At 47.3% G+C, this 72,089-nt stretch overlaps 3 protein-coding genes and 1 pseudogene across 3 annotated transcripts; all 4 read left to right on the forward strand.

Moving 5' to 3' along the window:
• The first annotated feature begins 383 nt into the window (after window positions 1-383).
• LOC121045902 lies at window positions 384-2,628 on the forward strand (annotated as a pseudogene).
• Window positions 2,629-11,270: 8,642 nt separating this feature from the next.
• Window positions 11,271-12,134, forward strand: LOC121837130. Its single transcript, XM_042292624.1, has one exon. It carries the CDS (start codon window positions 11,271-11,273, stop codon window positions 12,108-12,110), a length of 840 nt encoding a protein of 279 aa, XP_042148558.1. The 3' UTR covers window positions 12,111-12,134.
• A 14,125-nt stretch (window positions 12,135-26,259) lies between these two features.
• LOC120836931 lies at window positions 26,260-27,195 on the forward strand. Its single transcript, XM_040206031.1, has one exon. It carries the CDS (start codon window positions 26,260-26,262, stop codon window positions 27,115-27,117), a length of 858 nt encoding a protein of 285 aa, XP_040061965.1. The 3' UTR covers window positions 27,118-27,195.
• Window positions 27,196-27,463: 268 nt separating this feature from the next.
• LOC115315220 (NEDD8-conjugating enzyme Ubc12-like) lies at window positions 27,464-28,058 on the forward strand. Its single transcript, XM_029974445.4, has one exon. The coding sequence runs from the start codon at window positions 27,558-27,560 to the stop codon at window positions 28,056-28,058; it is 501 nt and encodes a 166-aa protein (XP_029830305.2). The 5' UTR covers window positions 27,464-27,557.
• Window positions 28,059-72,089: the final 44,031 nt, after the last annotated feature.

Raw genomic sequence — 72,089 nt, forward strand, 5'->3', positions numbered from 1 at the left:
TACTGGCACAAGCGGGAACAATGAGGAAGAGGCAGGTGTCAGAAGGTAGTGGCTTGTGGAATCCACGGGGCTTACGTCATGGCTCCTCCAGGTATTACAAGCCTCTTGAACAAGAGCATGAATAGTGTCATTAATAGCATCCTCGATCATCCGCACCGGTGCGCACCGGTGCACTGAGTAGCGCCCCGTCGTCTTCGATCAAGTACACCGGTGCGCACCGGACGTCCTCGATCAACGGAGCGCACCCTCCCGGTGCGGCTTTTCGTTGCCCCAACGCGCACCAAGAAAATCGACGGTGCGCCGGGGTGCAGTCCCATCAGGCATTGCGGCCTGGAGCGGGAATCGAGAAGATGGCGGGAGTGGCAGTCGTGCAGTTCGTCGAGATGGCGACCTTACGAAAACGAGCACTTCTCGCAGCGGCACTCGATGAGTTCCTTAGCTCTTCGGACAGCGAGGATGACGAGTTTTTTACCATCGCCACGATTACCGGTGATTGCTGCGGCGGCAAGGAGCGCCCGAAAGTCATGAACTTCGTGGAGAGCGTTGTGAAGCGCTTCGGTAACACCGAGGTACGGCTATTATCTGGTGGTACTCTTTCTTAAACCAGTGATAATGGGCAAGATATATATATATATATTTTTTTTTTCAGTTCCGAAAGCATTTCCGGGTAGCCCGAGACGTGTGCTACAAAGTGATAGCTGACTATGAGAAGTCGGAGTTCTATCCTCGTGGCCATGGTCCCTACCCCCGGAAGAACGCTGAAGAACATGTACTTTCCCTCCTTTTGGTGAGTAAGTTAGGTCGGAAGATTGCTCTCAATCTGAGCTTTGAATATGACAGGAAAAGTAAATTTTTTTTCAGGTCTGCTGGAAACAAACTAAGTGAGCGAGCCGTCGCAGTGATATTTGGCACGGCAGAAAGCATTCTTCATGACATCGTCGAGCGGGGGCAAGCTTCTTGGAAAGCATCAGTACCGACGTCATTCATTTTCCCATATCTGCACAAGCTAAGGTTGCAGCTAGTGCGAAATTCGAAAAGGTAAAGTTAGTTTTGCACCTGCTTGAAAAAGTACTGATCACAAATTAACTTCAGATTTCAGGCTTCCCTCGTGTTATTGGGCTGTGTGGATGGCACCTATGTGGACACCAGATGCCCTGCACATAAAATTCCATCCACGTATACGAACAGACACGATAAGAAGTCCTACAGCATGCAAGCAATTTGCGATTCTGATCGAAAGTTCCTAGATGTCTTTCTCGGGCACACGGGGAAAACACACGACGTACAGGCATTCAGGCGGTCCTTTGTCTTGGATGACTTGCCACAAATCTGTGAGGGTGACAAGTATCATATACTAGGAGATGCAGCGTACCCCCTAAGAGAGTACCTCCTAACTCAATTTAGGAACTACGGCAAACTCGTGCCGGACGAGGTGAACTACAACTTAAAGCTGAGCCAGACACGTGTCCGAATAGAAAATGCCTTTGGGCTACTGAAGGGACGCTTCAGGCAGCTTTTATACCTTGAGTTCTGGAGTGTCAACAAGGCCACACAGTTTATTCTTGCGTGTTGCGTCTTGCACAATTTGTGTATCGACGCAGGAGACACAGATATAGATGGGGAAGAAGTAAAAAATGCAAGCAAGGGTCGCAAGCCAGGCCCGGGCGACGCTTGAGATAAAGAAAACCCCAAAAGGGAGAAGCTACTAAGACAACTGGGTGAAGAAAAGAGAAAAAAAATTGCATGCTACCTTCGCACAGTCCAGTAACTTGTCAACGTTCCTGTGCACCACTATGTTGTAGGAAAGTGTGCGGCACCTGCCAACTTTTTCGTGCACTCTGTTGTTAGGAAACAACATAATAAAGTAATTATGCATTTGACCTGATCCTCGGTCCTGCAAAGCAATAGCATACATAGTTTCTACAGCCTCAGAAACCAACTAGAAAAATAACTCCATTAAATTTAATATTTATAAATACAAAAACGTAACGGATGTCTGTCCATATAAAAGCACGTCTTGGCTAATAATCCTTACATCTACACGCCTACCATTAGGCTTCAAGATCTTCTTCAGGAGCCAGAAGACTGCGCAAAACCTCCAACTTCTCTTTGTGGCGACGTTCCCGCTGCTCTTCTCTGTGCATGTGTATCTTCCACATCATTTCACACAGAGTTCACCTTCTGCTTTTTCATGGGCGGTGTATCTTTGGCATGTTCTGGCTTAGTGCTATCCAAACTGCGTGAAGTGGCCGAGAATTTAAACTCGACTTGCCCAGGTCCTCTAAGAAGCTCCGGTTGCACACTGTCGTCAATGGACTTGATTTTTTTTTTAATTCCTCATATTAGGGAACAGAAACAGGATTTGCACCTGATGAGGCATTGTGCTGTTTCCGTTCCGTCCGGCGTTTCTTTATAGTTTTAAAACGGTTCTGACACTGATCTGCTGTTTTGTGGGAGCCGAGGTCATTAGCAATATCCTCCGAGATGGCTGCCCACATGGCTTTTTTGTTCTTAAAAGTTTTCATGGGCCCCACTCGGCTCAGATAACTTTGATATTTATCAAGAAGCAGCCTGGTCTCTCCTTCACTTCATTCACTCTGGGTTGGAGCACCGTCAGGCAGGATGCAGTCCTTTCCTTGAAGAAAAAACGGTTACCTGTTGTCTCTTCAGACTCTGGAAGCAAAAAATAAGTTTAGATCAACTCACTGAAATATTTAGAACTAATAATAGTAGCTAAAACTTATTTAATATAAAATAAGTTTAAAATTTATTGCAACAGAGAAGCCAGTTATCCATGGTGTATTTTAATTTTAAAAAGGGAGTAGGGAGTCTAGGGACTGCTGTTTCAGCATAACTTGGCAAACAGTAGGGTCCCAGTGAGCCCATTGGAGTGTTTGAGGGAAGCACATGACAATGTATACCGACAGTGTTCACCGAGCTCTTGACATACTTTGCTCTGTTGCCCCCACTGGCTCACAAGGTTCAAACTTTCTCCCTTTGTCAGCTCATGCTGAAATAGAATATAGAACATCCTGGCAAAACCCAACAAGGACTCTCGGCAACCTACATTGCACTACAAATTATAGGGCTGTGCTAATGTATATGCTTGTGTTGACTGATACACTTCATGCGTCCCGAAGCAGTACAATCCCTGGTCTCTTATGAAGGACGGTCATCACAAGGCTCGTTCAATTTGCTTGCACCTCCTGCACCGGTACAGAAAAGTGTAGAGCAGTGTACTTCCGGTATGTGTATTAAGATACACCCGGAAGTACACTGCCCTAGACTTTCTGCACCGGCGCAGGAGGTGCAAGTAAATCGAGCGAGCGTGCTGGGACCATAGCCTGGAGCAGGAGTAGGACCTAGACAAGCCCCGACAGAAGAGACGGTGCTTCCTTGATGCCGGTGAAGGTTTGGCAGCTTCGAGGTGGAACCCATTGTGAAGAATGAGACAAGACTCGCTGGTGGTGATGAACAATGGGTCTAAGGTGGTTGCCTTAGAATGTTTAATATGTACCAGTTCAATTGTGATGCCTAGCGTGAAATGAAACAAACACGGAACATACACATACAAATGGCTTAATCGAAGTAATGATTTTAGTGAATAAAAATATTATTTACAAATACAACAGTGTCCCTCCCTTATACAATAACAGCTAGAAGGAAGAATGTGGCATGTTAAAATCTCACTATACACAAATCTTGAAAATCACTTCAAGTGGTTAAGTAGCCAGCACTGTTCCTTTAATCTCCGCACAAAGTCATTGCTTCCCAAAAGGCAATTGAAATCCTTTTCAATTGCCTTTTGGGAAGCAATTCAAGACACAATATAACTTTTCCCCCTTCAATAACAAAACAAAACTACCAGGTCACTAGAGAAAGTGTAATCATATAAAAAATACACTGTGTAAATTCACAACCCAAGCTGTAGGTGTTTGTTATGGACATAAACCAGCCCAGGAGGCTTCAAACAGGTTGAGCAGTCAAGGGAACTGCAGCAACTGCTGTACCCTTTTATGGCCTCCATAGTAAACCTGAGACAGGAATAATAAAAAGAGACAGAAAAACAAAGTGCTAAACACAGCTTGTCTCGGTTTTGCTATGGATGTCATTCATGAGCTTGCCTGAGTTGTTTCCCTTTCTTCACCATCCTATGCACTATGTACTGTGTGCAGATTATGATATGGTGCTAGTTGCACTGCCACATCAGTTCATCCTAGAACGCTTTCACGTGCGTTTTGCGAAGGGTGATACCAGTCTGTGTAGTACCTGATGCCAACAACTGCATCGTAAGGAAAGTGCAAAGAAATAGATGGGAATAAAATGCTGCCATAGCACTGTCAATACTAAAAGCTTCTGAAACACACTTTCACATGCTTCAGAGCAAAAAATTAACAAATTCATTGCAACAAAAATGGAATGATGTCACCACACCAGGCAAAGCACACACCCTTGTCCATCCTAACGAAAAAGTGAGTTGATATCCATATAGGAAATGCACATGTCATGACGTATAAGCATTTGGCTTGGAGAAGAAAAAGAAAACATTGAACACTGCGGTACTGAAAATCAAAAACATTCAGCTAAAATTAAATATGATAAATAGACTCATAAAGAAAAGGTGACGTCTTGTGGCAGGAGAGTACATAGTTCTTGAGAGGTGTCGGAAGTTTCTTTTGATGAACTGGCCGGCCTTGCAGTGTGGTCGGCTCAGAAGTTGCTGATTGACATGCACATTATTATCACCATCACTCACACCTGTGCTGCCTGGAAGAGGAGGCACTGACGAAGGCATGCCTGGACAAGACACAATGAGGGCGTTCGTAGTCACCGGTGAAAAAGGCTGGACAGGATCATGAACGTTGGGACCCTCGGACAGCAGAAGTTTGGATCAGGAGCACAGGCAAGCACTGTCACCTGAAATGGACTTGGCACAGCAGGTGCCCAGCTGCAACTGGGTAACTTGTGAAATAAGCAGGTACACATGACCACATTGAACAGGATTCCCAGAGGATCACCATCGTCATCCCAGTAGGGATTTGTATCATGTTGTTCTGAAAGAGTGGATGTCATTGTTAACTTGGAGGCATTGCACGTTTGACCGTCCGGAAACTTGTACGTTGCTGGATTTGGGGTGTAGCGAATTTCCAATGTAACTTGTCCTTGCTTCATGGTTGAAAAATGTGAACGGCTTGATCAGTGAAGAACCGTAGCCGTTGACCAGTCGAAATATGACTAAAGGTGCACCTGCCCACATAAATCAGGTTGACCTGAAAAATTGTTTGGGGCTTTTGAGGATGACATCTGTAGTGGTCGTGGATGGCCACTATGAATGCGTGGAAAGAGACAGGAAAAGCGACGATAAAGAGTGCCTCAAAAGGCTTGTAAAAATGCTGAAAGGCTCACATTGTGGGACGCGAGATGCCGGTGTCCCGGGATCCATGTGCGAATCCCGGTGAACGGAAAGACGTCAAGCCAGCTCGGAGTTTCGATGAAGACTTCTTTTCTCGTGACCAGCGTACAGACATTCAGATCCACGGGGATCAGCACTGCCGTTCACACGGGCAGATATGCCACTGCCGGACAAGTGGTGCCATCTCGTCGCAGCAGCACACACCATGAACTTCTTGAGATTGTTAATAGCACACTACAACATCCTCTAAAAATCTCTGTTGAACCTACCTTGCGAGCCAACTAAATCTTTGTCCCTTTGAAGGAACTGCATAAATTGGTTTCTTAATGCATCACGCTAATATTTTGTACAGAGGTGGCCAAAAATGGTGCATTTACTGCATCGAAATTTCAAATAACTAATTAAATCACCAGTGTGAAAATAAGATATGAAGTCCAATCACCTTGCCAACATATGTCAAACTGCTGCCATCTCTTGGCTCTTGTATCACCTGTCTTTCAGAACTTCAGCTTGGGCGAGTTGGTAATTCATGATAATGCTTCACAGCGCACAAGATCAGACACACTTAAAAAGGAAAATCACGCATACACAGGAAGAACACAGCGTTGTGTGAGTGTTCTTCCTGTGTATGCGTGATTTTCCTTTTTAAGTGTGTCTGATCTTGTGCGCTGTGAAGCATTACCTGTCTTTCACTTGAAGACGGTCGCCATAGTTAGCTAATTCGCAGTCTGGTAACCTCATTCTTTGGAAATTTTATACACAAAATTCACCACCTTCGTCCCCCTGTACAAACTCGTAGTCGTGCGGTCCCTTCAGGCCAGCGATGCATTTGGCTCACACGGGATGTATCCGTTCATGGAGCAACACAGAAGGCGCTTCTCCTGTTGCTGAGTGAAAATTTGGACGGCAGGTTTGTATGCCCTTGCTCTGGAAACTCGGAGTATGCACATAAAAAAAAAAAATTCATAGAAAAATACGCACCGCTGATGGCCGTCGAAGGTGTCGAAGGTTGTACTGCACTGCCGACCGTCGATGGTCCTGCGCCGCCGATCGTCGAAGGTCCTGCGTCGCCGACCGTCAAAGGTCCTGCGCCGCCGGCAAACGAGGATGCCCAGGCTTGCAACCTCGACGAATCTGTTTGATACAAAACTTTAAATGAAATAATCTGATCCCTCGTCAGTGATGCGTAAAAGGACATAAGTCAGCTGCCTTAGTAAGCCTCAGAATGTATCAAGCAAAACTGTACACTAACTCTTATTTTTTTTTGAAAAAAAAAGAAAAAAAAAAAACAACTCGCCGGCCATCAGATCGTCGAGGTCCGCCTTGGATAACGTCACGCGATGTCTGGCACCATTCACAAAAACCTCAACCGTGTTCATCTTTTACCACTGCAAAAAGAGCACGCAAACAAAAAAAAAAGGCCAAGCCCGCTGACAGCTGTCAAAAAGAGAAAAGCGTGAAAAAACGACGACGACGAGTCCGGTAGGACCATTCTCTACATTGCTCTAGAGGTAAATGACAATTTTATATATATATCTGTCACCGATTCTTCCGCAACCCCTCGTTCTTCAACGAGGGGCAGCAGTCCTCGGCTCTTGAAGCAGTGACCCGTCTCCGACCAACGGGGATTAAGGAAAATGAGCCATCCAAACGCACCGCCACAAGCATGCAGCGCAGACCAATCAGCCGAATCATCCAACATCTCTGAGTGCTCCCCTGATAACGTCATGGAGGAGTCTGATGACGAAGGTGGATGGATCACCAAAGTAGCAAAGAAACGACGCCACGGATCCAATTCGAGTGAGGCGACGATCATCACTCAGCCTACTCACAACCTTGTGGTCATTGTCAAACCTACTAATCCGACCACGATCATCACTAGCATGAATCCCCTGGCTCTGAAACAGATGCTAGAAAACCTGGCACCAGACGGAGTAATCCAAATTCGACCAAATTATCGCCTTAACCTATTGGCCATAGATGCAAGAAATATAGAATCAACGAAGTCCCTTCTTCAGCTGAAGAAGCTTGGCACAATCCAAGTTCAGACGTATGAGCCAGCACCCCCATCTTCCAATGTTGGCGTTATTCGCGGCGTATCAACAGAGATCACAGACGCGGACCTCTGGGCATCAATAAGGGAAAAAGCACCAGTCATTCAAGTGAGGAGACTCGGCAAGACAGAGGCGGTAAAGCTTGTCTTCTCCACCAGAACCTCACCACAATACGTCTTTGTGGGGCACACACGATACAGTGTCCTTTCCTACCTCGAAAAACCGCGGCAGTGTCCTAAGTGTAACCGCTTCGGACATCTGGCGGGCACATGCTCCAAAACGGAACGCTGCAGCCGATGTGGTGGAGAACATGTCGTCAGCGAGTGCGAAGCGAAGCAACCAAGGTGCATAAACTGCAAGAGAGGCCACGATGCCACATCCCGGAACTGCCCAGCCTACAAAGCTGAAAAGCAGATAACTAACTACAGAAGCTCGAACAATGTCGACTATACGTCTGCCAAAACTGTCATCACGAATGAACAAAAGGTTCGAGGACTGGAGAAGCACCGCACTCCCCACAAGCAAAAGCAAAGCTTGAAAGGAGACAAGAAAGCTATCATCCCAGAGATGAATGAAACCGATTTTCCCCCGTTGGATACTTTGTCATCAGAAATCATGCCGAAGCCAATGGTCCCGTCTGCAGAGCAGCCAGAGTCTTCACCCAAGAATGCAGAAGCTGTTTCGACCCAGAATACTTCTAAGAACCAAGAAGTACCAAGAAAATGGGCAAGAGAACACCCAGCTCAAAAGAAGCCAAGATCAGTTGCAACACCCAAGTCTCAAAGCCTTGGTAATGCGTTGTGCACAATTGTCACGTTGTTGCGCTCCTTCCTCACTTCTCTCCAGTCACCCATCGCTCAAGCAATGATCACAATTATTGACATTGTTGTTCCACTTGTCACTTCCTGGTGCAACTAGACTGCTTCATCAGGAACAACACATCGCAAAGTGAAAAAACGAAACATACAAAGAATACACTTCCTCGCTGCAATAAAAGCAGCTTATTTCCCACAATAATTCAGTGGAATGTCAACGGGCTTCGAAACAAGATAAATGACTTACGGCAACATTTACGGAGACACGAAGTCGAGGTACTCGCCCTCCAGGAAACCAACTTGAAGTCAGGAGCGATCCGACTATCTCCCTACGTTATCTACACCAGTACTCCCCGAACAACATCAACAACAACAGACGCACCTAAGGCATCTCTATTTGTACACAGAGACTTACCTCAGTTCCAAGTGGATCTTTCAGATCTCTGCGACCAAAGCGCAGAATACGTGGCTGTCACGATACAAAAAGACAACTCGGACGCCATGACAATCGTATCGGTATATATTCGGCCCAGTTCTCCTTGGAATCCTTCCTTCTTACGCACGATCCTTTCTCGGTGTAAGCCAGCCACGCTGATCCTTGGAGACTTTAACGCGCACAACGAGGCCTGGGGGGACAAGCAAACGTCCGCTCGTGGCCGGTCTCTAGAGGATACCACTACAGCTATTGGCCTCCGATGTCTGAACGACGGCACTGCAACCTTTGTGCGACCTGGCGTAGAGAGCAGTGTGCTCGACCTGAGTTTCGCCACCGCTGCAGTACGTGCGCTCTGGCTCGCCGAACCCGACAGCTGGGGCAGTGACCACCTCCCTATTATAATTACTTCCCCAGAGAAAAAACCTGTCACCCACAAGACTTGTTCTGTAACAAACTGGGATGCCTTCAGAGTGTACTTCGAAGATATAATATCTACTGGCACCAGTGATCACACGACCGCCATCTCTCAGGCGCTCTGCAAAGCGACACGGAGAGTTACGGTTCCTATATATAGACCCAACCCGGACCTAAAATACTTAAGGCTACGTGCCTCGCGCCGCAATGCACAACGACGTGCCTTGAAAACATCAAGACAAGAGGATATACAACGCTATCGAAGGATTGATGCGGCATTTCGTAGGCATACCATGCGCTTACAACGGAGACAATGGCGACAGCGATGTGAGACCCTTCACTCCCCCGGTGGCGGAAGGCAAGCATGGCGAATGGCCCGCATCCTGGCGGGTCATGCTGTTCCCCGCTTACCGGTCCTTGGCCTTGCTATCGCGCAGAACATCACGTTGCCTCAAGCCGCGGAACTCCTTGCTGATGAATTCATCTCTGCTCCCGCTCCGCCACCGGGATTTGTCGCAGCCACTGCTACCAGCACGCCAGCGCAGGTTGCCAGCAACTCCGATTTCACGCTTAATGAACTACAGCATGCTCTTCAGCGTTCTTCTCGGAAACGCACCGCACCAGGCCCAGATGGGATAACTTTTCAAGCGCTTCGTAACCTTGATGATATGACGCTTCCTGGCCTTCTGGAATACTTAAATCATATTTGGCGCTCGTCTGATATTCCTCCTGCCTGGCTCAGATCTGAGGTTGTTCCCATTCATAAACCAGGAAAACCGATAGGTGTCACCAACTCCTACAGACCGATATCTCTTACATGTTGTCTGGGGAAGGTGATGGAGCGAATGGTCCTACGGCGCCTTGACTGGCAGCTCGAGACATCGGGCGCCCTGCCTAATCAGCTGTCTGGCTTCCGCAAACAACGTTGTACGACAGACGCGATCGGCAGCCTCGTATCAGACATGGAACAATCGAAGGCAACAAGGCAAGCAACAACAGCAATATTTCTCGATATTAAGAAAGCATTCGATGCAATTCCGCACGAAACCATTATTGCTCAGCTTACAAGGCTCGGGGTTGCAGGCCGAGCTCTGGCATTCGTACGCGCCTTTCTTACAGAAAGGTCTATGCACGTACGCCTAGGTGGAATTCGAAGTTCCCAACGTACGGTAACCCAAGGCGTTCCCCAGGGCAGTGTTATAAGCCCTCTCTTATTTAACGCTGCTATGGCGGCACTGCCTGAGGCTCTACGGCGTACGAAGTCATCGGGACCTGTCATTAACATCGCAATATACGCTGACGACGTGGCCCTCTGGACTACCGCCCCGACTAAGATATATAGCAAGATGCAACAAACCCTCCAGGACGGATTGACTATAGTTGTAGACGAGATTTCTAGACTAGGCCTTACGCTTTCCGCCTCCAAAACAGCTGCCCTTCAATACCATCCAACGGCTAGAGCATCGATCAACAAAATCTACACAATTAACGGAACAGATGTAGCACGTGTCCGAACGTACTCCTACCTGGGGTTTCTTCTGGACGACCACATCTCCTGGAAGCCTGCAGTCAAGGCAACACTGATCAGATGTCGCCGCCACCTCAACGCCGTTCGAATGATGATGGGCAGCAGGTGGGGAACGTCTCAGGTCATGATGCTACAGTTATACAGAGGCCTCATTCTTTCGAGATTATTATACGCCTTGCCGCTGATTCACCTGAGCAATGCACAGTCTGCAGCCATTGAGACCCTGCAAAGGATTGCACTTCGCTTCTGTCTGGGTTTACCGAGATACTCCCCGAACATTCCAACGCTGGTTGAAGCGAGGGTCAACCTTGTCGAGAACCACGGCAGAGAGCTGACACTTCGCCACATCGCAAGGCAAACATCCTGCCGGTCAACAGAGTCCCTCTTGAACCATATTCGAAGTTGTCCTCAATCTCGCCTTGGATCTCTCGCTAGAGACTTTGAAGGAATTGTGGGCACCTTAGATAGAATCTACCCGGCACCACCACCTTACGCCTCGCCGCTGAACATCAGTGAATCTATTCCGGAACTCAGAAGCAAACGCTCCACAGCCCAAGTTGTCGCTCGGACCCTCGCAGAATACCGAATTGAGGTGGATTTTCTAGGATGGATGCGTGTATATACCGACGGCTCGGTACTTCATAGCCGCAAATCATCCACTGCAGCAGTTTTTATACCGGAACTAAAAATTGCCAAATCAAGGAAACTGAGCTTTCACACTACATCTACCACTGCCGAACTTGCCGCGCTTTGGCTAGGCCTTGACATCCTCGACAGTATCCCTCACAGTGGAAAGGCAGTGTTCCTCACAGATTCCAGAATAGCTTTACAACTTCTCGGTAGCCTCGAAGACGCCCCACAATATGCCAGATACATTGGACACATGACAAGAAACCTAGAGTCTAAAGGATGGCATATAGCATACCAATGGCTGCCATCACACGTCGGTATCTCGGGCAATGAGACAGCCGATCGTCTCGCTAATGCAGCTCACCACATTCATGTACCAACACTTGTTATACCAAAAATGTATGAGGCCAGACTTATTATTCACAAAGAAATAGAGAAACTACATCCGGACACGCGCGTCTCTACCGGGAAGCCACCCGCACGCGTGCCTCCAAAGCTGTCCCGAGCCTCCGCTTCTCTACTGCACAGACTTCGCACTGGTTGTGCCTTTACTGCGAAAGCCCTTCACCGTATGGACCCAACAATAAACCCAAACTGTCCATCCTGTGATGTTCCCGAGGACCAGGACCATCTCCTCTGGACCTGCCCTACTCTAGCGGACAAAAGAAAATCGCTTCTCGACGGCCTGCGGCAAGCAGGCGTAGCAAGTGCTACAACACAGGACATTCTTTTTCCCCCAGGTTCTGCACGCGATGTCTCGAGAACATTCGCCGCAGTTCTCAAGTTCTTGGAGGACACCAGTTTATTTGACCGCCTCTAACCCCGGTGTCTGACATACACTGGGCGATGGCAACACTTCAACAACCGAGCCACAAGAACTGCTGACCAATTGTTCTTTTTTTTTTTATTCTTCATCTTCCTTTCTGATCCCTTTTCATCCCATTTTCCTTCTTCTCTTTTCAATCTGTTCTTTTTCTTTACTTCTCTTCTTTCTTTAACTTTTTCTCATCTCCCCTTTCATCCCCCTCCCTTCCCCGGAACTAACTCGCCCCCACTAAAGGAGTGGCCAACATGTCCCGGCTTTCCGCTACCCTCACCACTAACTACTACTAGAGAAAAGCGTCTGCTCAATTGCAATGCGCGCCAAAATCCAGGTGACGCATGGTGGCGCTACCGCCGACACAGGCGCGGTGCAGTTTGTCTTCTAGCGAATTCGTTTCACACGCACTGGCACCGTTCGAGTTCTCTCCCAGAATGCATCGCACTCACAGAGTGTTGCACGGAAAACTGGACTCAAACGAACTCGCCAAATGCACCGAGTGCAGAAGACTGATGCTGCCGCCATCTATGTTGTAGAAAAGGCACCGACTTCAAACCGAAACTAGCGCCTTTCTGTTCGGAGTGATGCGTGGGTATGCGTGAATGCAGTCGCTACCAACGTTTATCTACGAACGTTGGTCGCTGCAACCTGTAGTTTATAGTTGCGATGACTTCAAGCAGCTCGGCTGCCATAGAGGTAGTTACAGACGGCGTAAATTTCCGCAACCAGCTGTCTACAAAGCAGCTGGTTATTCTTATAACCGTTTACACTGAAGAAAACTGATGATGCTGTCCGAGCAGAAGCTTGATCCGTTTGAGCATGGTATTATGCGTAAACCACTGAAAGGGTACGGCTTAAAACTAGCCTGTTGGAATATCCAGCAAAACTGGGACTTTCGATTTGGATCGTCATTATAGGTGGATCAGATATTAGCCTTGGTGAGGGCGTCGAGAACGAGAGCTTTCTCGAACAAAATACGACGGGGCAAGTTATCTGACGTAGGTAAATGTTAAACATGATGATGTTGCCCAATCCTCGGGTAAAGTTACCATCTTTAGCTTTCTCTGATGCTTATTGGGTAGTCAGAGGTTTCTGCTGGGGGAGTTTTGTCGACAAATGTTAAATTTTTCACCCGCACACGGATGGTGATAGACATCTCGGGGGCCGCTGTTACGTTTGTTTTGAGCATTTCTTTACACACTGGTATATTTCAGCGTTTGTACGGCAACAGAGCGATTTAAAACCTGCAAATAAACCACGGGTTGTCAATTGCTTTCTTCGGGAAATAGCAGACGCTCACAATTCAAGCTCGCGTTTGATTTCGTGGCCCGCGGGACCCGATTTTTATCAGAAAATCTACTTTTTTTCCCGTTCGGTTCCGCGACACATCGTAGCAGACGAACCCTCGTCGTCTGCTCCCGCTCCTCGCCGGCCCCGCCGGAGCGAGGCATGACGGGATTGCATTTTGGCGCACTCCCGATTTTCTCGGCGCAGCGAGTGCATGCACGCGTGGGGTGTCAGCGCTGAGACGAACTCGGAGAGTGCAACCACTCGTGGAGTGCCGGCCGAAACCAACCCGTTCCACGCTGCGAGTGGGCACGCGTGGGCACGAGTGCCGTGAAACGACCTCGCTATTCGATGTTGCACCGACTTCGTGCTCCACCACCGAGGGGCACTGCGCACCGTGCTGGTTTCGGGGCGGCTCCAGTGCGAGTTGATCGAAGATGCTATAAATAAGCTACGCGTCAGAGTAGCGACACTGGGCCATATTGTGGCTTAAAATCATGGGTGCCAGTTATCTGAAGCTTTATCTGAAATCCCAGGAAACGCTTTTCCGTCCTCCATTTTAAACAGTGTTCGGCAAAGCAAAGCAACATTACATGAGCTTCCTAACACCCAGGGATGGGCAGTATTTCAAATACAAGTATTTGAAATACGTATTTCAAATACTTTGTGTATTTTGCATTTGTATTTAATTACAAATTGGGTAATGTATTTGACGTGTGTATTTAAATACTAAAACGTGGGTATTTCAAATACAATTGTAATTAAATACAATTTTGTGGGCGAAAATACATCCCTCAAATTTATTGTCACTGTCCAGAGCAGGAAGAAAACTACGTCCTGCACCGAATGCAGTGTCTCTCAATCAAGCACAAGCGTTTGGTGACTTTGCGATTACGGTGCTAGTCCAGGGCAAGAATAGTGACAAAATTGACGTTTACAGGCAGACTGGCTAAAAGAGTGCCTGTGACAACTTGTGATGCTTTCCAGTCTGATTTCCCTCCATATTTTTGCCTGGAACATTCTAAATGCGTGGGTTGCAACAATAAAAAATTCTCTAGCTACTGCTGCGCGTCTTGGTCGTCTCGGTTCTTTGTTAATCTATACCAAAATGTAATCGACAAAAAAAAGCTGCATGAAGCTCTGTACTTTTTTCACCTACTACATCCATGCTGATTACATTTTTTTGTGATTATATTTCTATTACGTTACTAGAGCCTCGCACACTAACTCCCGAGTGTGCAATGCAAAATTATAATGAGATACCCAGAAACCCGTTGCAGGTGCCCTGAAGTCGCTGACGCAGATATTGAGGAATGTATTTGGAAAAGTATTTGGAGGAGACCAAATACATTTGTTGTATTTGTATCTTGTATTTAAATACTTTTTTGGAAATCTAATTAGATTTGTAATTAAATACATTTTTGACGAAGTATTTTGTATTCGTATTTCGATACATATTTGCATGTATTTTGCCCATCCCTGCTAACACCGAATCTAAATGCTGAGGATGTCGCACTTTTGAATCATGACGATCGGCAGTTGCGCCTGCTCTGCACCAGTGTTGCGGAACGGGCACCCTCATTCCATTCCAATTCCATTTCGGGGAATTTGAGTTTTCGTTAATTCAATTCCTTTCAACTCCTAGGAATGGGGGCACTGGGCCCATTCCCACTCCTGGAATGGCTGAATCGTTCCATTCCATTCCTCTAATTCCAAAAGGTAAAAATTGGCACTTGACAGCTGCATTGCGTTGCAGGGTTGGGCAGAAATAGTCAAAAATGTATTTGAAAATATAAATACTGGGGATAGATGAACATAGTAGCTATAATACTAATACACAAATATATCTGTCAAAATGTATCGCGATACGTATCGGAAATATATATTTTAAAAAGAGGCATAAAGTCTTTGGAAAATCAAATACAGGAATACATTTTAGGGAGGGCAGAAATATAAATACTGATAATAAGGCACGTAGCCAGGATATTGTTTCGGGGGGGGGGGGGGGGGGGCACCCATGACAAAATGCTGTATGAGGGGGAGGGGGGAGAGTATAACCCATGCAAAATGGAAGATTTCGGAGGGGGCCCGGGCCCCATGGGCCACCCCCCTGGCTACGTGCCTGCTGATAATGCAACACATTTTTCAAATTTCTTTGAAATTAGTAATTTCCCGCGCCAAGCCTGCGGGAAATTACTTTCCCGCAGGCTTGGCGCTTCGCCTTAAAGGTAGTGGTTCCGGACGAAGAGGAGTCTTCAATGGGTTCAAAAAACGTTCCATCAAGGATTGACCGCGGTCCCTTCCCTGGCATCCTGTCTGTCTGACCAGTGATGCGAAAAGACGACGACCTCTAAATAAATTCCATCAAAACATCACCACTCAACTGTCCAGTAAGGGCACCCCTGTCAACACTGATGACGTGACGTCACGGCGAAATGAACTAGTATTCTTGTATCTGTAGCTGTTGCCTTGAACATGAAACTTTACCCACGCTGCTGTATGAAAGGACAATGCATACTTTCGTTGTAGGTGACCTCGTTGAAGACAATGCAGGCAGTTGCATTTGGAATTTTATAGAATAGGGTGGACCACCGAAGCATCCTGGAGCACATGTCTTATCTTCTGTTACGGTTGAAAAATCGACACGGCGGCATCCCTGTTGTGACGGCCCTACCTGCCGACCTTCCGCCTCAAACACATGAGTGGCAGTCCTCAAGTTTTGGCTAGCATCATCCAAACAGAGAGCTGTGGATTGCGACCTGAGATGGCCGGTACAGGTGTGAGCTTTCCGAGAAACAGCGCGCTCGAGACGAGTCGCAGGTGTACGCATTCTGGGTCGGCACAGCGAGGCCATGTCTGGCCTCCTTCTTAGGTATCGGATCACCAGAGCAGCGGGTCAGGTTCACGTCGACTGATTATGTACCCTTGAGCCGTGCAACAGGCGCAGACGCATTCGGATTTGTGTTGAACTTCACTGGTGAAAGGCGCCACCGCCGCACCCCTTCCCCCCCCCCCCCCCCCCTATGTTCTTTGCTTTGACGCCTGTTTTTTGTATTGCATTTTTTTTTTTTTTTTTTTTTTTTTTTTGCGTATAAGTCTGTTAGGGCTCCACGCGGGTTTGCAGTTTCCCGCTCATTTTATTTCTGAACAACTGACTCGCTGACTAACTCAATATAGCTAAACGTAAAAAAAAAAATTAAATTAAAAAAAAATAAAGAACCGCGCCCCATTCCATTCCCATTCCATTCCGGGCGAAAGGCATCTAATAGACCCTTTTCAAAAGTCAGAGTCCTCTTGTGGCAGTCCAAAAAGCTCCAATATTGCCGCTCTAATGGCGGTGATAGGAGATCATGCGCGGCTAAGTCAAGCACCCTCGATTTCGTGCATCGAAGGTGACGTGAAACGACCACCATCTTTTCCTTTTTCTGCTCTGTGCTTTCGGAGACGCTCGATTTTTCTGGTGTGGAGAAACAGTGTAGTTCCGCCATTAGAGCGTCGGGTCCGGCTCTGCACAAGGTGGGTAGACTGACTTTCGTAAAGGGTCTATTCCATTCCCATTCCATTCTCCTCAACGTTGCCGCCATTCCATTCCCATTCCATTCCGGGGTCGCGAAAATGTGGAACGATTCCGGAATCATTCCAACTCCGGAGTGGCAATTCCGCAACACTGCTCTGCACAAGCACCAGAATGGCGGCGTTCACAACACTGTCGGGGAAGAGAGTGCCGATACTCTAAGCGCAGCTAATTTATTTGCTCTAGTTCCCGCGAAACTCCTTTTCCCTGACTGAAACTGAAAGTAAATATGAATAATACACCATTATTATAGCTTATTTAGTTATAGCCAACTACACATAATGAGAGGAGGACGCGGCCGGGTAGGAGAAACGCGGGTTTTATGTGCGACCGTTCTAACCGTCTCAAAAGAGAGAGCGCGCGAGTTTGCGCTGGTTTAAAAAAAGGCATCCAAAGAAAAGAGGCGGCACGCGGTGCTCTTTGTTATTATGCGTCTAATTGCAAATTGTTGTGTGTATGTTTATACAGCCGGAAGTTAGTCCGCCTTAGTGGGCGTCTGACTCTCAGCTGTAGATGAGCAATTTAGCCAGTGCGGTACAACCTGGGGTCTTTAACGTGCACCACGCAGTAGTGATACACGACCGCACGCCGGTACGATGCTCTTCCAGATCGAAACGGGCAGAAGGGGGGGGGGGGGGGGGGGGGGGGGGGGTGGCTTCCGCAGCGCGAGCTTTCGCTCCAAGTGCTCCGAGCTGTGTGCGCTAGACCATGCACTCGGCCACCGACCCCCCCCCCCCCCCCCCCCCCCTTTGTGCGTCTAATTTCTATACAGGTATAAGTATTTGAAGATCGACGATGGACGTCGATCGTCTCGAGGTAATGTAACGTAATAACATTATATAAATAATAAACTTGTTGAAGGACTGAACGACTCAATTTTTCAATTCTTGGATTGTAATATGGCGGTAGCCTATTGTACTTACTGTTGATGAAGAGCAATATGAGGTGACGAGGTAATGATTAAATGATGAGGCTCTATAAGGACGACGATATTAGTGGGTGTCGAACCACAACGTACAGTGCCAGACTTGTTTCAAGTATCGTGTACCCAAAGACTTTCTTCACCCGCAACAGAATATGGTAGAATCAATAAAGATGCTGCTTTACAACTGTACGTGGAACAGGAAAACTGCACTGTACAGAAGTGCGGCTTATTCTTTAATATGAGGAACGGATTTTTAGCAGCATTCAGAGATTGACCACTTGGAACAAATGGCCTCGTTGACGTAAAGTGTCCCCGTTCCAAAAGATTCTTGAAGCATACTTAAACCGCAAAGGAGTATGAGGCGCAAAATAAGAAAAAGGAGCCTGGTGTGAAAAGTCCAAATCACCACCATAGCTTCTACTATCAAATACAAGGGCAGTTACACAATTCTCAAAGAGTTTTGTGATTTAGTTATATTTACACTCAAGGGCATTGATATCCAACGTATTCAGAGAGATGACACCTTCTGGTCAACCAACATAGAGCCTTTTCTACTCAAGTTTTACATGGAAGGCCCGACTTCCGCTGAAATTCCTTACGTAGACGAGTTGTCCGACCGAATAAACTGCAAGTACTCCCCCGATCTGGGAATCTCTCGATCTTCGTTCGTAAGCCATAGTATCATGAGATCGAAGGGTGTGGCTCTTCGTCCGCCGAATATTGCTTCGGCGGGTGTTTTTACCGTGTAAGATGAGACCGTCGCGTGCTGCTGGAACAACAATTTGGCGATTCTTCACTGAACTGCTTCTTCCGTAAGCTTCAAAAGGGCTTTTTTCTTTGTTTCGCAGACCATCTGTTTTGCATGCCCGTTAGTTGCAGGATGGTATGGTGCACTAATGTGATGCCTAATGCCGGTTTTTTTTTTTGGTTTTTTTTTTTTTTTTTTCAAAAACTTGTTTTTTTTTTTTTTGTTTGAAGCATGATTTGGCGCGTTTTCAGAGAAAAGTATTTTCGGTAGTGAAAAAGTAGGTAAAAGAGATCGTAGAACGTCAATGACGTGTTTGGACGTCGTGGTAGGCATCGTGTAAACTTCCAGCCACTTAGAGTACGCAACGCCCATGACTCCGCATGCGTTTCGCCACCCACCGATTGAATAGTGGATCGTCTTCAGTTACTGTTCATGATGGCGTTGGACTCAAGGAAGACCTTGAGTCTTTCCAAAAAGTTAGCCTAGGTGCCAGGACTTTTGTCGAAAGCGGTAAGTGTTCGAAACGTCGACAACGTCGGTAGCCACGCGTTGTGCTTGACATTGGACACTTACCATTCGCTGATAAGAAACTTGCTTGTTCGTCTGCCACGAGTCGTCCGATATCAGTTCATCACCGCAACACCATCTCCCGACAAAAACGCATGTCCATAGTTAGCAATGACGTGAACTTATAAATTCCCGAACGCTCATAACTTGCCGTCGCTAAACGCCATTCATTCATAGCGTCATCATTGCAAATAAACGTCTCCCTATTCCTTCTGATGGTTTTCATCATATTCCTCCTAAGCTGTACTTACAACATTATGTGTTTCGGTACTTTCGAAAATATTGCAACGGCGTTTGTTTTCTGGGAACTATAATGTAACAACCTTTACAACACCTTCCGGACCCCGTAAAACACAATATTTCGTGACGTTATTTTAGTCGTCATTAAAATTGTGAGGTAAGTACCGTGAATCGCGAAGCAGTTTACTTGACGTCCGCTTCCACTGGTGTCTTGGAAGATCGGGTCTACTGAGCGTGCATTCCTGCAGAAGAAATTTTCATTGATAGAATATTAACACGTCAATCAACATTTGATTCCTTCTTGGTAAGATTTATTGCGAAAGCCCGTGACAACCGCCGAATTGCATCTCCCTATATCAGAGAACAATTTATACTTAGCCTGACATTCTTGCATACATCCGTTTGCTGGGCCACGCTACTTGAGCTAGCTGAGCACAGCTGGCAGCGGCGCGAGCAAGGCCACGAGGGGAACGTGATGATGCTCGAGCCATCCCACTATAAACCAATGTTTCGGCCACCCCACGGGCGCGTGTCGCCATCTATTGGTTGAACTAACGCCTTGGTCAAGATGGCTGCCGTGGGTCCGCAGCCTTAAAGGGGCCCTGCAAGGACTTTTTACTGTTTTTTAGATGCGGAGCATCTCTTGCTCGGGTCTATGTCCCGCGGCGTCGTAGTCCGCACTCACACTACGCATGCGCAACTCTCGTCCTTCCCTTTCTCCAACAGCTGCGCGTTACTCTCTCCGCTCTCTCTCTCTACCAGCTGCGTGCACTTCGCGTGCGTTCGCTTCTACTCACACCGCGCGCGCATGCGCAACTCTCCTCCTCTAGTCTCCTCTCCTTCAAGTGTGAATATAAGCAGCGGTAGCGCGCTGCGCGCGTTCAGAGGGAGGAAGTGGCCGAGTGGGCTGACGCGTCTCTGCTCGGAGCGTGGAGCGAAAGCTTGCGCTGGGAACCTCCTGGGTTCGATCCCCACCGCCCTCGCCCGTTTCGATCTGGATGAGTTTCGTACTGGCACGCGTTCGTGTGATCACTACTGCGTGATGCACGTTAAAAACCCCAGGTTAGCGGTTGCACTGCACTGGCTAAATTTCTCGTCTACAGCTAAGAGACCGATTACCCGTTGAGGCGCATCTCCATCAAGGCTGTATAAACATAAAGAGCAAACCAATTTCTGCGCGTTCAGTTCACCGCTGTTGACTCCACTTCACTCCGTTCTTCCGATGAAGTGTGATGGAAGCACCAGTAACGATCCGCGATGCTCCGCATCACCCCATGGTTCCCCTCGGGAAGATGCAGGTAATTTTTTTTAATTTGCACCGAACCTGAGCGCACTGAACGTAGTAACTTAGTCAAGCTTTTCTTTTCGCGAAATTTGCTTTATTTTAAAAGTTATAGGCAATTTAGAATTACAAAAACAAGCAAAAAATAACCTCCTTCATGACGTCGTAGGTCCTGGCTTGAGTGGCCGTGAACTAGCGGAGGAATAGTGAGCTCACCGAGCGCTCACGACCGCCGCACTCCGTGTCGACGGCGCGAGAGGGCGCCACTAAAGCATGTTCTGGATATGCTGTATGCAACGGGCAGCCAAAGCGGCTTTAATTGCATTTACTGCGTGATTAAACACTAATTCGGCATGACACTACATTGGCCACGAACGACAGTAAACACGGGGTAAAGATCAGTTCAGAATGGGAGCCACTTCGCGCTGCCATACCGCGAAACGGCCAAACCGCAAGACAAAGCCTCTCGCCGAAGGCCTTCGGAACGCTCGGAGGCGGTCGGATCCTCCTGTCCATACGACTGCAGCGCCACCGCGTACTTCCGGGATTTTTCCGCGTTGACGCCTTATCCCACTACTCCTTTCTAGTATGCGCCGCCTTTTCCACCGCTTGGCGGCGGGTATGTCGACGGGTGATTTCTTGTTTCCGTACTTTATAAACTGCATTTCTTTCTTTTTTTCATCTATAATAGTGAACAAAAACTACTTTTATAAATAATTGAAACGGTTCGCGCCACTTATATTTTGTATTTCGACCAAAAAGAAGTTTTTAGCGGCTCTGACCAAGTACATAGAGATCATACATACTAACTCTAGAGGAAAAGGTCCGCCATTTTCCCATACATTCTGGCTGCCGCAAGAGGCGGATCATGCAGGCAGACCCTCGGGGTCCCAAACACGGTTACATCATCAGAGCAGTTTCGTGAACTTCAACAATCCACGAACTTACCGGTGGAAAGATATTCGCGTTCCTTTCGAAGCTTTCTTTTTGCATAGCGCGCAGATGTACGGCCTCGCGTTAACGCTAAACTAAACCATATACCCGGCTTCGCCGGTGGGGCGCGGCTGGGCGCGGTTGAGGAATACGAAACTGCGCAACCACTATATTTCCGAGATTTCGACAGAAGGGAAGTTAATGCAGCGTAATGACTTTATTGCTTTTTATAAGCGTTAGAGTAGCCCAGAATTTAGTTTACAGCGTTAAATTATCACTGTTTGTATTGCTGAGTTTTCACTCTTCGCGTTTACCACTGATCTCTAGAGATCAGTGGCGTTTACCATGGCAACGTTGTTTTCTTTCTCTCGTGTTCTGTCGCTTTCTTTTGCGATCGTTCACTCGGGACCCCGGGTGTCGGCGCACGGGATTTGCCACTCCTCCTCACCCACCTTTACCCCCCTGGACCAGTAGTAAGCCCAGGACCAAAGACGTCGCATTTTGCGCGCTTTCGGTACCGCGGGTCGCCCTCGTCGGTGGAGGAGGTTTCCGTGTCGTCCGGTTAAAATATGGCGCACTGATATTTAGCCACTCTTTCCGTGCCCGCTGGCTTGCCCGAACCCCAAGAGACGTGGAAACCGCATAAAAGGTAGACGCTTAAATATGATTGCAGGGCCCCTTTAAGAGGTCGCAAGAGTGTGAACGGGCCTTTAGGTTAAAATTATTGCAGTGAAATTTCCAAGATTTTTGTTTCAAAGGGGGGAACATCCAACTTTCTTCGGAAACTTCCGAAAGCTGTGTTTCATGTAGACAAGATGCGAACTTGTCTTCATGAAACAGTTCATAACATGGTGTCAGAAACGGAACACGAAAACGCTCGCATGTGAAGTCAAGACCGATGAACATCGTGAAACGGGAAGTACCCACAACGATAAGCGGTACCATTGCGGAACGACTGAACCTGATCAAGCGAGTAGCGTCAGCGGAAAAGCACTGCAACCAGACAGTAAAAGAACACGAGGACGTCTTCCATGGACTTGGTGAAATCAAGAGTGTCAAGTATCACATGAAGCTCAAGTCAGATGCTCAGGGTGTTACGCAACAGCCACGTACAGTCCCAGTAGCCATCCGAGACCAGCTGAAAAGCCACCTAGATGACCTCGTGCAACAGAAGGTGATTGCACAAGTGACAGAACCAACAGAGTGGGTCCACCCAATCGTGGTTGTGAAAAAGAAGGATAAACTCCGACTGTGCATCGATCCACAAGAGCTCAATAAGGTTCCCATGCGAGAGAACTACTGCATGCCTACACTGGAGGACATAGCAGCACGACTGGAGGGAGCCAAGTTCTTCTCGTCACTCGACGCAGCCACGGGGTTTTGGCAGATCAAGCTAGACACACCGAGTTCGTACCTCTGCACATTTGCAACACCGTTCGGGAGATACAGATTTCTCCGAATGCCTTTTGGCATATCGTCAGCTCCCGAGGTATTCCAGAAGACTATGCATGTGGTGTTTGAAAGTCTCGACGGAGTTGAAATCATGGTCGACGACATTCTTATCTGGGGAAGGACGGAAGAGGAGCATGACCGTCGACTGCAAGCCGTGCTGCAGAGGTGTCGTGAGGTCAACCTCAGACTGAACACAGAGAAATGCAAGTTCTCTCAAAGCAAAGTCAAGTACTTGGGACATATCTTGTCACCTGAGGGACTCTCGATTGACCCGACGAGAGTACAAGACATCTTTGCTCTCCCAAGACCATCAAATGTTGGGGAACTGAAGAGCTTCCTACGAGTCGTGAACTACCTTGGCAAGTTCATCGCGCACATGTCCGACACAAGTGCACCATTAAGGCAACTCTTGAAGAAAGAGGCGGCCTGGTCCTGGACAGAAGAGCACGATAAAAGCTTCACAGCACTTCGAACAGCGTTGACTGTCGCACCGACTCTGCGGTTCTACGACAAGAACAAACCAGTAACTCTGTCAGTGGATGCAAGTTCCAGAGGAACGGGTGCAGTGTTGCTTCAGGAGGGCCAGCCAGTAGCCTACTCATCGAGGTCGTTAAATGACGCCCAAAAGAACTATGCCCGGATCGAGAAGGAGCTGTTGGCGATTGTCCATGGATGCAGCCGATTTCACGACCACATTTTCGGGCAAACCGTTACCGTGGAGTCGGACCACAAGCCACTTGAGGCGATCTTCAGAAAACCTCTGAATCAATGTCCTCTCAGATTAGAAAGGATGAGACTGACCCTACAAAAGTATGACCTGCTGGTGAAGTACATTCCTGGTAAAGAGCTGTACATTGCAGACACGCTGTCAAGAAACCCTTCGAAGGAGGAAGAGGCTGAAGTCTTCGATGTGAATGTCTTGGAGTGTCTCCCTGTGAGATGAAACACTGGAAGAATGTCGTCAAGCAATCAGCAGGGACAAGGATCTAAATACCATGCTGCAGTATGCAAAGAGCCAATGGCCGAGCAACAAAGAAGACATTCCAGGCCCATTAAAGACATATTGGCTGTACAGGGATGAAATCCATGAGGAGGAGGGCTTACTCTTCAGGTCGAATAGACTCGTCATTCCAGAAGAGATGAAGAGCACCATCTTGGCAAGGCTTCACAAAGCTCACAGCGGAGTAGAGAAGACGCTCCATCGTGCTAAAGAAGCTCTCTACTGGCCTGCAAAGCAGAATGACATCAAGCAGGTGGTAGAAAATTGCAGCGTGTGCAGGAGCACAAGCCGAGGCAGCAGAAGGAGCCACTTGTGAACAATCCAGTGCCAACCGCACCCTGGCAGATTGAGTGGACTTGTTTCAGCACTCGGGACACCACTACATTGTGTTGGTGGACTATTACTCTTTTTTCTATGAAGTGCACCAGCTTTAAAGGTCCACTGCCAAGACGATAATCAAATGTTGCCTGCAACGTCTGCCGTGCATGGTCTACCTGTCAGGTTGGTTACTGACAATGGACCACTATTCAACAGCGCCGACTTCAAAGAGTCCTTGCAGCACCGAGGAATATCACATGTGACATCCAGCCCGTATTATCCTCAGTCAAACGGGATGGCAGAGAGAGCGGTGCAAGAGTCGAAAAAACTCATGACCAAGTGCAGCTACGGAACGCCAGAGTACTACGATGGCCTACTCGAATAACGAAACACTCCCAGGGATGGAGTTCTAGGATCACCAGTTGAAAGGCTCATGAACAGACATACCAGGACGGAAATCCCTACACATCCATCTCTACTGCAAGGGACAAGCACAGACCCAAGCAAGGTACAACAGCGGCTGAGAGTCAAGCAACGAACTCGGCAACGGTACTACAACAAAGGCACCAAACCTCTACCTGAATTACACGCGGGAGAAGACGTCTACCTTCAACGGCTGTCATACTCGCTGGAGCCCCGCAGCCAAGGTCATACATTGTTCAAGACGACAAGGGCATACAGCGCAGAAGGAACAGCATCGCTCTTCGCAGGAGCCAGAGAGCGAAACAAAAACCAGCCCTCTACCGCGACACAAATTTTATTTATGAGTGAAAAAGGGAGATGTAGAGGGAGCCATCTCACCGAGGGGGAGCACGAGTATCGCGCAAGCGGCTTGGGACCGTTGACCAATGAGAGACACACACAGAGCAAGCAGCGTGACCTGCCATGTCGAGGCAAGCTTGTCGAACTCGTACTCAGTACTCGGTCTTCTCAGTTGTATTAACTAGTCGTTAATAAACGCTTTCATAACAAGGTCCTGAGCTCGAAACTATCATCACCCCATCACGTCCCCCAGGGACGTAGCCCAACTCTTCGCTTCACAGTTCTCCTCTGCTTTCAGCCACAACTCCTCTACTCCAGATCCCGACCTTCTTGTGCAGACTATCGAAGCTTCCACCTCCCAACCTGTAACCTGCCTTCCAAATTTGTACTTGTCCCTCGACGACCTGCATGAAGCTGCCCGACTGATCCGGCCCTCCCACTGTGCTGGGCCTGACCTGCTCGCCCCTACTTTCATCAAGTCCCTATTCCCTTACCTATCTTTCTCCTTGCTCTCACTTTTCCAATCCTTTCTCGACCACTCCTACGTGCCCTCCGCGTGGAAGAAGGCCCTTGTGACACCAGTTCACAAGGGTAAAGGGAAACCTCTCAACGACCCTTCCAGCTACAGGCCCATCTCTATTACTTCTATCCTCTGCCGCACTTTCGAACGCACCATCAACCAGCACCTTCTTCGCTTTCTGGAACACAACGGCCTTCTTTCTGCCTCCCAGCATGGTTTTAGGCCCAACCGAAGCTGTGAGTCAGCTCTCGCTACTATTGTTCACCACATAAGCAACAACCTGGATAACCGTTCCTCAACTGATATCATTCAACTAGACCTGTGCAACGCCTTTGATTCCCTCGACCACTCTATCCTCCTCCAGAAAATTGCACAATCCGGTATTTGTGGCCCCCTGCTGCTCTGGCTGAGCCGCTTTCTTATCGGTCGCTCCCACCGTGTATTGTTCCATGGGAAGGCCTCCGATGAGTTCGCTGTCACCTCAGGGGTACCCCAAGGATCAGTACTGGGGCCCACATTATTCCTCTTGTATGTGAACGACATGCCTTCATCGCAAGAGTGTCTGCTGGTGCAATATGCAGACGACACCACCATTCTGGCCCCAGCAGACGTACCCTCCTCCACGCCGGGTGTCCAGAGTCTCCTGGACCAGATTGCCTGCTGGGCAAGAACGAACTGCCTCTCAATTAGCTTCCACAAAAGTGCTGCAATGCGAGTCTCCAACAGCTGTTCCACCGTTCCTCCTGCATACTACTTGTCAGGCTCTCCCATTCCTAGTGTTCAGTCTCTCCCAATCCTTGGGGTTGTGTTCAGTTCAACTCTGGACTTCTCACCTCAGATTGCAGACACTGTGTCCAGGGCCCGGCGGACTCTTGGCTTTGTCACACGTGTCTCAAGGAACTGGGGACATGAAACTTTCCGCGCTCTCTACACTGCCTTAGTCCTGCCTCGTCTGGAATACTGCTGCTCCGTGTGGGGACCCTTCCAGGCTCACCTCATCGACAGGCTGGAGGGCGTGCAGCGCCGGGCTACTCGAACACTTCATACTCGGATGTTGGGCCGGCAAGTTCCTGTGCCGCCATATGAAGCTCGCCTTAGGGCCCTTGGGTGGCAAAGCCTCTGCCACCGCCGGACAGTGGCTCGGGTTGGGCTCCTTTGTAGGTTGCTCGACGGGTCCATGAGTGATACCCACCTCCACTCATGCATCAGGATCGGGAAGCGATCCGGGCAGCCAGAACTCCTGCACGCCCGAACAGTGCGCCACTCGCACTCCGTACTCCCCGCCGCCCTCGAAGACTTTCTTGCGGCCCCCCTGTCGATTCGATCTCCACTCCCCAACAACCGTGACGAGTCCGCTGCCTTGCGCCGTGCATTTTCGCGGTCAAAGCACCTAAACTGATTCTACGCCATGATCATTGTTCGGTTTCATTTTGTTTTTATTCGTTCTCTGTTATTGTTGTTTGTTTTGTTATTTCATGCCCCGGGTGGTTGGCTGACAGGCACTCTAGTGTACGGGCTCTCGCCTTTCTGTCATCGCCTCGCAAGCCACCCGGGGTTACATTGCTCTTGCAAATAAAGATTATTATTATTATTATTATTATATAAATTTCGCAAAATCGCCCAACTAAAAAAAAATAATAGGTGGCGCTAGTCACCGCCCGCTCTGAAAAACGTATTTGCATTTATTTGTTTATCTACCGATACGAACGGCGGCCAAGCCACAGTTACCTATCCGTTCAAACATCCGGTCAATGAGGTAGCATCCGGTTGTTGTAGCCCAACAACTGTGGAATAGGCGTAAGTGGTGCTGGTGCGCGTCGGCATCCCGTGCAAAACACAATGATCAAACTGTTCTCGCTAAAGCAGCAGCAAAAGGACGGCGAAGCGACCGGCAAGGCGAGCAACCAGAAACGCGCCTCGGCCGCCCAGCTGAGGATCACCAAAGACATCAACGAGCTCAACCTGCCCAAGACATGTCAGATGGAGTTTCCCGACCCGGACGACTTGCTCAGCTTCAAGCTCGTCATCTGTCCGGACGAGGGCTTCTACCGCGGCGGACGCTTCGTCTTCAGCTTCCGCGTGAGCGCCAACTACCCGCACGAGCCGCCCAAGGTCAAGTGCGAGACAATGGTGTACCACCCCAACATCGACCTGGACGGCAACGTGTGCCTGAACATCCTGCGCGAGGACTGGAAGCCCGTGCTCACCATCAACTCCATCGTCTATGGGCTCCAGTACCTCTTCCTCGAACCCAACCCGGAGGACCCGCTGAATAAGGACGCCGCCGAGGTGCTGCAGAACAATCGGAGACTGTTTTTAGCAGCCCCTTCCGGCGACTGAATTCAAACACGAGGGAAGGAGGTTTGTTGCGCCTTTTACTTATTATTATTTTTTTCTTCTGATGCAATATTCCCACTATCACTTGGTACGTTATGATTCACTCCGTGATGTTGTAAGTCCGCGTGAGGAGCTACGCCTCGGCGGAAACCAGCTGCGCTCGCCGAGGGTTACCTGGGGACCAAGCAAACTAGACAAAGGGCTTGTTCTCACGCGACATTTTATTAACAAAGCCGCGTGTTACAGCGATGGATTTCAAGAGTTCCTGCAATTAGGGTGGTTGAGGAAAGGGAGAGTCTTTCTGTGAACAAACTCAGCCCCAACAGACGTCAGAATTTGCGAGAACCATACTAATTAGCTAAATAATTAACTTGAATTTACTATTAAAGACGCAATTTAGTTTAAATAAAAATATGGTTTTCCGTGAAAAACTTGCTAAGCATTATCAAAAACCACTAAATCAACTTTTTCTTCTTTTTTTTTTAATATAAGGCAGGGGCAGCATTTTACGGCGTTCTGAAAAAGCACGCAATTAGGACGCGTTTCTAGATTTCGGTTTCTTCTCGGAGCGCATCTCTGCGCCCGCGGTCCAGTTTCCCATTGGCCTAGACGCACAGCACACGTGCGCCCTACTTCCATCCTTCCTACGAGAGAGGTGAGGCCGCGGCTTCGCTGCTCACTGGCACCGGAGGGCAGGGCGTAGCTTACGCAAAAAGAAAGAAAAAAAAAAGCTTTAAAACGTTTTAAAATTTAACGTTTTTTTTTTTTTTAAACGTTGTAAAATAGTGTTCTTGTCTTACATCCTTCTAAAATTATTTGACTGAGTGGTTATCGATTGTTTAGCAAGTTTCTCATTGGAACAATATATGCCTAGTTTTACTAACTAAAAAGATAATTAGTAAATTTTATATCATTTAGCCAATAAAAATGTTTTTTTTTTTGCCTTTTTGACGTTTGTTGTGGGTGGAAGTTTGATCCCGGAAAGAGTTCTCGCTTTTCTAAAGGACCCTAATTTTAGAGATTGTCTAAAGCCTTATCTAAAACACCCGGTATATTCAAAAATACAAAAGAGTTCAACAAAAAGGACGGACTGGACAAAAATCTTTCGAAAAATGTTTCTCCTGTCCGCCCTTTTTCTCTAATTCTTTCGTATTTTCGATTCTGTTACAAACTCGCTCAATCCAAGTTTACCCGGAATATGTTTGAACAGGAATACTATGAGCAGACAACCAAGACAGCCAGGGCCACAGTTTACAATTATGATCAACCACGTTACACATGAAGCGCGCTCCGATATATAAAAATCTTTGCTTGTCCACATATCTATAAGATTGGTATACAGGGTGCCCAGTTTAGCCGGTCCATATTTTTGTCTAAAAATTCTCGAATGCTACACTAACGCGGCCTTTTTAGGCGAGTTACACGGCCAGGATTACATAGTATAGGGGACTGTTTTTCACATTACTTCAAACAATTAACTAAAATTTGTTCATTAACTTTTGGATGACTGAAAATATACCAATGATTTTCATTAGAAACTTGCTGAGCGTAATCGAAAACCACTACTTCAGTCATTGTTTAGAGATACCTGAAGCACGTAGGAAGCACGGGAGTGATCTAAAGTTATCGCTCGTGAAATAGGCGCAAGAATGACAGTAAGAAAACGCGGAAAATAACCTTAGCATCTGCGTTTTCGCCCCACCAGGCTTCTGCCTGTTCCATGAGTAATAATCTTAGCGCCCCCCCCCCCCCCCCCCGCTTCCATCCTGCTTTTTTTTCCCCTAAAATTGTCTGATTTACTTGTCGTTCAATACTCTCAGTGAGATTCTAATTGAAACCCCATGTTTACTTGTTCTGAATAAAAAGTTAATTGACACAATTAAATAACACAATTTGGATAATTATTTGGCATGAGTAGTCCCTTATAATACGTTTCTCTGGCCTTATAGACCACATGCGCAGACCGTATTAGTTCATTCGCTTGAGTGAAATCTATTGAGGGCCTTCCTTCACATAGACAGCAAGGTAAATGGGCACGTATTATTTTATAGTGCGTTATAAATGAAGTGCCTCCCGTCCTGCTTCCGTTTAATTTCCGCTTTCTAGCGATTTCCGGGGTTAGAAGTCTTAAATGGTACGTCATTTGCATTTTTTAGTCGCTTCAAAAGTGGCGGGCGTGGCTTGTTGTGTCATTTGGCTGCAAGCTCTGTATTTTGCAGTATTGCCATTTATGGCGCGTTGTACTCAGGATGAATTTCGTGTAGCCTGATTTATTTTTGCACTCGGTATTGTCTTTGACAGGCTCTGGCCGTTCAACACCGAGTTCCACCAATTGCACAAGACGACCCAAGGACGTCATAAAACGCCTTCGAGCAAAGGTTTACAGTTACACGAAGACAATTGGAAGGCTGCAGCGGAAGGAACAGAAGCAGAAGCCTCGGTCAGTTTGAGAAGCTCTCGAAATGGTGCCTCCTTTTGTGTGTGAACAGGTGTTTGAACTGATCTCGTCACAGGCAAAATTACGGTGCAGGGGACAGCAAAAGCGGTTCCCACTGTGGCTCAAGAAGTTTGCCTTGCACCTAAAGTTTCATGGTCCCCAGGCGTACCGTTTCTTGTCGTCACATATAACGCTTCCCACACAGCGTTCTTTGCGAAGGTGGCTGTCAAACGTAAAAATGACTCCAGGTATCATACCTGGTGTCATGCCCTTCACCAAATCCCAAACGCGGTCTTGGAACGCTCGGGATCGTGTGTGTACTTTGATTTTTGACGAGATAGTGCTAAAAAAGAACTTATCTTATGATGTCACGCACGACATTGTTCATGGATTTACCGATGACGGTGCAGAACGAACTTCCACCAGTGCAGACAGAGCCCTGGTTGTTCTGCTCTCTGGAATTTCTAAAACGTGGATGCAGCCTCTTGCATACACTATTGGGCACACATCCACACCGTCCTCTGTCATCCGCAATCTCCTAATTTCACTGACTCAGGAACTTAAAACTGTTGGAATCACAATAAAGGCTGTCGTGTGCGATCAGGGAGCGTCCAACGTATGCTTGGCCAACCAGCTAGGTGTGTCTGTTCAAAAACCAATTTTTGAAGTTGAAAATGAACACGTTTGTTTCATCTTCGACGTTCCACACCTCATCAAGACAACTAGGAATAACCTTCAAGCGCACAAGCTTTGCATTGGAAGTGAGGTCGTTGACTGGACGTGTGTAGTTCAACTTTATCGTTCAAACCACGAGATGCGACTGCGTTTGTCACCAAAACTGACTGAGCGACCTATATTCCAGAAACCTTTCAGTAATATGAAAGTTAAGCGTGCAACACAAGTCCTGAGCGCCTCAGTGTGTTTAGCAATTCTATTCCTTGTTTCTTCCAAGGAGCTTCCGGCCGCAGCCATGGTTGCAGCATACTTCTGCGATCGTATGGACAAACTGTTTGATTGCCTAAATAGCTCAAAACTCAAAAAGACGGGGCAGAAGTTGCGCTATGGCATTCTGAAAGGAGAATCGGAGCTGGTTGATTTCCTTCACCAGCAGCTTTCGTGGATTGCAACATAGAAGTTTCAGGGTAGGAGGCAACCCCAAACCGTGACAGGGTGAGAAATTACTATAAAGAGTTTCCTCATGCTCTGGGAGGACCTTTCAACCAACCACGACTTTCAGTTTTTGCTTACACGACGACTGCAGCAAGATGCGCTCGAGAACATGTTCGGAACAATCAGACAAAAACAGGGATGCAACACGTATCCCAATGTATACCAGTTCACTTCGGGTCTGAAGCATATAGGGATAAAAAAAAAAAAACTCTTTAAACTCTCGAACAGTGGAAACGTTGAGGATGACAAGGCTCACCTCCTGCACAAAATGTCGATATTTTCACTCAATGAAAGTTCAATTGTTGATAACATAGAATGTCCTCAAGTTGAGAACTTCCCTCCACTAGAAGACATTTCTGAGCTGGCATCAGATATAAAGTCAAACATTATTGACGATTCCACCACTTATTACGTTGGAGTTATCTCATTAAACGTTTCCTTGAAAAGACGACACAGAGTTGTGTTTGTTATGGGCTACTCAAAGGCGAGTCCTGTAACCTGACCAGATCCCACAAAGCATATCATGTACCTGGTAAAGTCTTTTGAAACCTAGTCGTACCATCAGACGCTGCCTTTAATTTCATTTAGCAGCTAGAGCATCACTTTCTTGCCATAATAGAGCGTATGGCTCATGTTTGCGGAGTGTGTGCTGCCTTGTTTCACACACTTTCAGGTGTGGGTGCTTTTTGCCTTTGCTCCGAGGAATGCCACAGCAGGTTTCTGAATATGTTTTGTTTGATACGCTTGTCTTGGCACGTCTGTTTTATTAACCGCAACTTGGACAAAGTTCGGTTGCACTCTTCGGAGGCGGGTAGGCAACTGGACAAGTTCAACGGCTAATTCTAAATATTTCTTGGACAGAAGTGGTTTTCCAGTTAACTGCAAGTAGAGCTTATTTTTTGGGTAGCAAAGCTTGCTCTTCAAATCTTTGTCGCACTTAGTGCATATTGTGTTTCAGTGAAGGTGCTCAAAAATCCCTAGAAATATGCTTTTCGAGATAAAAGAAACTATTTTCGGGCACAAACTTGCAGCCTCGGTGGACGCCGGGGATTGCATAAAACATACTAATTAGCTATAAGTAGCACACATTTACTCGTTCTTTCGAATCATTGGCTTTATTACCCATGATGCACTTGGAAGTTTCAAGACACCCACGGGAAAAGCAAGATTAATTTACAGAACAGAAAAAGATTCAACCGGCTTGGAGATATTCATAGACAACTTTTGGCCATCTCCACAAGGATTTCGAAATTCTACGCAAACAGGGCCCACGTTTGGAATTCGCGCCAAGAAAGGCCAAAATGTATTGATGAAAATCTTCAAGCCGGTTGCACCTTTTTAAATTCTGTAAATTGTTTTCTCTCTTTCCGGTGGGTGTCTTCAAAATTGGTACTGCAACATGGGTCAAGAAACCAGTATTTAAAAAGTTAATTAGATGGGTAATTAATAGTTTTTTCTGCAATCCCAGTCGTCCGCCGAAGCTGAGAGTTTGTTCCCGGAAAACGTTTTTTCTTCATCTTGAACAGTAAATCTTTAAAAAATTTTGTCAGTCTTCGCTGAAACCTCCGGTATATGATCAAGATCTTGACGTGTCAAGCAGCCTTTTACATATTTGCATGTGTGAACTTTGTGTCGAATATTTATTGATATCTTTATTCACATATCTGGGGAATTTTGCACAGCTCCAGTCAGATATTTGGGCGTGTGCCTTATATGAAAAAGCATGGCACATGCAGCATATGCCTTCCTGTGATTTTGTGTTTGTTTTGATTTTCATGATCAAGGTTATTGTGCTAAGCAATGTTATCCTGGCTTTCGGTTTTTGTTGTGCCTGCTCGTAGATATTGCACTTTTAAAGGCAGCATTTTTTTTTCTAGATCCTGAGATCCATTTTACAGTATCTCAGTTTTCATTCTTCTCACATTCCGAAAGACGTGCTCATTATTCGGACATGTCTCGCCCGATGAAAGTTTGAGGCTGTGTGAATTGGTGTTTTGAATTGTGTACAAATTTGTTTCTTGCTGTGTGAAGTGTGCGTGGCGTTCTATTCTTATTGGCAATGATAAGCACATTCTATTTATTTATACACTTGCTTTTTATGTGTAAGCCGTCGTGATAGGAAAAGCAGTTGCTCACTCTGTTCACTTCCGAAACTGTTTGGTACGGTTCGGTTAGAAATCATTATGCACATTTTTCTATTTGAAAAAATACCTTATATTTCTTTTATATTTGATTGTAACAATTAGAGTATTAGTTTCTTGCAGAACATAATGTGCTTCATGTCTCATTTTCTTGTTCATGTGTGTTCATGGATATGGTCGAAATAAAAAGATTTTGAACCAAATGCTCTTGTTGCTTCCAAATAGGGCAGTAGCCATAGACACCGTGGGTGCTGTAAAACTAAAAAAAGGTTTTACAGTAGAAAGCAAATATATTATTGTAAAAACAGTTAATAAAAATACAGAGTAGGCGAGCTGCTGGATATAATTAATCCAAGACTGGGCATCTAGAAAGCACAGGAATGGGGAGGGGGAGGGGGGGGGGGTACGACAATGCCTAAGCGCGCCCAATTCGAAAACGAAACTAACTACACCACGGTCGCCTAAGCAACCGAAACTTTCTATACCGAAAGCCGACGCGGAAAAGGAGTAACGTGTCCTTATCGTCCGCTAGGGGCGGTAGATGTCAGGCGGGTTAAGTGGCTGCTGGGCCCTATGGGTACAGTGTACTAGACTACTTGGGTAGTGTTGGGACCGGAGGGACTCGCCTGAAGCGCGTGGTATTGATCGCGACAGGTGTCGACACCACGCGCGAAAATATGAATCTTTGGTGCCGCTTTGGTGGAGTGCACATCGGATTTCTGATACAGCTACGACCTGCCAGCGGTCGTACCGCGGCATCAATTACGCTGCGGTACGATAGTTAGCAACATGATGCTTCAATGTATTGGACGGTACAAGCTACATTACCCTTCCTTTACATAAAAAAATTGTAATTTTAAAGAAGCGGATTGCAAGTTTTTCAGCGTACAATTAGCTACGACTTTCGGTTTTTCGGATGGTGAGCATTTTAAATGAAATGCCGATTTCCTTGGTCGCAAAGGCCGTACATTAGATATTTGAAAAGGATATCTAAAACTCAGAAGCACTTTTTTTTTTCCTATCTTATTTTATAATAGAACGAAACGGCACATACTGAAGTCCGAGATTGTTTTAGTATGTTTTTAATACCCCAGGTTAACTTCGTTGTCTTCTTTTCTGCCCGTCTTCTTTTTCTTGACCTTAACAGCTCGCTTTACTTGTCACTGATTCTTGTGTTCATTTACGCGACGAACCACCCAAGCGACGGTCGCAAAGGGGTGAGAATCTTTTATTTCTTCATGGCTGCCACGACCATCCGAGGACCACCCGACGTTCACTTGTAAGAAATGGCTTATAAGTAAGGCTCCGTGTTTTAAGAGTTTATTTTTTGTGAAATTCGGAGGGTGTTTTTTGGAGTTTATTTTTTAGCAAAAATTCAGTGTTTATCGGAGTTTATTTTTCATAAATCCCCGATTCACCGAAATTCGGAGATTAATTTCGCAGTGTTTCCCATTGAAAATTATAAATAATAACCGGATGTAAACGTATGCCAGATAAAAAAATAAAACGCGCTTCTATCAATTAAGATTTCTTCAGTTGAATTTGGCGTTGGTGTCGTTGGCAATACTAATTTGTCCCACGACAAAAGTCGCACACAAGCCGCAAGGAAGCTCGTAGTCGTCCCATCAATCTATTCCGCTGCCGCGGGAGGTGGATGTAATAGAGAAGTTTCAACTGCCCCTCTACCCTATTTTATACAATCTCTATGGTCCACAGCTCTCACTGTTATTCCCAGAGACATACCCTCTCCCTTCTCTAAATCTCGAATCCCAAGGCCCAAACTGGAAACCAAAAGAGTGGCTTTTGTCGTTACACGGATGGCACGATGACCTGTTTCTCTGAACCAACCTTGATGAGACAAGCCGTAAGACCCCCTTTTGACAACGCTCCGAGGCTTGAAAGATAATTATGGTGTCATTTTCCCAGGACCATTGAGCCTGCGCTGCCGAAAATGTAGAAAAAAAAGGAAAAAAACTTTTTGTTGTTGTTGTTTTGGGGCCGGGGGGGGGGGGGGGGTGTTAATATTTTACCGGCGGGTGTTTTTCGGAGTTTTTCAGATTTATCCGAAAACATGGAGCCCTACATAAGCCGTGACGATTTTTATCACGCGTTTTAACATTGAACTTAAGTCCAAAAACTGAGACAACGTGGGCTGAACAAGTAATTCTTTATAAGATTCAAAGAAAACAAGCAACTATTTCACATCAATTTGAGCAGAAAACATGAGCACACGTAGATCAGGCAAGAAACAATTTGTAATAGTTTACAGCACGGCATTGAAATAATGGTTACAATATGCAGCGCATACATGGTCCATATGCGCTGCATATCCTCAAGAGGATATGCAGCGCATTATCCTCTTGAGGGTAAACCATCTGAAACCTACACGCTCATAACAATACATTTAACCGACAGCTGCTTTCTGCATGAAAACCAGGTTTCCCTTCGAATACCCAGTTCAGGCGAGACGCCTGAACTGGGTATTCGAAGGGAAATCCCCATGGTTCCCCAAGGGGCGTATCTGGTTCAAGCAGACATACAGGGAGTTTTTGTTTTATTCTTTACAGAACATTACATATTTTACAAAAAAAAGATGTGGCAGATATATGGATGCCGTCTTTTGTTATATCTGTAGGGCTCGGTGGACAATGAATAGGTGAATATCCGTTGCAATGTTTAAAAATTAACCAAAACCTGTTAGTTAACTTGTTTATTAACGGCTTAATTGGCCATGGTGCCATTGCAGTTTTAAAAGGAGTCATTATTAAAGGCAAATAAAATTTCGACAATTCGCGAAAAGGCATCGAGGTTCGCGAAATTTATAGTATAAGTTTGCCTTTCTTCGCTTGATTCAGAAAACGCGTTATGAAAATAATACGTAGAATAGTGACTTAGTCGTCTTGATGTGTGGCGCCGGTGAGTCCACCGAATACACGCTGTCAAGTTAGTGACGAGGGGACAGGAACAACTGTGTCATTCTTCGACGCATCAATATCAACACAACCTCAACCTCATTCGCACTTTCAGCGCGCCGTTTTTTAATTAAGGGAAGAAAGGCATAATTTTAGCGATGAATATCTCAGGACAGAACGAGCGGGTTGGTAGAGATAATTAAGCTTGAGGAAGAAAACGAAAAGGGACGGGCAAACACAACAAAAGCGAGCGCCGTGTTGCTTTCGCTCAAAGCTCGTTGTTTGTTCGCGAACTTTCTAAATTAAGTTGGCATTCAATAATGGCTCCCTTTAAAGCTGCAATTGCAACATGGTCCATTAAACCGTTCATGAACCCTTTTCCTACCACAAAAACTTTAAAAAAATATTTGAGAATACCGATTTTTTTTCTGTGCCATATACTTTGTTTCACCTTGTGTTGTACCGCAGGAAAGGCTATATGCGCGATCTCCTTGCTCTAGGGCACATCTCGACGACACAAGCTCTCGTGCACCAAGGGCAGCTGCCAACGCTATGAGCTCGCGCTTCTAACCTTTGCTGCGGTACAACATAAGGTGAAACGGAGTGTATAAAATCGTGGTACCGACACGTGCACCGCTCAAAAAAAAAAAAGAAAAAAAAAAAAAGGGCGGGCTGCGCGATTACAGTGCCGCCACGAACTTTCAATACACGCGCCCTCACGAGCTCCCGTTGCCGAGCCGCCCCGGTCCCAACACTACCCAAGTATTCTAGTACACTGTACCACGGCCACTCGATCCCCCCTGTTGGTGCGGCCTGCCGATGTTTCTCCGAAAACAAAAGAGCGCGTGTGAGAGGAGAACTTCTCCCATTTTCCGTGGGGGCGCTGCACATCTTTGTGTGGTAGGGTGCCTAGATGTCTGTCTGTCTCAGGGTGAAGACATCCATTGTTGTCCGGAATGTGCCAGCGCGTGACGCTCTCGCGCACTCGGTGCGTGACTTGGGCGGTAAGATGGCGTCTATGCATCAGCCAAAGCTACGCGCTCGAGCTGAGTGACACCGGATTGCGCGCACTTCAAAATGCATAAAAAAACGATTGGGCGGAAAAATGGCTGAGATGTCACCACTCAAGCAAAAGCGCGCGTGTGTATGAAGGCACTCTATTGTGTGGTCTCGTGAGTTGAAAGCTATACTCTGTTTCACCTTATGTTGTACCACAGGAAAGGCTGTAAGCGCGAGCTCCTTGCTCTGGGGCAGATCTCGGCGGCACAAGCTCTCGTGCAGTAAGGGCAGCTGTCAACGCTATGAGCTCGCGCTTCCAGCCTTCCCTGCGGTACAACATAAGGTGAAACGGAGTATAGAGAAGGCGCCCAACGCGCTTTTGCTCCACTACCCAGATAAAATATCTGCCTGTCATTAGGGAGTTTTCGTAGACCGCGCTGCCCCCTCCGCTAAGCGTTCCGCAACGAAGAAGTTGCTATTGCGCCTGCGCGCCGATAGCCTTGACAGTGGAGTTCCCGCTATCGTAGCGGGTTGCGGAGGGCCTTGCGAGACGGCGAAAACGATCAGCGAAAACTCCCTTTTTGCTTCGCCGATACCGAGTCGCTGCCGTGGTTGCAGAAGGAAGCGAAACTCGCTTTCCGCCCACCTATGCACCGCTGTGCTCGGCGAAAATATCGTAGTGTCACTCTGCGCTCGCGTGTGTGGTTTGTGTTGGCATTTTGGAAGCTGACGGAAATGTAAATGCGCGTTCTAGTTCTGAGTGCCAGACAGCGATGAAATGTGCCAACTCCACTCGTGAAACAGGAAATCCTGCAGTTGATGAAGTACAATGAAGTCTCTTCCGAACTTGAGTTCGCACCGCTGATTTACATCACTGGCTACTTGGCCTTCGTTTGCGAACAAAAGGCGGCCATTTTTATTTGTAGAAATTGTCGTAATTTCAAAGTAATTAGCTGAAACATTCAACCTAGCAAAGCAATAAGAATTTCTCAGTGAAAGCAAGGAAGGCTAATGTGTAGAACCCGCTAAACTCTGCAGTTGACGTGTCCTGAATGCAAGCACATGACGAAGCATATCAGTCCGTGTTTAGCCTTGACCAAGGAGGACTCAGCTATCCACGACCTGAAGCTGTCTGGCTGTGCAAGCTCGTCTGCACCTTTGTCGAGAGGGCTCTACAGTCGGCAGAGATTTGTGGTTGTGGAAGGATTTGCAAGGTCCTCTTGAGCGCTGTGCTTCCACACCTTATGGACTGCCCGCTGATGTGGTGTATTAACTGCCGAGGCACCTGCTACAGCGAAGATCTCTGCGAGCTCTTTCTTAGAAAACTCCTCAGACCTTTTCTGGCAAACTGGGCTGGTTACCTAAACAGCCCACTAGAGAACATATTGAGGCTTTTGCGGAAGCCTCTTTCCCGAAAGGTACTCCGCTTGTGAACTATATGACTCCCTTGGTCTTTTTTTTGTGAACATTGAAGTTTATATCGTTGAAGTTATGGACGCGGAATCCGATTTTATATTGTCCTTCACAGATGAATAAATGGCACAGTCGCGCGCCCTCGAACGTCGGTTAAAACCGGAAATCTTACGGCCTAGCTATATCCAACTATAACTCCTATATTAAAGTGGTAATAGAAACGCGGCAACAGTTACGGCAACAAGAAAACGACGATTCGCTCATACTGCCAGCAGAATGCCGCTTTAACGCGTAGCCTGCAGCTGAGTGAGCTTTTCGCAGAAAGAATCATGTGCTTTTTTTTCTACACAGAATTGTCACATCATTCATGCAATCTGGCACTCGTTTCAATTGAAACTTGCGGCTTCACGAAAAAAAAAAATTCTCAATAGCCACACCGGGCCGGGCCGGGCGTACTGCTCCTCTCTCACAATATCTCGTCTTACCTTAGCATGGACTAGCCGCGAACGCTGTGCTAGCGCGAGCGGCTAGCCTTTACTGCCTTGACAGGAACACTCGCTGCAAGAGCGCTCATGCAGCCGCTGAGGCTTCCTTCGAAGCAACGATCTCGCGCTTTTAGCACGCGCGGCTAACAGGTACATACTAACGTGAAACGAAGTATAGAGTTCCTCGATGTGCTCCCCCAAAAGGAACTCTATCTGTCACCGATAACGAGCGCCACGGCTGGCGCTGCGGGGTAAAGTAGAACTATCGCTCTCACCGGCGGAGTGAGGCATACGGCAGGCCGCTCCCAAGGGGAGTCCTAATCGAGTGGCCGTGACTGTACTATGGGTGTGTCCGCTCTTTAGGTTTACTATATTACTCTATGGCCGCGCTGCCTACTTCGCCAGCTGCGCTCGCGGCAATATTGTGGAAGCGAGCTCTACGAGAAAGCGTTGGTGCTCTCGCGCACCTCAAGCGTCGATCAAACTGTGTACTGGCACTCTTCGCTTCCGAAATCCCACCAAAACTTGACTCGGAGAACAGAAGTTTTGTCTATCGACACAAACTTTATTGAACGCAGTAGCGTACTCCCTCAGAAAGTACCCCTGAACCCGCGAAGCCATCGTGTCGTCTGCTATCAAGGCAGAACCGGCTGTGAAACTTTTTTGCGGGATTTTGTCATCCTTTACGGAACTGAGACGTAAGAAAAAGTTCTAATGATTAGATATTGAGAAGACACAATGTCTACAAAAGAATTTACTTTCTTATCAGACAATTTCTAACCTCAAGTCGAGCCCCCGTGCATTTGTCTATTACAATAGCCCTGGCAACGGTTGTTTTTAGCTATGTAGTGACGTCATCACGTACGGTGGCAATGAAGCACCAACCTACGTAGACACATTTATAAAATTTTCTACGTCAAAGAGCTTTGAGCCGATTGTGTGCAACCAGCAGCCTGGCTGGGCCCTAGTAAGAAATGAACTCTTACGCAGCACTTGTATACAATTCCTGCGTCGTATTGTGCTAATGTCTTGAATATACATGCCACACATCATCCTCTTAATTGGATCTTCAATTTGTTCTTTAATCAGTAACCACAAGGTTTTCAATAGTACGGCATTCCTCAAATGAAGATGGTGATCAAAGTTACGAGGCGGAATTTTCGAGAGGGCCCATAGTCGAGTTCCACTAGAATCGAACGGTCCAGAAAGACAGCACCAGCGTTCTTTCTGTAGCCGCGCCTCCGAACATTATTTTTTGGGTATTCGTTCATTGGGGCTACATTGAGCAGTTTTACCTCACCTCGTGAGGTTAGGAAAAGGCAGGTACGCTCCAAGCAAAATAAGGACTTGGGTAGAAGCAAACAGGTTAAGCTCACCTTGATTCTGTTGTGCATCTCGAACCAGGCCTCGTGGCTTTTGAACATCAAATCCTGTTAATTTCATAAATGATAATGACAATAATACGAAGAAGCAGAAGGCGAAAAAGAAGAAGAAATAGAATTTCTAACAAAATTAACGTTAGAGGATAAAAGGAGAAACAACTGCTAAAAAAATTCAGTTAGTCCAAAAGCCCGAAGTACAACAGCAGTAAGATAATATATAAAATTGGCGTCTGATACATTCTCAAGTCACCAATTAAGAACATCGGCAAAACTTAAAAAAACACGAAAAAGTAGGCATTGACACACGTGTAAAAAGTGACAAATTGGATATTACAAGTTGTTGTTGAAATTAAAAAAAAAAAGCTGCAATATTAATAGCGTCCGGTAGTTTGCATTGAAGTCGAAAGCCCTTGAGACTGCATAACTCAAACTTGAGAAACCGCAATCTGTATTGATTACGCCAGAATCAATAAAAATGGGTACTAGCTTTGATATTAAGAAAGCAGGTTCCATGCCGTAGGTGATATTTGCCAGGAAGGCCAACATAGGCCAATTTCCTGAATCTTTGAAATAGGCATGTTCTTGGGAAAATTTATGAACTAAAAAAAAAAAAAAAAAACCTGTACAATTTTTTTTTTTTTTGGAGTGAAACTTGTCATTTAATTAAAGTGCTCCTTGGCTACGGTATGGTATCAGCACTCGTTCTCGGGGCTTTGTTCACTCGCGCTTTTTATACACTACAAATGAATACATTTCACGATCTCGTGCCACGATTGTTCTTCGGGTTTTTTTTTTTTAATAATTTTTAAGCACGGAATGTCTTTAAAGGCAAGCTCAACGATAGCATCCGTGTTCCGCCGTCAGGTGGAGCCCTGCCCGCACCGACCTCTTGCGCCCACAGAGCCTTGACCGCGTGTGCGCCTTCCTACTGCCGTGTTTCTTGATCTCCAATCTTGCTCCGCAGTCCGGAGCAAAGGTTTGGCACCTTGACATCGAAAACGTATCTGTGCCCAGCTTTAGCTCTGTGTGTGCTCTCGTATCGTTCGACCTGCAGGAGTTGCTCTGAACTCGGGCTCAATCGTGTCCCCCTGCAGTCGTAAGCTGCAACGACGGCAATAGACCGCCATGGTTTTCGTTCATTTTGCTCTGGTATATGCCTTTACGGAGCGCTTGTGCGTTCGAGGGTGAAGATATGTCTACTAGACGACACTCACCAGTGCCAGTTATGAAGGAAACCTACATGAGAAGTATTTTTCGCTCATCTTATTATCAGATTGCTCTGCGCTCGTTGGCAGATTGAGTAGAGGCATTGGGGTTGAGATGATCGCGGCTGTTTTCTCCAACACATGGAGCAGATCTAAGTTCTCAGTTTCCGCGTCTTCCGTGAAAAATATATATTAGCGCCGACAGTGGGGCCCCGAAAGTTTTGTATTGCACTTTGCTTAGGAAAGCCGGCATTGATTAGAAACTATGGTGGCTTGTACGCAGGAAATCTTTGCGAAATGCTGTTGCTGAGAGCCGCACTGTGGCCCCAAAGTCTTGTCGCACGACTAAAAAAAAAAAAAAAAAAAAAACAAAAAAAAACGAAAACGCAGCAACGTTTAAATTTGAGACGTTCTTGAGTTTTCCTTCGCTTTTATTTTTCCTTGCACCGATTTTTTTATTTTTTTTCAGTATGGCAAATGTAATGAAGTTACCATTTATATTTCACGCTAATTTCTGTCTTAATGCCCAGCTTTAACGCGGAGAGCAAGTCGTCTGCTTCTTTTGCAGGAGTTGCGGTGACGTCAGAAAGACGCCGAGCTCTGATTGGCTCTGATCAAAGGATAGTGGGTAGACCTCACACCAAGCTGCCTTCAGGTCTACCCACTGTCCTTCTATCAGAACCAATTAGAGCTCGCCGTTCTGACTGCACCAAAACACCTAAAAAAAAAAGCAGACGAACTTGTGTTCCGCGTTTATTTCTTAAGCCCCTACTGCGCAGTTGGTATTATTTTGTGCTTCATAAAAAGCTTATCAAACTTTGTTTTTGTTATAAATCATTTTAGTACATTTTTCATGGCGGAAATTGGCCTATAAGTTTCAAGGCCTTTCTTACAACCAAAAGAAAACATTTCGTCGCTGTGGAATATACCCCCTTCTAACCGATTATTTTCTATACGTTAAAAATAGGGCTAATGACTCCAGCTCTAAAATTTTCATCGTTCGCCGTAGTACTTTTTATGTTATTAAATGGCCTTTCCTATTTAAAACATTGTGGCAGGGAACGATATTATAAAATGTGATTATATTTGGAGTCGTCATTGCGTCGCACTGTGTGCGACGCGATGACGACTTTGTTATAGGTTCTGACATTTATTTAATACTGGTTGAATATTACCATTTCAACAACCGTCGTTTTGGTTCTGCTGATCAACCATTAACCACGGGCTGCTATGCCAGCTTCAGAACCGCGAGGAACGGCAGCATTACACACACGGCGCGTCGCTAGCTGAAAACAGAGATTTTTCAAAAGTCCATCAAGCCACACTGGCAGTCGCCATCTTTTTTTGGTGCAATAACGTTCTTCACCAAACATTTACGCATCACTCGTTTGCGATACGAGCTGTGCCGAGTTTACGCCGAACGATGACCCAACCCTTGTGCCCAAACAATGGAGGACTCTGGAAATTCACGCAGTAGCCACTAAATGGTAGGCACTTTTTGAAAAGTGCCTATTGAGCAGACAAAACACACGCGCGGTAAACAGCAGAATCGGAGATGTGTTCCAAGCAGCATGGCCTCTTTTGAAAGCCACATGCCGATTATTAAAAGGTGCGAACCCCTGCACATTGGCGGAGCAACTGACAACATGGAACGTGCATGTCATCCCATAAGATAGCGTACACTGGAGAGCGGCCAAAGCTAGGAGCCGACGAGCCAATGAAACAGCGTCGAAAGTACAACGGTACTGCGTTCATCACCTTTTGGTGTGGGTATGTTTTTACCTTCTAACCCAACAAACGCCTCAAGTGTGCCATGACGTTGCGATTTTAGTCAGCCATTGTGCAGGGATTCTACAGCTGCGAAGAGGACAGTCCTTCGAAAGGGGTCTATATAGACAACGAACGACTTCTTGAAAATGAGATCAAGTTCCTCGTTGCTTCTGCAGAGATAACAGCCTACGTAGAATATCGCCCATCCGCCCATTCAACATTAAGCGCCAATTTCCAAATTTCTAAGCTCTGAGAAGATATGCACAGTAGATTGATATGTAAAATTGATGACTGGACAAGCACCCATCCCCCATTTTTGCAATTATCTTCAATTTTTGAGGGGGCGCTTGTCCGGTATTTTACAATACGCAGTCCGTTGCAGGTCAAAAAAAGAAAAAAAAAATGTCGGACAAGTTTTTTTCGTAATATCCTCCTCTCTTCCCACCTCACTGGAGCGAACGCCGGACAGGAGGCGAGTGGAGAGAAGGAAACTGCCAATCAAAGCGAGAAGTGAGCTTTGTAAGAAGGACTTGCATTGCTGTTCTAAACCTGCAACAGTGTATAGAGATTTCACCGTTGCTGTGTGAGGAACGTTAGAGAGCTTACCGGATGCAACTTCTGGGTCCAAATTTCAATAAACGTGAACACGCATGTGTGAAGGGTAGATTTGAACTCGCTGCTCGCATTCTAAAAGAGAACACACAATGTATGCACATCTGTCCTTGTGAAATAACACATTGGGGGGGGGGGGGGGGGGGGCTGCAAGAAACTAAACTGCGAAGAGTTTAGGCCATATGAAACACTAAAACAAATAACCTTAGAATATGATTTTCCTTACTGCAAACCTGTGTATCTCGAGTGCATCTCCCACCTTGAGTATCTCTTTCCGCGAAGTTTTGACACTCGCAAAGCGAACCGAGACACTGTTAACACATTTACTAACCTATACTGTTTATACGCCGGCTAATTGTATTGCGGCAAATAAGCTAAAATAATTTCCACTCCCAGTCAAAATTTTTTAATGTCAAATATGTTATTAAATGTGTCGAAGTTGAAAACATAAAAATCGACTGCATCAGAACTCAGTGCATCAAACAAAAATAAGGAACAGTAAATCTTTTTTTCTGGTTATTGTTTCCTGACAACGCTTACTTTTATCAACATGGTCGTACACATTTTTTTACATTATGTTCTTTTTTAGACCGTTGCAAGTGTAGCTGTCTTCGCTAAAAAAAAAAATAATTCCACAGCAACTCTTTCGCATCGAAACACCAATTTTTAAATAATTACAATATATTTTTTAATATTTTTGGCGAACAATTTTTCTTACGATATTTTGTCACCAAAGGGACAGGTACAACGGCGCATGCACGTCGGTTCTCCTGCAAGAACAACGGACGCTTCCCGCAATTCTTGGATAGTAAATGGCGTACCATTTTGATTCACACGATTGCCAGCGACCTCCGCGTTTCCCCGTGCCCCGTTGTTCGGCAGCACCATAAGCTGCGGAGTGAATTTTACGACAGTGTGAAATGCGGATCTTTTTTGAAGATTTTGGAATTTCTCGCGGGACGCGGGACAGGAGCCGTCAATCCGGATCAGTTCCGCGAGTCCGGGGACGGGTGGTCACCCCACTACAAGATACACTGCGTTAAACAAGGTTTGAAAATACCAATAGCGTAATTAGTGGAGTAAGAACATGACTGCAGGGTCAGAAAACGAGCTTGAACCGGGAACGCATGCATGTCCTTGTTGCACGCTAACGCAAAAAAAAAAAAAAGAAAAAAGAATCGAGCAGAGACTGCGCAAAGAAATTAACATGTATTCAAGAAAGGTGCAGTTGATACTGTGTAAATTTGAGATATTTTGAATGAATAGTTTTCGAGCCGATAAATTCGGGGCATTACTTTCTGAGCCATCCTCTTCAACGGGGCAATTGAAACCAAAACCATGCCACTCCTCTCCATGACCAACCAGGTTACACAGCGCAACGCGCGCAGTATTGCATGCAGGAATTTTTTTAAAGTAGTCTATTGAAAGGCTAAACGCTGCACGTTCTCTTTTTTTGTTTTTCTGCTGCGAGTACCATTGCACGGGGATTAAAACTAACACATGTTTTATAGGTTATCATCGTCATCATCATTTATTATTCTTTGAAGGCCTTCAACGTTGAACCTCCTTTTTAATAAATAAGTAGAAGGCATAATGCAGTGCCGAGTTTCTCGCCTTACACAAGCCCACTCCAGTACTTTCCCACAGAAAACTTGGAGTGAAGGGTGGGATATCGGTTCCGCGTTCTGAGAACAGAACTACGCTTATTCGTTGCGGTTTTCTGAAGTCACTGTCTTTATGCGCCTTATTAATTGTTAGGTGCTTTATCTCCGAATGACGGCCCGGAAGTAGTAGGAAGAATGTTGGACATTCCAGGCTCCATGAGGCAATAATATAATCCCTTGACACAGATATCACCCATATCGGTACACTAATCAAAGGGTTCATCGAGGGAGTGAAATGAAAAGCCTGAGCGTTAGGATTCATAATATGGTCTATCACGTCCCTTGAGACCAGCTCGGGATATGGTAAGGACATTTTACTCCATTATTTTTGTTGGTTTGCACGTAAGCGATTCTTCATACGTGGGTTTTTAGGTATTCATAAAACGCAGAAGCAGAGATGGCTCCATTGATAGCAGAACTCAAGAATTGCAGTCGCAGACGCATTTCCGCAGCCATTCTAACGGCCGGCAAGTCGACTTCTTGAGCGCTCGCTGGTTCTAGCCTCTAATGAAGACCAGTATGTATCAAAATCGTGTACCAGCCGATTTGCTTTTATGTTGCGGACTGCTACAGCAGTCTCGTTTGATCACAGCGTGAGAGAACTTGGATGAGCTGGAAAACCGCCTTTGCGCATAAAAACGCTTGGGGCGAATGTTTTCAGCATGGATTTTTGCTAGATTATTGAACCTGGAATATGTCATCGAGAAACCAGCCTAATGGTACGCCACTAGGCAAGTGGTATATACATTTATTTAATGTTTTTACTCAGTCTTTTTGCTTATTTGTATGTTGCTGGGAACTGAAGAATCAACAGCATTTATTTCTCGAAGTGACGTAGTACAAGAACTCACAAACCACGCTCTCATATTGCGAGGCTGCAAACAAAATTTCAGATCTCGAATTGATCATACTAGAAGTCCTAACAAAACACCAAGGGGAGCGAAGCTGGCAGAAGAACGTAAAGAGGTAGCTTCTGGTAAAGCTCAGAACGGCGTGCCGACGTTTCTCTTTAGGAGGCCATGCTTCTTCAGGCCCTGAAGAAGCTAGGGCTCCCAGTGAAACGTCGGCACGCCGTCTTGAGGTTTACCAGAAGCTCCCTCTTCGCGATCATAGTAAAGACATAGTAATAGCCCCTTTATATTGATGAACACCAATCGGCAAAAAATTAAAAGAGAGCCTGACACTGTCTTAATCTCATGTCCAGCATGTGCACACCACCTGTTTTATGACTTGTGTTTTATGAGAAAATCGTAATGAACGAGCGACGCGCTCGGAGTGTTACATAACGTTAAGGTTACGTAAACATTTAAGAATAAATTCAAGATATAACAAAAATAAAAATAAAAAGTAAAAAAATAGGAACAATTTAAGAAAGACGCTCTGAAGGTGCTCTAACCTATGTTTAAGCGGGTGATTGTTGCAGGGTAAATCGAACTATAGAGGGCGCTCTGTCCAGCTTGTTTTCCCGAGAACTCGGTATTTACCCAACACTAGGCCTATGGAATTGCTTCTTTATGTAACGTAAGAAGTGCTGACAAAAAACGAAGTGGCGTTGACGGGGCGCGACAATCTTTCCTGAATGCCGTTGGAAGGACTCGAGCCCTAGCCGAACACTGACGCTCTGTTCTGCCACGTCAGCTGAGCGCTGTGCCATTGGGGAGTTTTAGTGGATCGTTGCGATACTTCCAAAAGGGATATGATGCATGCGCAAAGGCATCGGCGGAGTATATGGTAATGTTATCGGAGTGAGTGGAACCGTCTACTCAAACTCCCTATTGTTGTTGTCCCTATGGGTGTAGTTCTAAAGTTAGCCGGTTGGGGCGCAGCGGCTTGATCTCCTCCTTTTTAGCCACTTAGATTCGCAGCTTGTCTGTAAGCATTGCGCTCCCGACAAAAAGTGCCGGTGAGAGTGGTGCAGTGTTGTACGAAACGGCGTTCGAAGAAAAAGCGTTCCTGAGACGTTTTCCTTTTAGAAGGAACGAAGGAACGCCGCCGTTTTATTTTGCATCGGGGGAACTGAAACGGGAACTCTTTACGTATATACGAGAACGGAAGATGGAACGGTGTTCCTTTTGTACTTCCAGTAAGGTAATTTTTTTTAAGGAATTTCAAAAAAATATAAGAAGTATTATCATGAAGATCAGGATCTCGTTAACTTTTTTGTTACTTTGGATTTATTTTGTGGGGTCCTCGCTTGGTAATTGTCGGATGCCAGAGAGCTACTGGACATTGATTTTCTTTTCAGTGTCCGAGACTGCGGTACAGAAATCCAAAACATTTAGTCGAAGAAGAAGACAGAAAAAGGAAGTTTTCAAACTCAGCTACTTTTTTCACTTCCACGAATCCTCATATATCCAGACATTTAAGGCCGAGAACAGTCATCACTGAACTTCTACAAAGATGCATGCAGTTACACCAAAAGAACAGGTAACCAGACATCAAACGCACCCTTGTATTCTAAACATTGACCAGATACACAAAAATTTACCTTCATTTTCACTCCTCTTCTCCCACCTTCAAACAGAACAACGAATCCATCCTTCACGAAAACGAACTAATAGTTTTCAAGACTGACCTTCCAAAAGCCCTACCCTCTTCTCCACTTGATCGTCATGCCGATAGCAACATCGAGAACATCGAGAAGCAACTGTTGTTAAGTTCAAACAAGGTACTTTGTTAGACTGAAACGAGTGAGGTTGTTGTAAACCACTTGTATAAAATAGGGGTAACAGTACGTTCGGCTCGTCTGTATCGCCAACCACAAACATGAACATGGCAAAACACTGAGATCGTTAAAAGTGAGTTTATCAAAAAATGAAACATTCCTTACCCTTGTTTACTTCTTGTGGTGTCTTTCCATCAGCGCATTCAATTTCGTATGTTGCCATATATATATATATATCTTTGTTTGAACTAAGTAAATATGGTAACTAGCACAATACAAAAGTAACGTAAATGTAACGATACGTTCCCTCTTTTTAAACGTGAACGAGAACGAGCTTCCATTCCTCTTTTTGAGGAACGTGTACAACACTGGAGCGATGTGACTTAATAGAATAACTAAGACACGGTATCGTCCATTCGCGGAGGGCGCCACAATACGTTTAAAGCTTCAGTGTAGGAGGCCTATATCATCTGCACCTTTTTTTTTTTTTCTACCTGTTGGAATCCTTCGTTTTGCTCTTTCTCATTCTTTTTGTTCGAGAGCCTCAACCTCAGTACCTCAACTAACCTCCACTGGTAAGGTGTTTTTTATGTATACTTGCTGCTTGAACATACTTCTCATTACTGTTTCTATTTATTTCATTGTTTCATCCGTTTCGAGCTAATTACCCTCAGGCATGACAATATACTTATGCTTTGGATTTGTTTATCACTAATTTAGCTCAAGTGATTTGCTTCACCTCTTTTGGGTGCCTTCATAGGCACCCTACACAGGGGAAGACGACTGGTTTAGAAGGGCGGGGGAAGGAATAATACGTTTGGTTTTTAGGCTAGGTGGAGCAATCTACCGCCCGTTATGAAGGGTGTAGCCATTAGCGTTCGTCCGTCCGTCTGTCCGTCCGTTTATAACTATCACCAGGCAGCGTGGGATATCGCCAGGATGACCTTTTGGAGGATCGCGCCGAAAAAACAAAAACCATGACACCCCGCCTTCTCACCCCGGCTAAGGAGCAGAAATGGCAGTAATGACATTACTGTAATGGAATTACAGTAAGTAAATTACTTTTTGGAGTAATGAGTAATGTAATGAATTACTTCTCTAGGCTAGTATTTTAGTAATGTAATGAATTACTTTCAGGCAGTAATTTCGAGAAATTTACTCATTATCTTTAAAATTACTAACCCCTAAGATGGCTGTGCGTCAGCTTAGGGATGAACGACTCATAGGCTAAAAGGCGACGGGCACATCACCATTGAGTTAAACACAATTTAAAACCTGAGAGGACAAGACAAACATATCCCCAGCCTTGTACTTTCGTCAAGCAATCCTAAGCTTCGACCATTGTGAACAACAAACGACCGGAATAAATAGTTAATTCCAAATGCCTCGTGAACGCCCCAGAACGTTTCGTGCGTCCTCGAGTAGAGCAGGTGCCGCTCGCGGTATGCCTTGCTGCCTTCCCTTGGTAAGTTTATTCGGGACTAAGCCGATATCGCACCCCGCTTGTTGGGAAAGTACACAATTTCGGAAGCTCGCGCCCTTCCTCAACTGGCGACGCTTCTGCTTAGCAATTATCCGGGCCCTTTGTGTGACAATGCGCAAAAACTTGGACTCTTCGGGTGTTTCGAAAAAATGCTCCTTGAAAGGAATGACCACGAATAGGTCAACTATACTCGGCCACAACTCTTCTTGGCAATGCAGTGGAGGGCACAGGCACGCGTTCCCTCTCCGATTTTGAGCGCGGACGAAAGCTGCGCGTAGGGTTTCCTCTTCACTGCATTAGCAAGAAATGTTATCTTCGAGTATAGTGCTCTTGGGAGAATAGAATTGAATTGCGTCCGGATGCGGAAGGGAAAGGTTTCACGTGACGACTCCTTGTAAGAACGAGCTGCCATTTGTAATGTAATTTAATTACATTTTTGCAGTTTTCAAAACAGCAATTAGTAATGTAATTTAATTACGTTTTGAAAGTAATTTTGCCGTCTCTGCTAAGGAGTCGCCAATTTTTTTCTAGTAAAACCTAGTCGGCGGTATCCCAACACCAGGTCCACTGGGAGACAGGGTTCAGACGTTGGGACGGAGTCACGCTGGGTGGAGTCCCAATTTTCCCCTTTCCCGCCTCTTCGCAGCTATGCTAGTTAGTTTTACTTCACACAGTTGTCGCTAAATAATTTGCACCAATCTTCTATCATTCTCTTTGTGACTGTGAGAATTTTCTTAATTTTTCTTCTCACTAGGAAAACCCAGCACTCCCGCCAGATTCTTTACCCCTTCAGGGAGGGCAAGATGAAGCCCCGTGCACTTCAAAACTACCACCAAATAAATAAATAAATAAATGTTCTAGTGTCACACTCTTACTATGACACACGGCACAAATTGTGTCTATCTCTTCAAATTTAGCCCTAAACATTTTGTTTCTAGCACTCTTGTTCTCACCTCGAACAGCAAAGAACTTTCACGTGAGTTATCAAACATATTTTGCTTTCTTATCTTCTTTTTTTTTACCTATACATCGTTAAAACTGCTTTTTCTAGCATTCTTTTTCCCACATATTTTTTCTGCTTCTTTCACTTTCTTTTTCTTTGAGATACCCTGCTTAGCCCCATCACAATTGCCCAGGTATTTATTCGTCAGCTTGCGGATTCTCTGTGTCCATTTTGTGTTAGGTTTTTCATGCATAGATACTTGAACACTTTTCGAGCCCATCAGTTATCATACATTTCAGTTAATTTTTCTTTAAATTGCAATTTACTAATTGTCTTCCTGCTCTCAAAGGACGTCGAACCCATGTCCATCTGCACTCTCTCCTTTGGTGTCCCCAAGCGCTCTTAGTGCTAACCTGCTCACACTCATTTACCAAATTTCCAATCCTGATTGAACCTCTGGTTTCACGCACAGTAACCCATTGCCGACAGACAGATCTGGCACCATTACTAATTTTGATATACCGACGAATATTTCGTACCTATTATAATTCCACAGTGCCTTGAGTTTTAGAAAAGTTTAATTTATTTTTCCTTTTCTAATTGTTTTTTTTCTCTGGATATTTAAATTCCCAGATATTCGCATTTTTTTACATGGTCTATTTCACTGTCTTGTATTTTCAGGGCTTCCCTTTTTTGTCGTTGAACACCATTACTTCAGACTTGTCAGTTCTAATACTCATGCCCAAGCCGTACCCTTCCTCGCCACATATTCCAGCTAGATCCTGTAAAGTATCTTGCTTAGCTGCCATCAGTACTATACCAACTGCGTGCATTAGTCCTAGGATTACTTGTAATACATTTCGCCCTTCTTGCATATAACTCTGTTGTATTAGGTTAATTGCTGTTCTTTAATTTATATTCGATTTCGCTTAGGTATATCATTCAGAGCAGGGGGACAGCGGGCGGCCCTATCTGAACCTTCTTGTCATTGCTGCTGGTTGTACAGTTTCTGCTTCCTATGGTATAACTGCCTCATTGTCTGTGTACACCTGTTGGAAAAATCTTAACCAAGCTTGAATGTAAGTTATAGCCCTTCAGCTGGTCACGTTTGCGCCCATTGTGTCTTACGCTTCGCCCCCAAGTTCGGACAAAGAAGCATTTCCTTCTTTGTCCGAACACCGCCAACACTCGTTACTAGCAAGGAAGTAAATATTGTTTTAAGTGTGAGGAGACTGAGGCCCCCAGACTAGCGCTCACCAGTGAGAGCCGCTGGCTAGGAGATCCAGGCATAGGGCGGTTGGTTTCCCGTGGCGTAATTATGGCTCGAAATCTCGCTGCGTGCCATGCTGATGAAATTTCCCCCTGCGTCTTTCTCTGTGCGGAGGCAGCGTTTGTCAGCTGTACCGAGTTCTTTCGCGCTGTGATCGACCACGCCTCCCGGAAAAGTCAGCGGCACAAAAGGGAACCAACCGGTACACAAACTGTATACGTGCAGGTCGGTATTCGTAATAAAGACGACCCGGCGATCGAGAAGTCGACCCGTTGGCGGCCAAACTAGCCCCAGGAAATGTCTCCGGGATGAGTCCGAAATGAGAAAGAACTTAGAGGCCCGTGCCCCGTTCTGTCTTAGACCGAGCCACCCTCCACCCAGCCCGTCACCAACACCCGAAACGACGCCAATCATTAAGCGTCTCCGCATAAGCAAATGTCGACAGTGGCTTACCGGAAGGGAAAAGGCGTTTCGAGAAAGCTCCCTATGCGGACGTTTCGTCGTTTGTTTCCCGGTGAGCTCGGTATCTAACCAAGACGAGGCTCGCGCACCGGACTCTTGACGTCACCTTACTCGGTGTGGCGCAGACCACAGATTGGTCTCTGGTGCTGCGTCAGGGTTCGGCTGACACCCGTCTTTGATAGACCCTTTTCAAAAGTGCGTGCGCCATCTGATAGCAGCTGCGCCGATTCTCCAAGCCTACCATTGCTCGGGTACGTGCTCCGTGCGTGTGTTGGACACGAGGATTGCATCAGCGTTCGGCCTGAAATCGGCTGAGCTCGGGTCAAAAACAAGTGCTACGTCAGCGCTCCACGAGGACTCGGATCCAATCACACGCTTCGTTCACAAAAATTTCGGCCGCAAGTGTTTCTCGATTGACTTTTGAGGAAGGGTTTATGGTGCTTCACTGAGACACGCTTGGCAACGTTCGGGTATCGTCAACAACTTCAGTGCTATTTCTAATAAAACAGGAGTTTTTTTGTGTCTTTTTTTATGATTGAGAGTATTTTCCAAAATCCCTCCTACTATTCGCGTAAGGCCTCCATTGAGCACACTCTATGAAGATGTTACACGTGCCCGTTTTTGCCGCTCTCTGCGAAAGCATAACAAAAAAAAGATTACACCATCTTCCCGAGGGGAACCATGGGGTGATGCGGAGGATCGCGGATCGTTATTAATGGTGTTATTAACGGTGTTATTAACTTTCGTTGCGCGCTCGCGGTCGCGTGCAGCATCGGGAGCAGCCTCTCGTTCTTGACGTTTACACGCGGCTTCCCGTTCTCGAAGGTCGGGTTCCGCCGCTCGCTTCGTACGTTTACGTTGAACTTCACGGTCCCGAACCTCAGGTTCTGCTGCTCGACGTTCACGAACCAACGCGGCTTCCCGTTCTCGAAGGTCGGGTTCCGCCGCTCGCTTCGTACGTTTACGTTGAACTTCACGGTCCCGAACCTCAGGTTCTGCTGCTCGACGTTCACGAACCAACGCGGCTTCCCGTTCTCGAAGGTCGGGTTCCGCCGCTCGCTTCGTACGTTTACGTTGAACTTCACGGTCCCGAACCTCAGGTTCTGCTGCTCGACGTTCACGAACCAACGCGGCTTCCCGTTCTCGAAAATCGAGTTCCGCCGCTCGCTTCGTACGTTTACGTTGAACTTCACGGTCCCGAACCTCAGGTTCTGCTGCTCGACGTTCACGAACCAACGCGGCTTCCCGTTCTCGAAGGTCGAGTTCCGCCGCTCGCTTCGTACGTTTACGTTGAACTTCACGGTCCCGAACCTCAGGTTCTGCTGCTCGACGTTCACGAACCAACGCGGCTTCCCGTTCTCGAAGGTCGAGTTCCGCCGCTCGCTTCGTACGTTTACGTTGAACTTCACGGTCCCGAACCTCAGGTTCTGCTGCTCGACGTTCACGAACCAACGCGGCTTCCCGTTCTCGAAGGTCGAGTTCCGCCGCTCGCTTCGTACGTTTACGTTGAACTTCACGGTCCCGAACCTCAGGTTCTGCTGCTCGACGTTCACGAACCAACGCGGCTTCCCGTTCTCGAAGGTCGAGTTCCGCCGCTCGCTTCGTACGTTTACGTTGAACTTCACGGTCCCGAACCTCAGGTTCTGCTGCTCGACGTTCACGAACCAACGCGGCTTCCCGTTCTCGAAGGTCGAGTTCCGCCGCTCGCTTCGTACGTTTACGTTGAACTTCACGGTCCCGAACCTCAGGTTCTGCTGCTCGACGTTCACGAACCAACGCGGCTTCCCGTTCTCGAAGGTCGAGTTCCGCCGCTCGCTTCGTACGTTTACGTTGAACTTCACGGTCCCGAACCTCAGGTTCTGCTGCTCGACGTTCACGAACCAACGCGGCTTCCCGTTCTCGAAGGTCGAGTTCCGCCGCTCGCTTCGTACGTTTACGTTGAACTTCACGGTCCCGAACCTCAGGTTCTGCTGCTCGACGTTCACGAACCAACGCGGCTTCCCGTTCTCGAAGGTCGAGTTCCGCCGCTCGCTTCGTACGTTTACGTTGAACTTCACGGTCCCGAACCTCAGGTTCTGCTGCTCGACGTTCACGAACCAACGCGGCTTCCCGTTCTCGAAGGTCGAGTTCCGCCGCTCGCTTCGTACGTTTACGTTGAACTTCACGGTCCCGAACCTCAGGTTCTGCTGCTCGACGTTCACGAACCAACGCGGCTTCCCGTTCTCGAAGGTCGAGTTCCGCCGCTCGCTTCGTACGTTTACGTTGAACTTCACGGTCCCGAACCTCAGGTTCTGCTGCTCGACGTTCACGAACCAACGCGGCTTCCCGTTCTCGAAGGTCGAGTTCCGCCGCTCGCTTCGTACGTTTACGTTGAACTTCACGGTCCCGAACCTCAGGTTCTGCTGCTCGACGTTCACGAACCAACGCGGCTTCCCGTTCTCGAAGGTCGAGTTCCGCCGCTCGCTTCGTACGTTTACGTTGAACTTCACGGTCCCGAACCTCAGGTTCTGCTGCTCGACGTTCACGAACCAACGCGGCTTCCCGTTCTCGAAGGTCGAGTTCCGCCGCTCGCTTCGTACGTTTACGTTGAACTTCACGGTCCCGAACCTCAGGTTCTGCTGCTCGACGTTCACGAACCAACGCGGCTTCCCGTTCTCGAAAATCGAGTTCCGCCGCTCGCTTCGTACGTTTACGTTGAACTTCACGGTCCCGAACCTCAGGTTCTGCTGCTCGACGTTCACGAACCAACGCGGCTTCCCGTTCTCGAAGGTCGAGTTCCGCCGCTCGCTTCGTACGTTTACGTTGAACTTCACGGTCCCGAACCTCAGGTTCTGCTGCTCGACGTTCACGAACCAACGCGGCTTCCCGTTCTCGAAGGACGGGTTCCGCCGCTCGCTTCGTACGTTTACGTTGAACTTCACGGTCCCGAACCTCAGGTTTTGCTGCTCGACGTTCACGAACCAACGCGGCTTCCCGTTCTCGAAGGTCGAGTTCCGCCGCTCGCTTCGTACGTTTACGTTGAACTTCACGGTCCCGAACCTCAGGTTCTGCTGCTCGACGTTCTCGAACCGCCGCTGCTTCACGTTGTCGTAGTTCAGCATCCGCCGCTCGACGTTGACGAATGGACGCCGCTTCTCGTTGCCGTAGTTCAGGGTCTGCCGCTCGCTTCAAGCGTTTGCGCTCAGCGTCGCGTGCCCTTCGCTGCGCAGCTTCGTCTTCAGTGGACGTAGCGTTGCTGTTAGTTTATGGGGTGGTGCTGACGCATGCTTGCGCCAACTTACTAACTGACGGGACTGTTGCTTCCATCACACTTCATTTGAAGAACGGAGTGAGGTGGAGTCAACAGCGGTGAACTGAACGCGCGCAGCGCGCTAGAGCTGCTTATATTCACACTTAAAGGAGAGGAGACTAGAGGAGGAGAGTTGCGCATGCGCGCGCGGTGTGAGTGGAAGCGAACGCACGCGAAGTGCACGCAGCTGGTAGAGAGAGAGAAAGCAGAGAGAGTAACGCGCAGCTGTTGGAGAGAGGGAAGGAGGAGAGTTGCGCATGCGTAGTGTGAGTGCGGACTACGACGCCGCGGGACATAGACCCGAGCAAGAGATGCTGCGCATCTAAAACGTGAATAACGCCGATCGCTCTACAAACAATGTACTCCACGTCCCACGCCCATAATGATCGTTTTTCGTGAGCGAAAACTTTAGCTGGTGACGGGTTAGTAGCTCTGGGTAAGCTCCTTCCACCCCTTTCCACTATAGGGGAGCGAAGGCTGCAGAGAAGGCGACCCCCTCTCAAACGTTGGCTCTGGTAAAGTGGAAAGAGGTGGGTGGGGCTTCCCCTGAAATATTAACCGGTAACCGATCGTAGGTGTAGGTGATATAAAAATGCACAACTTAACTGGTTTTCCCGCTCATAATCCAAGTGCCAGCTTTTTTAATCCGAGTGTTCGTGAATTTAATTCAGCTGTAGAGCAATTTAATCTAAATGTCAATGAATTTAATCCAAGTTACCAACAACTTATTTCAATGCCATTCATTTAATTCAAGAGTCATTTAACTTTATATGTTAATATCTGTGAACTAAACCTGATCATTAACTCAAATGTTACGACCGTTTTAAAGGTCTATAATGCTTAAAAGTCATGAATGACTTTTCACTGTATATGCGTGTTGCATGACTGGTTCTCTGATAAAATTTGAGGGATTTTTTTTACCATAATACGTAAGCTCGATAATGCATGCTCGAGATATTTTTTTGGCTTTAGGATAGTGACGACAATTTTCAAGCGGCTTGAGAATAACACCGTGTTTGAAAAATGTGTGTTTAGTTGTATGCATTCAATGGCATGGACATTTTCATTGCAAATCAAGATGCTGATTTTCGACTACGGGCATTTCGCACTCGAATATATGAGTTACACCCTCGGTTCGAAGGGCAGGCACAATGTGCTTGAAAGAATTGCGGTCATATACAGTGCAATTAACACGTTGAATTTGCTGCATTGCTTCTTGCTTCGCCGTTTGAAGCATCTGTCATCGGTGTTCCTTTAAGGTGGTAGCTTCAGGCCCAGCAAGCACGGTTGCGCTGTGCTCACTCAGGTAAGCTTTCACGCCATAACTGGGGTCTGAAAACATCACTTCAATTGGGTCGAAGAGTGGACTGTATGGCGGTAAGTACTTCGAAGAGTGCCTCGGGGACAAGGCGGCGTCTGTGGCTCGTAGGTGTGCAGGAGCATTATCAAATATAATGACCGCATCCTGGCCAGGAGCTATTTCCATAATTTTCCTCTAACCTTCCCCCAGGAATTCGTTGAAAGTAAACCAAGTCAATTTTTCCACAGTTCTTCACAAGAGGATCTTGCCAGCAGACATGCATGCCAGGATGTTGATATTGGGCCCTCTGGTACCTGTAGTTCTCATAACGGCGTCCTGCTTACGTTTTGACCTTCCAAACCTCTGACTACACCAATATTAAATTTATCTCGTGAACGTAATATCGCAGTTAGATCGGGCCGGCCTACTGCAGCCGCGAAGCGTATTCTTTTCTTGCACTTTTTTATGTCTCGTGATTTGGGTCAACGCAATGCAGAGAAAGTTGCTTTGTTGTGTAACCGTGCCCAGCTGAAAGTTTGTCAATTGAAGACATGCTGATTTAGATACCTGGTCCAGTTGCTTCAAGCTCTTGTTTGAGTTGCTTCAGCATGTAGGGTGGGTATTCATCCATCATACCTGCCAGATCCTCCCCATCATCGAAGTTAAAAGTCTCCTTTTAGCATCGTCTGGGTTTAGGTTCATCTCTGTCAGTTTTCGCAATTGACCGAGCATTTTCACGTTAATTCCTAGTGTTTCAGCAAATTTATTTATGGATACTATTATTATCAATATGGAATATAATGGGGGTGGCACAATAATGAAGCCCTATGTACAAAATAAACTAGCAATGTAAGTGTAAACCCCTGCCACGGGAAACCAAAAACAAAACAAAAAACTATGAGCTACAATGAACAGCTTCCAGCCAAGATGCGGCTCGACACAAGTATACCGCGAAGTGTTTGCAGACGACGAAAAAATCGCTGCCCGATGGTTTAATCAGCGGACGTCGTCTGCTATTCTATGCCGACCGTGTGCGAAAATTTCGCCGTATCTTTGAGCCGGGCCGCGGCTTCATCGACGGACTTCTTTTGCTGCTTTAAATCGTCTGCAAACACCTTTTAGTATTTAGCGCCGTGCCGTAGTTGCAAACGCTAACCCGGCATCTACCGCTTGGTCCCAGACGGCAGCCGATGCTAAACTGTACGAAGCAGATAAAAAAGATTGGAGCGGTTTGACAATTTGCACGTCAGCCACCCGCATTTGTGAACACTCTTGGCAATGAGCTTGTCAAATGCATGGTGTTGAGGTCGCCGTCGTGAGGATTTAAACCTACCTAAACAATCCTACCAAAAGAAGATGCGGTCGGAATCGGACGTGGCTACTCGACTGCTCGCGACGAGGTGATAACATCAAGGAAGTTGCTGAAACACTAGGAATTAATGTGAAAACTGATCGGTCAATTGAGAAGACTGACAGAGATGAACCTAAATCCAAAGGAGGCTCAAAGACGACATTCGACTCCGATGATGGGAAGGATCTGGCAGGTATGGTGGATGAATACCCAACCTACACGTGGAAGCAACTCAAACAAGAGCTTAAAGCAACTGGACAGCTATCCAAATCAGTCTATCTGTAAGTGACAGACTTTTGGATGGACACGGTTACACATCAAAACAACGTGGGCGAGGCAATAGCAGCGAGGACAGTATGCTCAACAACGAGGTGTAGGGCCTTAGAGCAGTCTTGGGTAGTAACGCGTTACTAGTAACGCGTTACTGTAACTTCGTTACTTTTTTGGTAACTTGTAACTGTAACGAGTTACTTTTTTAAAACGTAACTTGTAACGGTAGTTCTATTACTTTTTTCTAAGGTAACGATGAAAGTAACGACGTTACTTTTGTCGTTACTTTCCAGTGTTTTATAAATAATATATCACTGAACGAGGGGGTACAATTTAGATTTTCTTTGCACGTTTAAAATCTTCTATTCCGACATTTCGAGTGTCAAGTTGGCCTTGCACAAACTTGTGAATACGTTCTTTCTCACGATTCACGACCCGAATATAGCCACGTTTAGACTTCATGGAAAAAAAAATCTAGTTATCTTTACGCACGCGCTTGTACTGTGTGACTGAACACTTAAGGCTCGTTCACACAGACCCGTTTTCTTACGTTACGTTACTAAAAGTCACCGGGAAATCTGTGCTTCGTATTAAGCGTGGCTACCAATTCGAGGAGATAGCCTGGCACGCGACATTCGAGAGAAGAATGTTTCGGTAACTTAGACGTAATGTAAGAAAACGGTGCAGTGTGAAAAGTTGAACCGAGCTCAACTCCTTACGTTACAAAAAATTGGGTTGTGTGGTATGTTTATACAGCCTAGAACTTGGTCTGCCTCACAGGGGCGACGAGTCTCCCAGCTGTAGATGAGCAATTTAGCCAGTGCAGTACAACCGCTAGCCTGGGGTCTTCAACGTGCACCACGCAGTAGTGATACACGACCGCACGCCGGTACGATGCTCATCCAGATCGAAACGGGCAGGGGTGGGGATTGAACAGGATCCCTGGGTTCTGCAGCGCGAGATTTCGCTCCACGTGCTCCGAGCTGGTGTGCGCTAGCCCACTCGGCCACCGATCCCCTACCTTACGTTACGTGACGACGAACCTCGTGTCCTTCGTTGCCACGGCAACTAGCTCACCGTCCTAGCTCGTCCTCACCGAAACATTCGTGTCTCGAATGTCGCGTGCCAGGCTATCTCCTTGAATCGGTAGCCACGCTCAATACGAAGCACAGACTTCCCGGTGACTTTTTGTAACGTAACGTAAGAAAACGGGTCTGTGTGAACGAGCCTTTACATCTTAAGGCTGCTTCACACAGACCCGTATTCTTACGTTACGTTACGAAAATTCACCCGGAAATGTGTGCTTCTTTTTAAGCGTGGCTACCAATAGACCGATCTCACCAGGAGTTGCGCGACGCCACCGCTGCCGTGGTGCATTCTGGTACCTGTAGTTCTCCCCACGGCTCACCCCAGTTTTCCGGCCGCGTCAATGCACATTGTACGCCGCCCGGCGTTTGGAAATGTTCGGGTTAGCACAAGACTTATACCCGGGTGTTTACTAATGATTTTCAATGGGTGGCTTCACCTGTTGTATGCCACGGTGCTACAATAACAGCTCCAGGCAAAACGGCTTCGGATATTATGTCTTCCCGAAAGAAAGCAGCATGGCAAAGAAAGGTGAACAGAGCCGGACAGAGCGGCGGGAAAAATAGAGTTTTTCGATTTGTTTCGCGATTTGCTTTGTAAGTTATATCCACCTATTCCACGTCAGCTAAAACGTGTAAGATTACAGGGCACGAGGCACAGAGCATGACGAAATGTTTCGTACGCTGGAATCTCTCTGAGCATTCCCTTCGCAGCGGTCTATCCGTTGGTCCATTTCCACTGTTCTGCTGAGGCCGTTTTTAATACACTTTTCGCTCGATATATTTTGATGGTTATAACTGTTAATGCGACGACATGTTGCAAGCACAACTGTGCTTCAAACGATCAGGACAATCACAAAAAAAATATCAGCGATTCGCATCACTTGAAATAAAACAACTTTTTTCGGAAGCAGTCTTCATTTTTTTTTTTCATACAAAACGTGAAAACACCACAAAATGCAATTTAGAAGTAAAAACTTACCGCCAAAAATGTAACAAAAGAACCTCACCTATTTTGTTGCAGTCTCTTAGGCTGGCGTTACTGATCCATTCTGCAGTAGCACTAATCGAGACCGCAGAAGTAAACTTCCACCGTCGGGCGACTCAGCGTTCGGAGCTTGCGCAGACGAAATAAAACTGAATAGAAACTGTACGCGTAAGATCCTCTCCACCCCAAGTTTTCAGCTATCTTGCATATGGTTGCTTCTTTTTGACAGATGACAATTGTTACGGCGCGCCAGGCATAGCCTTTCTGTGGATCATTTCTTCTCTGTGTTGAGGCTCCTCCCCGCAGTTCATCTGTACCCTGTTGCACAGGCTGTCAACCAGAGTGAAACAACGTTTAGAAAACTATCGCTCAACGAGAAAGTTTATTTACCTCCTCTTATGTCACTATTAATTAAACGTTATGCACAAGACTGAGCAATACCAAGCTTAGTCTTTCACCAACACATTTGATGCTGTTCTGCGGTGCTACACAAAGCCGATGGTCCCTCGAATTTTCTTTGTTCTTTGCCATTTAACTAGATGTTTAGTTTCTAAGCTAATTGAGACGCCCGAGCAGCCGGAAAGCTCTAGTAGTGGCGTCGTTGTTTTTCTCCTGCGGCTACAGTGAGACCACTGCGTGAACGGCAGTATGCTCACGCGTTCACAAAGAAGCAGACGACGTTGAAGCAGACGACAAAGCGATTCTAAAACGGTAAGACGACTGGAACTGCTTTTCTGCGCTTGCTGGCAAACTATGGAATCACAAACAACATGATCTTATGAAGTACAGACATGCAGGAAATTCCAAGCTGATACCGGGGCGTTCCAAACGGTTATCTACGATGTATGCGCAGCCCTATGCAGCTGGGAAGCCGAAAAGTGATGACTACAAGTAGCATGGCGGCGGCACCACTTCCGGAATGCGCGCGCCTGCGCAGTTCGCTTGGTGACATCGGTCTATTCAAGAAGATAGCCCGGCACGCGACATTCGAGACACGAATGTGTCGGTGACTTAGACGTAATGTAAGAAAATGATGATGTGTGAAAATTTGAACCTAGCTCAACTCCTTACGTTACGTTACGAGGAGCCTTGTGTCCTTGGTTGCCACGGCAACTCACCGTTTTAGCTCGTCGTCACCGAAACATCCGTGTCTCGAATGTTGCGTGCCAGTCTATCTCCTTGAATCGGTAGCCACGCTTAATACGAATCACAGATTTCCCGGTGACTTTTCGTAACGCAACATAACGTAACGTAAGAAAACGGGTCTGTGTGAACCAGCCTTTAGTGTCTTGAAGCACTATCTATGTTGTGGTTTTTCTTTTTTCTGTGAAAGCGCTTTTTAATCGGATGAATCTACCGTGAAACAACAATGCACGCGGAGGGCACTGCGCATGTTTCGTATTTTGATTTGCGCCACTACTCTGGCGTGGAAATTTTCAAACACTAATTTCGAGAAGCAACTTCTGCTAAGTTGCAATATGAAGTAAAACGCGTACTTTTTAATTTTATGCAATAAAACTTGGTGAAGGGCGTTTTCTAGTTTTTTCTATTTTTTGTGTTATAGAAAAGTAACTGAAAAGTAACGTCGTTACTTTTTAAAAGTAACTGTAACTGTAACGAGTTACTCTTTTTTTTGCGGTAACTGTAACGGTAACTTCGCTACTTTTTTCTGAAAGTATCTCTAACTGTAACGAATTACTTTTTAAAAGTAACTTACCCAAGACTGCCTTAGTGTGATAAACTGGCTGCTGAAAGTGACCCCCAATTGGCCGCAGCCATGTTGTACAATTTTGACCACTAGACACGTGACCACGCCAAATCTATGACGTAACCAGACCAAATCTCTGGCGTCAACGATAAGATGGCAGCGCCCAGTGCGTGTCGGAGGTGTTGTGGGCGTTGATCGGAGTGTGTGGATTTGGTGTGCGGAATTCGGTTTTTCAGGGTTTTGTGTGCTCTCCCGCGTTGGAATAACGTGAAGTACGAGGGAATGAGGCTTTTCTTTTTTATTTAATTCAGAGTAAGCCAGATTCGGTCCCGTGCTTCTCGTACGGGCTCGGATCACTACCTCGGACATCTCTCGGTCGTTCGAGTTTAATTAAAATATCCGCAATCGTTAACCACGGGAGCTCCTCGATAATCGCTGTGTCGAAGGATACGTCGAACCCATCCGGAACGCGGAGTCTAAAGGTATGTAGGACGTAACCAGAACGCGGAGTTCTAACGGTACGGCGGACGTTCCCGGGCAATTTTCTTAGCTCGACGGTCAAGATTCGCATTTGAAGCAGCGAGAGAAGTCTTGAAATCTCCGAACTGCTCGGTGCTGAGCTAACTACGGACCACGTCACTATGTGATCCGTAGTGACGTGAAAAAGACCGACGGCGGTCACTCCGGGCGGACGGCGGCTCCCGGCCGCCTGCCGTGTGCCCTCTGTGAAGGGGCGACAGTCGTGTAAGCAGTACTGTACCAGCTTCTCTTATAGCTATGTTGTTTTCGAGCAGCTTCCCGATCACTAAACCCCGCAAACGCGTGCCGAACTTTCAAAAGGTGTCTGCCAACCTGGAAAGCCTTGAACTCCCAGGGAATATCGGATCATCTGGGAAAGTCAGGGAATTATTCAAAAAGTGGGCTAAATAAGGGAAGACGACTAGTGAAAGCGGCATGGCGGTTGCTCGTCGGCACGGCCATGCTGAATGACATTGCCGAAATTTCATCCTTCGACTCAAAAACTCAAGGAATTTGATCAAAACAGTCAGGGAAAAACTTGGAAAAGTCGGGGAATTTGAAATTAGTAGTTTGTTAGACACAATGTTTGATTTTCTTTGCACTCCACGCGTTTTTGCACACGACAGGCACACGCCCGTGTATCACACGGCGGCCAGGCCAAGCGGCTGCCAGCCACTTATGCAAGGCCGATAAGACGCAAGCGTGGAACGCTTTCGGACTGCTGTAAATACACCAGCGGGAGCGTCCGGCCGCAGTCCGACTGCCCACGCTAGAACACCCGACACAGACTCCGCGTCCTGGGTACGTCTGACGTATCTTTAGATTTTGCATCATAGGCACGTCAGACCTATCTTTAGACACAGCGCCTGATAATAGTAGTGAATAGGGTCACGTTCAGTGCGCAAGTCACTTTATTACGCTCGGAGAGCAGAATTCCATTCCCGTCGCGCAGGTAGATCCCCAGCTAGGTATGCACTTGAAGACTATGTTTCACTCTTTCATAAAGCAAGCTTCGCGGGACCCCTCCGCCCTTGTGCACCCATTCGCAGGTCGTGTCGCCTTTCCTCACGTAACTCCCGCAGGTTCAGCGAGTTGCCGAGCCACTGCAGCCCCGGCGCCGCTCGGTACATACAAGAGGCGGCTCACGTCGGTCGTCCAGCAGCACACTGGAGGGACGCAAAGCTAGCAGCCTCCTTGGTGCACGCAAGACGAGGCTGAGCAGAGCTCCAAGCTCATCTGACGCACATGTGCACTCCAATGAGACCGGTGTCGCACCCCGATTCCTAGAGATGTGGTCGCACTGGCAGTTTTGTTGGTCCTTGGGGGCCGTCGAGGAGTGCCAGAAAGCAGAATTCCATCCTTGTTGCGCAGGTAGTTCCCCAGCTAGTCACTTCCTTGAAGACGGCGTCGCACGCTCTCCGGAAGCAAGCTTCGGGATGCTCTTGTGCGCCCATTTGCAGGTCGTGTCGCCTTTGCTCACGTAACTCCCGCAGGTCCAGCGAGTTGCCGAGCCGCTGTAGCCCCGGCGTCGCTCGGTACATACAAGAGGCGGCTGACGTCGGTCGTCCAGCAGCACAGGGAAGGGACGCAAAGCTAGCAGCCTCCTTGGTGCACGCAAGACGAGGCTGAGCAGAGCTCCAAGCTCATCTGACGCACATGTGCACTCCAATGAGACCGGTGTCGCACCCCGATTCCTACAGATGTGGTCGCACTGGCAGTTTTGTTGGTCCTTGGGGGCCGTCGAGGAGTGCCAGAAAGCAGAATTCCATCCTTGTTGCGCAGGTAGTTCCCCAGCTAGTCACTTCCTTGAAGACGGCGTCGCACGCTCTCCGGAAGCAAGCTTCGGGATGCTCTTGTGCGCCCATTTGCAGGTCGTGTCGCCTTTGCTCACGTAACTCCCGCAGGTCCAGCGAGTTGCCGAGCCGCTGTAGCCCCGGCGTCGCTCGGTACATACAAGAGGCGGCTTACGTCGGTCGTCCAGCAGCACAGGGAAGGGACGCAAAGCTAGCAGCCTCCTTGGTGCACGCAAGACGAGGCTGAGCAGAGCTCCAAGCTCATCTGACGCACATGTGCACTCCAATGAGACCGGTGTCGCACCCCGATTCCTAGAGATGTGGTCGCACTGGCAGTTTTGTTGGTCCTTGGGGGCCGTCGAGGAGTGCCAGAAAGCAGAATTCCATCCTTGTTGCGCAGGTAGTTCCCCAGCTAGTCACTTCCTTGAAGACGGCGTCGCACGCTCTCCGGAAGCAAGCTTCGGGATGCTCTTGTGCGCCCATTTGCAGGTCGTGTCGCCTTTGCTCACGTAACTCCCGCAGGTCCAGCGAGTTGCCGAGCCGCTGTAGCCCCGGCGTCGCTCGGTACATACAAGAGGCGGCTTACGTCGGTCGTCCAGCAGCACAGGGAAGGGACGCAAAGCTAGCAGCCTCCTTGGTGCACGCAAGACGAGGCTGAGCAGAGCTCCAAGCTCATCTGACGCACATGTGCACTCCAATGAGACCGGTGTCGCACCCCGATTCCTAGAGATGTGGTCGCACTGGCAGTCTTGTTGGTCCTTGGGGGCCGTCGAGGAGTGCCAGAAAGCAGAATTCCATCCTTGTTGCGCAGGTAGTTCCCCAGCTAGTCACTTCCTTGAAGACGGCGTCGCACGCTCTCCGGAAGCAAGCTTCGGGATGCTCTTGTGCGCCCATTTGCAGGTCGTGTCGCCTTTGCTCACGTAACTCCCGCAGGTCCAGCGAGTTGCCGAGCCGCTGTAGCCCCGGCGTCGCTCGGTACATACAAGAGGCGGCTTACGTCGGTCGTCCAGCAGCACACTGAAGGGACGCAAAGCTAGCAGCCTCCTTGGTGCACGCAAGACGAGGCTGAGCAGAGCTCCAAGCTCTTCTGACGCACACGTGCACTCTAATGAGACCGGTGTCGCACCCCGATTCCTAGAGATCTGGTCGCACTGGCAGTCTTGTTGGTCCTTGGGGGCCGTCGAGGAGTGCCAGAAAGCAGAATTCCATCCTTGTTGCGCAGCTAGTTCCCCAGCTAGTCACTTCCTTGAAGACGGCGTCGCACTCTCTCTGGAAGCAAGCTTCGGGATGCTCTTGTGCACCCATTTGCAGGTCGTGTCGCCTTTGCTCACGTAACTCCCGCAGGTCCAGCGAGTTGCCGAGCCGCTGTAGCCCCGGCGTCGCTCGGTACATACAAGAGGCGGCTTACGTCGGTCGTCCAGCAGCACACTGAAGGGATGCAAAGCTAGCAGCCTCCTTGGTGCACGCAAGACGAGGCTGAGCAGAGCTCCAAGCTCTTCTGACGCACACGTGCACTCCAATGAGACCGGTGTCGCACCCCGATTCCTAGAGATGTGGTCGCACTGGCAGTCTTGTTGGTCCTTGGGGGCCGTCGAGGAGTGCCAGAAAGCAGAATTTCATCCTTGTCGCGCAGGTAGTTCCCCAGCTAGTCACTTCCTTGAAGACGGCGTCGCGCGCTCTCCGGAAGCAAGCTTCGGGATGCTCTTGTGCACCCATTTGCAGGTCGTGTCGCCTTTGCTCACGTAACTCCCGCAGGTCCAGCGAGTTGCCGAGCTGCTGTAGCCCCGGCGTCGCTCGGTACATACAAGACGCGGCTTACGTCGGTCGTCCAGCAGCACACTGAAGGGACGCAAAGCTAGCAGCATCCTTGGTGCACGCAAGACGAGGCTGAGCAGAGCTCCAAGCTCTTCTGACGCACACGTGCACTCCAATGAAACCGGTGTCGCACCCCGATTCCTAGAGATGTGGTCGCACTGTCAGTCTTGTTGGTCCTTGGGGGCCGTCGAGGAGTGCCAGAAAGCAGAATTCCATCTTTGTTGCGCAGGTAGTTCCCCAGCTAGTCACTTCCTTGAAGGCGGCGTCGCACTCTCTCTGGAAGCAAGCTTCGGGATGCTCTTGTGCACCCATTTGCAGGTCGTGTCGCCTTTGCTCACGTAACTCCCGCAGGTCCAGCGAGTTGCCGAGCCACTGTAGCCCCGGCGTCGCTCGGTACATACAAGAGGCGGCTTACATCGGTCGTCCAGCAGCACACTGAAGGGACGCAAAGCTAGCAGCCTCCTTGGTGCACGCAAGACGAGGCTGAGCAGAGCTCCAAGCTCTTCTGACGCACACGTGCACTCCAATGAGACCGGTGTCGCACCCCGATTCCCAGAGATGTGGTCGCACTGGCAGTCTTGTTGGTCCTTGGGGGCCGTCGAGGAGTGCCAGAAAGCAGAATTCCATCCTTGTTGCGCAGGTAGTTCCCCAGCTAGTCACTTCCTTGAAGACGGCGTCGCGCGCTCTCCGGAAGCAAGCTTCGGGATGCTCTTGTGCACCCATTTGCAGGTCGTGTCGCCTTTGCTCACTTAACTCCCGCAGGTCCAGCGAGTTGCCGAGCCGCTGTAGCCCCGGCGTCGCTCGGTACATACAAGAGGCGGCTCCCGTCGGTCGTCCAGCAGCACACTGAAGGGACGCAAAGCTAGCAGCTTTGCGTCCCTTCAGAAGGCGCGGAAGCGACGTCGTTCAGCGTCCTCGTTGAGCGTGCTTCAGCGCTACAAAAAATTTGAGCGCGCATAAAAATCGTCTGCTCTTCCTCCGTCCCTTTTGTGCCCTCTGAATTTCGTTTACAATCCGCAATACCCTTGAATTGTGTGCTTTCTGCGGTAAAAATGGATTTTTACAAATAATCTGAACTGTTCAAATCATTTGATCACCGTTGTATTTACGGTCCGTAAACATAGCAGACGACTTTTGGCGCGCGTCTTTTCGGTTCAGATTTCGACGGCTCGTCTTGCTTCGCCGCTTTTCTAACCGAGAAAAATAATCAAACGACCCTAAAAACAAGACAATGCCGAGTACCTGCGCCGATATTGGTTGTGCCAACAGGGGCAGCCAGGACTTGGGGATCTCGTATCGTAGGTAAGTTTCTTAGTTCTTGAAGTCAACCTGGTCACACCGTTCGTTTTGCTGGTTATGCAAACATGTTGAGACTGTTTGACGTGGCGTGCTGTTCTCTTCCGTCCCCTCGCGCGCTAAAAGATCCGTGGCTCGCCTTCCCGTGCACATATATAGTACTCAACAAGGAAAGCAGTTTGTAAGCTGATCCCTCTGCCAAAACTTCGCTTAGATTCATGCCTTCCGCAGGAGGAAATGCGATTCCCTACAAAAGTATGGCATTCTTATTGCTAGTTTCTGAGAGCAGGGCGATTTGAATGAATAAGCACATACCTTAACCTACTGTTCCTCAGAGTGACTCAAAGAGGTGGTCACTCTGCAAGATACCAGATTCTTGTTCACTTATGTACTTGGAATGTGCCTAAAACAGACTTTCACCAGATGGCTTGGTACATTTCTCTTTGCATGCAAAAAAAGAGGTTTCACAATTGCTTCATTATACCATCACAGGTTCCCACTGAATGATCCGGAATTCCTAAAGGCATGGATGGAGAAGCTGCCCTGCCGAGACTGGAAGCTCAGTAGATGGTCCAAGTTGTGCTCACTGCACTTTGCGGAGAACTGTTTCTACCAACTGAACAATAAGACGTACCTCAGGCAAGGAAGTGCGCCAACGGTGTTCAGCTCTCCAGCAAGCAGGACAAAACGGTCACCTCGGAAGCGATCAAGATCGCGGTCTGATGAGGCCTTCCTTCTGTGCCAGCGACCGAAGCACAGGCATAGGTACGAATAGAGCAAGTTTCATTGCAGCAGATCACAATATTTTTATTTGCCTCAAAATCATTGTTGCAGATGCATTACATGAGGGGGATAGGTTCCATGGAGCTCTAATAAACTAGCATGCTCACTGTTTGCACTTGACAACACTGAACATATAGAAAATGTCAGCACAACAATGACAAGGTAAAATTACACATGATGCAGGCTCCAGTCTTCAGGTACTTCGGGCGACAAGTTGCAAAATTTGCAAAGGTGTGTCTCTTGTATCTGAAAGTGGTGGTCAACGAGTCACTAGAAAAGTGTCATCTTTGGGATCAAGTTGATAGGTTTGAGTAAAACATTCAGGTTCTTTGCAACACTTTCAGTCACCACCATTATAATAATTCCATGGCATGCTGCATGCTTTTTACAATCATTCAATCATAAGTTTGTTCCGTGTTTTCAGTATACACTGATATACATAAAAAAATGATCTCCAAACGATTTTTCTTGAAATCTGCAAAAACCGAAAGAACCCGAATTGAGCTTGCTTTGAAGAGAAATTGCACTTTCCACGGCAGGGAACCTTTATAAACGTCTGTACTTTTGTTTAACCACAACATCGACCGCACTGAACTGTCTGCGAGGCTGCTCTTTTTCTTTGGAAATTGTTTTTATGTGCTCCATTTAGCAATGAATAGTGCATATCATGTTGCGTCTCCTAGAAACGCCACAGATATGCATTTGCTTTTACCACATAAGTACCGTTAAACTCCGAGTTTTGGTCGATATCAAAAATAGACACCAAAAAACTCAAAATTCGAGAGAACAAATAAGCACCAAAAAATCACCCCCGTTTTTAAAAAAAAATAAAACTACGAGAGCACCTCAGCTTTCTTTCATGATGTGAGAATGCGTGAGCATTACTTTTGGCCGAGTTATATTGACGTCAATCAGCAAGGTTGACGCAGCGAATAGCACATTAGTTTTGCGATCATGAGATCCTAGGTTCGAAACCGGGCAAGGGATAATTTATTTCTAGGTTTATTTTTGTTCGATCACGTGATTAATAATTAAGTCACGTGACGAAAATGATAACGTGAGCACAGATGTTTGTTTTTCTTGTATTTTCTTTTCCCTTGGATTGCGTCGCATTGGTCACGGCATTTGGACACAACATTTGGTTACGGCTTTTGGCTGCACCCTTTGATCACGGCTCTTTTTTTGCTCACGGAGCCAGGTAATACTCACAAATTAAAAACACCCAAAACATGGAACCCTGTTCATAAGCCAGAACTCCCAGCACCCCCTTTTTGTGGATCACTGCCAGTTCTGGCCAACGCATAAAAGGTGTGGTCACATATCACACTGCACAGTATAACCTGCCAAGAATGCATGCCCTGGCACAGTCTTGGGGAATACAGGCAGTCTTGAATGTCACCGCTCGTTGTTCTGCTGACAGGTCTCACCCTCCAGAGAGGCAGCCTGGATTGACGACTGATCAGCCAACCCCAGGAGAGGCCCAAGCTGCTGCTGGTTCTGGAAGCAGTGTAGAGCTGGTTACTTCCCCTTCTCAGGCTATGACGTCAGAGACTCCCCCTGAAGCCGTGTTCATGCGACGCAACACTTCCTTCGGTGACCACTCGTACGCAGCTGTGTCACCACGACTGCACAGGGTCCTGGCCACGAGTAGGCACAAGCTGCAGAAGGCGAGGAAACTGTTGAAACAGGCAAAGAAGATCAATCGGAAGACGGCCAGGATTAGGAAGCTGAACACGCTGCTCCGTGAACTGAGGACACGACTTCCTAAGCCAGCAGTTGACATACTTGGCAATGCATTCACCAACACAATGCGCAACCTCGTCTTAAAAAGAGTCAGGCACAACGAAAACGCATGTAGAGAGGATGTGCGCAAGTTTGCCCTCACGCTCCATTTTTACTCGGCAAAGGCATACAGCTTTCTGCGAAAGCACGTCAAGCTATGCGCAGAGTGCTTGGCGTGCTTTCTGCGAAAGGACGCCAAGCACTCTGCGGAAATGGGCAGCGGTGGTTGATGCACGACCAGGATTCACCCAGCAGTCGTTTGACAAAGTTTCACAGGAAGCCCAGAAGGGACCTCTTTTCGTCAGCCTGATGGTCGATGAGATGGGAATAAAAAGACAAACAGACTGGAATGGCAAAGAAGTCGTCAGGTACTGTGACCTGGGTCACGGCATCATCCGAAACGACTGCGTCACCTTTGCAAAGCACGCACTTGTATTTTTGGCGGTGGCAGTCAACCGAAACTGGAAGATCCCCCTGGGTTACGCCCTCATCGATGGTCTAGACGGCAACGCTCGCGCCAACCTGGTACGGGAGTACATCATTAAACTGAAGGATGCTGGAGCAAAGTGTATAAGTGTGACCTGTGACGGGACAAACTGAAACATCACCATGCTCACAGTGCTCGGAGTGCGCTTTGCTCAGCCGATGAAGAGCTGGTTCACGCATCCATCGGACCCCACCAGCAGGGTCCACGCCGTCTTGGACGCCTGCCATATGCTAAAGCTCATGCGGAACCTGCTGGCCGAGAAAGGTTGCATCAGAGATTGGGCAGGTAAGGTCGTGGCCTGGCGGTACCTTGCGGCCTTGGACAACCTGCAGCAGCAAGAAGGCCTTCATGCAGCCAACAAGCTCCGAAAGCAGCACATTGACTTCGAGAGACAGAAGATGAAGGTGTCACTGGCAGCCCAAACCTTGAGCCGGTCCGTCAGCTGCGCCTTGCTGTTTTTTAAGGAAAAGGGTATCCAAGGCTTCGAGGGTGCTGAGGCGACTGCCAAGTTTGCCGCAGCAGTCGATGATATATTTGACCTGACGAACTCATGTC

This window comes from Ixodes scapularis, unplaced genomic scaffold, assembly GCF_016920785.2.
Source record: "Ixodes scapularis isolate PalLabHiFi unplaced genomic scaffold, ASM1692078v2 PGA_scaffold3__209_contigs__length_174095766, whole genome shotgun sequence".
NCBI classification, from domain to species: domain Eukaryota; kingdom Metazoa; phylum Arthropoda; class Arachnida; order Ixodida; family Ixodidae; genus Ixodes; species Ixodes scapularis.

What these genes read in the sequence shown, in the direction of transcription:
- LOC120836931 (XM_040206031.1), top strand. Translation starts at nt 26,260, where the DNA reads ATGCCTTCATCGCAAGAGTGTCTGCTGGTGCAATATGCAGACGACACC.
- LOC121837130 (XM_042292624.1), top strand. Translation starts at nt 11,271, where the DNA reads ATGCGTGTATATACCGACGGCTCGGTACTTCATAGCCGCAAATCATCC.
- LOC115315220 (XM_029974445.4), top strand. Translation starts at nt 27,558, where the DNA reads ATGATCAAACTGTTCTCGCTAAAGCAGCAGCAAAAGGACGGCGAAGCG.